This window comes from Lathyrus oleraceus, chromosome 4 (assembly GCF_024323335.1).
Source record: "Lathyrus oleraceus cultivar Zhongwan6 chromosome 4, CAAS_Psat_ZW6_1.0, whole genome shotgun sequence".
Classification (NCBI taxonomy): Eukaryota; Viridiplantae; Streptophyta; class Magnoliopsida; order Fabales; family Fabaceae; genus Lathyrus; species Lathyrus oleraceus.
This window is the reverse complement of record NC_066582.1, coordinates 451,452,679-451,524,767: the sequence shown is the minus strand read 5'-3', so window position 1 is coordinate 451,524,767 and position 72,089 is coordinate 451,452,679. Positions and strand designations below refer to the sequence as shown.

At 34.5% G+C, this 72,089-nt stretch overlaps 3 protein-coding genes across 3 annotated transcripts; all 3 read right to left on the bottom strand.

Annotated features, from left to right (window-relative positions):
- Nucleotides 1–39,326: 39,326 nt before the first annotated feature.
- On the bottom strand, nucleotides 39,327–39,710 carry LOC127137933 (uncharacterized). The gene has a single exon (XM_051064340.1). The coding sequence runs from the start codon at nucleotides 39,708–39,710 to the stop codon at nucleotides 39,327–39,329; it is 384 nt and encodes a 127-aa protein (XP_050920297.1).
- Nucleotides 39,711–49,649: 9,939 nt separating this feature from the next.
- Nucleotides 49,650–52,120, bottom strand: LOC127076057 (jasmonoyl--L-amino acid synthetase JAR6). Its single transcript, XM_051017606.1, has 5 exons — nucleotides 51,988–52,120; nucleotides 51,565–51,873; nucleotides 51,377–51,478; nucleotides 50,484–51,274; nucleotides 49,650–50,378 (listed from the first exon to the last, which is right to left on the bottom strand). Exons 2-5 carry the CDS (start codon nucleotides 51,855–51,857, stop codon nucleotides 49,837–49,839), a joined length of 1,728 nt encoding a protein of 575 aa, XP_050873563.1. The 5' UTR covers nucleotides 51,858–51,873; nucleotides 51,988–52,120; the 3' UTR covers nucleotides 49,650–49,836.
- Nucleotides 52,121–57,167: 5,047 nt separating this feature from the next.
- On the bottom strand, nucleotides 57,168–59,590 carry LOC127076055 (jasmonoyl--L-amino acid synthetase JAR6). Its single transcript, XM_051017605.1, has 4 exons — nucleotides 59,473–59,590; nucleotides 59,014–59,322; nucleotides 58,819–58,920; nucleotides 57,168–58,733 (listed from the first exon to the last, which is right to left on the bottom strand). The coding sequence occupies exons 2-4, from the start codon at nucleotides 59,304–59,306 to the stop codon at nucleotides 57,401–57,403; spliced, it is 1,728 nt and encodes a 575-aa protein (XP_050873562.1). The 5' UTR covers nucleotides 59,307–59,322; nucleotides 59,473–59,590; the 3' UTR covers nucleotides 57,168–57,400.
- Between the last annotated feature and the right edge of the window lie 12,499 nt (nucleotides 59,591–72,089).

Below are 72,089 nucleotides of genomic sequence, written 5' to 3'. Positions count from 1 at the left end.
ATTTAGGTTATGCATGGTTTGAATTTTCTTTTATGTATGATATATGAATGATCATGATATGAAAATGACGACACTTGAGTGGACTGGGAGTTTGTAAAGACTTTTTATGGAGATCATGATTCCCCAACACCAAGAAATCAACCAAATATTTTATGATAGATGTTATGAAAGGAGAATTCTATCAAGCTTGACAACCACAACTTAGCCAATGGGATCCTTATGGAGGGTTAATGAATCATGCTAGCATAATTTTCGGGCACTCGTCTCAAAATCAATACTTATTGACGTATGGCAGAATTTCTTTAAGCAGTTTGAAAGCATGAAAGGGGTATGCCCCTCTGTGGCTCATCTTGCCCCAGTCTGTTGGGTCTTTGAAAGTTTTCACCTTGAAAGTGAGTTTGAAATAGCTTGAGATGAGACGATATCGAGCTAGCTTACCCCAAGTGTTTAAAACTTGCAGTGGTCTGCCCCTGATTAACCAAATCTTGGAACGATAGACTATTGATTGGATGTCCTTGGCTTGTTGGACTCAATGAACTTCTGAGGTGGCTTGCCCCTGTCTGAGTCTTTAAGCAAATTACTCTTGGCTAGATGGCCTTTAGGGTGATTGGCTCGGATTGACCGATACTCAAAGTGATTTGCCCCTGACTAGACTTCTTTGACTTTATCAAGTTCTTCAACTGTATATTATTGGAATTTTTTCGATGTTAAATGATGACTTGCAAATAAGATTGTTCACTTAAAAAATGGTAATTTTAATGCAGTTCTTATGCAAAAATTTGAAATCAAAATTTATTGTTATGAATAGGTGAAATACTGTGAACGAGTCACTGATAAGAACACAATGATGATCTAGTCATTCATAGTGTGCAAGGCGGTGCGATCAAATGACATCGTTTGGAGTCAGGTTAACACAACCTTGTTGTAGTATGCTTTCAGAATAAACTCTGCCTTAATTAGGTCTTTTAAGGGTTGTAATGTGGCCTGGTTCACAGTTTTTTAAACAAAAAGGATATAAGGCTCAAAAGTTAATTTTTACCCACCCCTTCTTCTTGATGATCTCCGGTTCCTACGTTCAGTTAATTCAATACACGCATTCGACTTCGAGGGTGCGAAAGTGAAAATGAGGATTCAAGATGAGATTTTCTTGAAATGGTAGTCACCTTATTTTGTTTTTGTTGAGGATTTTGGTGACCTTTTTTTATTGATTTTCTTTATTCCTAATTTTGCCTGGACCGCTTCTTTGAAGCTTTCGGTCCATTGGGATGCCCTGATTTTTGCCTAAGCCATTTTTTGAGGTGTTTGACTTAGCGGGCTTTTCTTTTTGAAAGGTGGAGACTACCACATTATTGGTGGATGAGGAATAACCACTATAATTTTTTTCACTTTTCAGTTTCTTCGACACTTCAAGATGTGTTCTAAGAGTAATGTGTGGTTGAACTTCTTTGGAGGATGTGTAGAGATGGACGAATCCTCTTGAAAATTGAATGCATATTCAAACTATTTGAACATAACTACCCTACCCCTGGTTAAGATTAAGGGTTTTTAAATATGAAAGAAACACCAACTTTTAGGCTCCAAGTGGTTGACTAGGGATTAACTCCTTATCTCTTTGGTGTTTGGGGATTTGAAACAATGCCTTACATCATCGACAAGGTTTTCTTCAAAAGCATACCACAACAATTTCAGGTGTTTCATTTTCATCCTCCTCCTTCCAATCTTTGTTAACATGATGGTTTGATAAACAAAAGTGAATGAGAGAAGTATTTTTTGTTTTTAACATAAATGAAAAATGAGTGAATACGAATGGATTAATTCAAAAGATGCATAAACATTTCATTAATCTTACCAATTCAAAGAAAACAACAATGCTTAAAAGCAACTAGCAATCAACATGCAAGGAAATTACAAAAGAAATGCTGAAACAGCCAAATGATTGTCAGCTTTAGGGAATGACTTCTTCAAACTTGATCCATTAACTTCGGGAGACACCCCTTGAGATATTCGCACTTATCTGGGAGATAGGTTAATGTTCACTACCAAGCTTCCTTCTTGAAAGGCTATATACCTGTTATCAATCAACTGTTATACTTTGGCTTTGAAAGCATTGCAGTCTTCAGTTGAATGCGTTTCTGATCCGGCATGATATCCACATTTCACATTTGGGTCATACCCGGGATGGGTAAGGTTGTGAAACCGGCTTGAGAGACTTGGGATCAATCAACGAGTTTTGAATTAGAGGTTGTAGAAGTTGGATATATGTCATGAGGATTGGATGACGAGGAACATTTCTTCTTTCTAAGTTATTTTAAGGCCTAGGCTGATTTTGACGCTGATTCTGATATCTCGGGCCTTGGGCTCGTTGGTTTGGATGAGGAGCAAACCAGGATTGTTGGTAATGAAGACCAAAAGGTAGTGGTTGCTGGTGTGAAACTTTTTACATTTCTAACTTCTCATTTTCAGCCACTTGAAGGTTGGGATCAACAAGCTTTTTGACATTGGCATGACGATCTTCAAATTCTTTTCCTTCAATCTCATCGTTGAACGCAACCCTCTTGGATCCACTACTCACTTCTCCTTTGCTTATGTTGGCATGGGTCGTGACATTGGAAATCCAAGGCAATATCTCAATTCTCTTACCATGAAACGATGATATCTCGTTAGTCACATCCCTGACCTCTTCCTTATGGTAAAAGAACCTTGAGGGGCTTCAGGGCTCCTTTGCCTTTATCACTACTTGGCCCATAAATCAAGATATATGTACCTGAAATTTCCTCCTCGAGTGTTGGTGACCTAATGTCAATCAATCTTTGCAGCTTGAACTTAAAACTCTTGCATTCCTCGATGAAGTGCCCCATTGTTCCAGTATGGTATCCGCACTTGACCTTCGGGTGATCTTCTTCAAAGACTAAGCTTTTTTTGTTAAATCAGCTCTCGTACCAAGGCTTTCAGCGCTAAGCAAGAATCTAGGTCATGTCCCACTTCCCCTTTATGGAATTCACATGTTGCATTTGGATTGTACCATGGCAGGCATGGTGACGTAGGTGTGTGAGCTCGAGGGGCCACCAAAGCATTCTAGATCAGCTGCGGGTAGAGCTTGCTATATCGCACTGGAATCAGGTCGTTGTGATTTTTTTCCCCTTGTTCTGATTTTGATTTTTGTTCCGAACCTGACTTCAGTGATTTTGAGGAGGAATATCCAGAGGATGTTGATGATGACATCCTGAGGGAGGACCATATGCCGGTAGATGAGGAGTTTCCACATAGAATTGCCCCTGACTTGGGGTAACACCAGATGGATGTGGAGTAGTAACTCCCTCCGTTACCGCAATGGGTGTGGGATGACCCTCTTTTCTCAATAAGGCTTGCAGGGTTTCCACGGTCCATCCCATTGGGATCTTCAAAAGATTGAGTTCCTCCTTCAATGCTTCTTGACTTTTCCTTAGCTCGTCCATCATCTCTTGAGACATGGTTCTTTGTTCTAAACGCGTGTCAGGAATCACTTTGTTGATCATGGATAAAGGATGGATGAGTTTTTTTGTATTTTGTCTGGAAAATGACATGCATTATCATGAGATGCAGATGCAATGGAATGTGAATGAATGCAATGCAAGTCGTGCATATTTTTTTTCCTCAATACACGAGTTCAAAAGTCTGAGGTACTGATGAATTTGATTACTTTCCAAAAATAGGTTCTCACCGGGTACGATCCAGGGTTACAAAGGTTCCTAGAGTCATGGATCCATTAGACTGTTTACTGCCTGCAGCAACTTACTTACCGGGCATCAACTCCATCTAAAGAATCTACTTCAAGTGAGGTTCTGACATCGATCCAACGAGAAATTCATCTCGCGGACCCACACTACGCAACCATCTTTCCTAATTGGCCAAAGTATTAAGGTTATACAAATGGTCCTTAGAGTCATGGATCCTAATAAAAATATTGAAGCTTACAACAACTTACTTGTCGGGCAATAACATCCTCCTAAGGATCTACTCTAAGTAAGGTTCTCGCACAGACCCGACGAGAAATTCATCTCGCGGACCCACACTACTCAACCTCATCCTATCTTATGTTTTTACTCGAGACTCGGGTAAAAAGTCCTTCCCACCAGGTTTACAATAAGAGTATCCAAGTACCAAAGCATAATGGAACCAATTCAATAAATTATATCAATATGATAATAAAGATAGCAAAAGCAATAAAGAAAATCCAAATAAGTAAACAAACAAAGGCACACAAACGACCTAACTAGGCTTGACTCACTTAGGGATCTCTTTCCCCAGTAGAGTCGCCATCTGTTGCACCTCGAAAAACAAGAACACGACTTAAGCGAAGCACAATCGCACACTCGCAGTGATGGACTGAACAGAGTCGCCACCGAACTTTATTTATTCCTAAAAAGGAAAGGGTAAATATCGATAAAAACCAAGAAAGAATGACAATGATTATGGTCGTCACAACCAAATCAGGGTTCGGGAGTCGATTACGCAAGGGGAAGGTATTGGCACCCCTCACGTCTGTTGTACTCAACAGGAACCATTAGGTTTATTGTGCGCGTTAGTGTTAGCTTGAAATGTTAGGCTTCTCAAGTTATTATGAGGGAAAGAATAATAGGATCAAAAGAAAGGAGAAGATCTTTTTGGATTTTTGCAACAAAGGGGACTAAACCTAAATTTTTTATTAATGAACCTGACAAGATTTACAAATCCTACTCCTACGTATCTTCGGGTGCAATAGAGAACTCAAGGCTTATGTAGTTCTGGGTAGAAAATGTTTATTTGTTGGTCAATTTTAGCGAAAGCTATATTGTATTAATCGACAAAAACATTGTTTTACCCAAAATAGATGAGGAGCGGACGTATACCACACATCAAATGGATTTACAAATCAACATTCGGAAAAATGTCACTTATCTCAACTTAACAATTATGGAAAAAGCATTACTTTGCATCATCTTAAGACAAAATATCTTTCATTTATGAAAAGGTTTTCCTGATCAATCAGACGACGGCGAAAAAGAGTTTGATTGGTTGAATGTATTTTTGGGTTTGAAAGACGAGTATTTATGACTTGCAAGATCTTAAACTTGGGTCTAATACTTGGGACTACGTCTGGATATTTCATCCAGGTAATTTTTTTCTTTCAATTTTAATGAGAAAAGACGTTTGAATATTTATAAGTATTTTGAAGAGAAGACGAATACTCATGGCTTGCAAGCTCTTACAACTTGGGCCTAATATTCAGGATTACGACTGGATATTTCATCCAGAAAATCTCTTTCTTCCAACTTACTTATGAAAATGATTTGAATATTGGAGTGTTTTTGAGGGAAAGACGAATACATATGGCTTACAAGCTCTTACAACTTGGGCCTAATATTCGGAATTACGACTGGATATTCCATCCAGGATAATCTTTTTCTTCAGATTTTATTGAGAAAAAATATTTGAATATTGGAGCGTTTTAAAGAGAAGACGAATCCCTAGGGCTTACAAGCTCTTACAACTTGGGCCTAATATTCAGGATTACGACTGGATATTCCATCCAGGGTAATTTTTTTCTTCAAATTTTATTTAAGAAAACGGTTTGAAATTAAATTGAAATGATTAATGTACAAAGGTTTGAAATTATTTAAAATTAAGTTTATATTGCTTAAGAGCTCATTGTAAGAAAGCCCAAGAGTAAGCCACGAGACTGAAAATCGAACCAAATCGAAAGCCAACCGAATTTAGCTCTAAGCTCACTTAGAGTGGATTCATGCATGAATCACTCGATCAGAAGCTGAGCAACACTTTATGCATCTAAGCAGTTTCGAAAGCAAAAATCAATTTTATGCTTCGAAATCACAATGCAATAAAAATAAACCAAACAACAATCTAATATTATTTACATGAACTATAATCAACTAATAAAATATCCAAAAACCAATAAATTAATTAATAATTAATAATTAATAACTTAAAATAACAAATTAAATAAAATAAATATGCAAAACAAGAGGAGTGCATATTAATATGGGGTGTTGTTAAATAAAAAAAGGGCTAAAATATATAACAAAGAGCCCAACACTTGATCTAAATTCCTTTTATAATGATAACATAAGATAAATCATACAATATATTAAAAATAAATGGAAAAAAAAGTTACTAACCGTGATACTTTGCAAATCTAGGAATAATTAGAAAAAATAATCTGGTTCATTAAATAAGCTAATAAATATTTTGTAGTATTTTTTTAATAATCTTTATCTAAAGATTTAATATTTTATGAAAACATGAAATCATTTTAATTTCTTAATGACATATAATAAGACTGCACTAACTCCATGAAAAGAGTGCTTCTATTATTAAAATAATGAGAGTCCAATTTGAACCCACTTTCCTAGATCTATTTCTTTTTAAAAAATAAACAACTATAAAACAAAATAAAAATACTATATTACTACTTAATAATATCACTGCTACTTTCAATATCAGTGTCATATTACTACTTAATAATATCACTGCTACTTTCAATATCAGTGTCATGTTGCCTTCAATCATAAAAAAAAATATTCATAACATTAAATGGGGAAGAATGATAAGAAAGGAAGAGAGTAACTATAAAGAGAGGGTTCACCATGGTCGGTTGTGTCGATTGTTGTTGATCGTGAGAAACAGAGAGGTAACCATGAATTTTCGTCGGAGAGAGAGAGAGAGAGACAATGACAATAAAAAGTGGAGGTGCTTAGTGAGAGGTTGAATCAACTATTGAATTGAAGTGTTGGTGGTTCGCTGATGGTTGGTTTGTTGTGGTGATGATGATGAAGGTCACCGACAATGAATGGTGTTTGATGGTAGCTCGTCGGAAATGACTTCCACGAAGATGAAAATGGACTTTCATGCTTTTAATTTTTTCCTTTTTCTTTTTGTGTTGTGATATTGAGATATGAAAGAGAGAGATATGTGAGAAGGGGAAAATGAAACTAAGAAGAATGAGGGAGATTGTTTTGGTGGTGAATAGTAGAGGAAAAATAATCTCTCCTGAAGAAGATACAAACCAACTTCCATTTTATTTATTTTTTTGCTGAATTTTTTTTAAGAGCAAGTGAATTTGTCTCCACATGTCATGAGCCGTCCCTCATTGGTGGTTGCAAAGTTACAATTTATACAAGTAGCACTAGGGTTTTAATATTTTTAAAATTCCAAAAATACCCTTAATGCTACTTTAAAGACAAAAATGTATTAAAATAAATTAAACAAAAAATAGGTAATTAAAAGAATAAAATAAAAATAAAAAATAAAATAAATAAATAAATAATTAAAAAAAACTATAAATAAACCTATTTAATTATTCTAAACCTTTTGATAAAAAAAAGAAAAATAAATGAACTCAAAATAAATAAAAATCGGATGCAAAAGTGCTCGAAAAAATAAAGTGAATGTACCAAAATGATCAGCACGAAATAAACCTCTCGGGAATATACATCATTTGAGGCAATTTTGAAATGAAAAGTAATAGGTTAAATGCTCAGAAGGACCAAAATATGACCGAAAAATTAATCGAAAAATTAATCGAGCACGCCAAGTTAAACTACGTGAAACGTAGATTAATAAAACTGATGTCTTCAAGTTTGATTTTGAAACTTTTTCGCCCGCAGTTTTGACACACATTTGATAATTGATCCAACCGGTTTGTCTGTAAATATGAAATTTTATTTCGAATGACATTCTAGGAATTATGCGGTATGAAATGCATGTTATGATATGCAAAGATGCAACGACTATGACGAATGTGTTAATTGGTGATTCAGGGTCAAAATCGGGGTGTGACAGTAAGCAACAAACTTTAAGATGCTCTTGGTCAAAATAAGATTGAAAGAAGCTTTAGAACCTTGGAGATCATGCCTTGAGAGGTATCCTCTTGAGAATCAGTGGTTGAGAATACTTTTTTGAGGAATCAAAACAAAACCTAACTGAGGAAACATGCTTGATGTTCTTGATGGGAAACCCTACCTTGCACAATAAACTTAAAAGAAACAAGACATAATTTTGCTATTTTGATTAGTGGTTAGATAAGTAATGAAAATATACAAAAGTAAAACACCAAGAAGGAGGTGCTTGATGATCCCTACAAAAGGCAAACCCAAAGATGAAAGGGAGGTGACCAATATGTGATCTTGTTTGTATGCAAGGATACAAATGATTATGTGGGATCTCAGGGTTAAAAATTAGGGTATGACACTACTTCCTAACCTTTATAGGTGAATTCACTAGATATATGTGGATTTATTTTATTGAAAGGAAGAGTGAGGTATTCACACAATTGAAGAAGTTAAAGTTGCATGTCGTAAAGCAAAATGGATGCAAGTTGGAGAAATTGAGAACTGATGGTGGTGGTGAATACACTTCTCGAGAATTTGATAGATTTTTCAATGAGGAAGGTATATAGAATGAGATCATTGCACCCTATACACCTCAACATAATGGCATAGCTAAGAGGAAGAATCAAAGTATACTGAACATGACTAAGCGCATGTTGAAAGCTAAAGATAAGCCAAAAAGATTTTGGGATGAAGCAACTTTGACAATAATACACATTCTAAATAGATGTCCAACCAAGAAGATGGTCAAGAAGACTTCTTATGAGGCTTGGACGGGTGGGAAGCCGAATGTTAGTCATCTTATAGTTTTTGGATCAATATGCTTCAAGCATGTGCCTGAATAATTGAGGAAGAAACGAGATGATCAAAGTTAGACTATGGTGCTCATAGGTTATCATTCGACTGGTGCATGCAAGTTGTATTCACCAAACAATGCTAAACTTGTGATCAGTCGAGATGTACTAATGGATGAAAGAAAAGGATGGGATTGAAGTCAAAGGTCAGTTCGATAGGAGTCAAATATAATGATAACTGTATTTGAAGAAGATCAACAAACTGAAGTCCCAACTAATCAAAATGAAGAACCACCTGAGTGAAATGTTAGAAGATCGACTAGAACAAGAACTGAGTCGACAAGGCTAGTTGGTATGAAAGATTTCCAGATCAGACAATCGATGAAAATGATGACTTAATAGAAGAAGTGATGATGATGGTTGAAGCAGAACCAATCAATTTGGATCAAGTAATGAACGATTCAAATTGGTTAGCATCCATGAAAGAAAAACTTATGTCAATCGAGAAGAAAAAGACCTGGGAGCTTGTCGAAAAGTCAGTCGAGAAGCCAATTGATGTGAAATGGGTTTACAAGCTAAAATAGAGGCCGAATGGAGAAATTTCCATGTATAAGGCAAGACTAGTGGGGAGAGGTTTTATGCAAAAATATGGTATTGATTTCGATGAAGTCTACGCACATGTTGCAAGGTTGGAGATAATCAGAGTTGTTGTGTTGGCATCAACATACAAAGGGTGGAAGATACATCAGTTGGATGTAAAATCAACATTTATGAATGGACCTTTGAAAGAATAAGTTTATGTTAGTCAACCACTAGGATTTGAAATCAAAGGGTAGGAGTCGAAGGTGTACAGAATGAGGAAAGCTTTATATGGTTTGAAGCAAGCTCCAAGAGCTTGGAATAAGTGAATATATGGCTTCTTGATCGAAGCAGGTTTCATGAAGTGTGTCTCTGAACATGAAGTGTATATCAATGATGTAGACAGGGTTAGTCGAATCATCATATGCATGTATGTAGATAATTTGTTAATTACCGATGCAGATGAAATCGAGATAAGAAAAGTCAAGACGAATCTGATGCAAGAGTTTGAAATGTTCGACCTAGGGAATTTGTCATATTTTTTAGGGATGGAGTTCAAAGACATGGGCGAAGGAGTGTTCCCGAATCAAAATAAGTATGCCCACGATATCTTGAAGAGATTCAAGTTGAGCAATTGTAATGCAGCTTCTACGCCATTAGAAACTGGAGCAAAGTTGAGGAAGGAGATAAATGATGAGTTTGTAAGTGCGACACTACACAAACAAATCATTTGATCCTTGAGGTATCTCTGTAATACCATTCCAGATATTTGTCAAAGTGTCGGATTGTTAAGTAGATTCATGGAGAACCCCCAAGAATGTCATCTAATTGTAGTTAAGAAGGTGTTGAGATACATAAAGGGTACGATTGATCATGGTGTGTTGATGCCAAGGTAGATGAAGACCGACACATATGCAGAAGTATATGTCTACACTAATTTAGATTTCAGTGGAGATAAAGATGAAAAGAAGAGTATTGTATGATGCATATTCATGATTGAAGGCACTCCAATCTCATGGAATTAAGGAAGCATAGCATTATGGCTTTGCCATCGTGTGAGGCTGAGTACATGGTTGCTTCTTATGCAGCATGCCAAGCAGGATGGATAGAGATGTTGCTTGAAGAGCTTAAGTTAATGAAACCTAGGAAAATGAATTTATTTGTCAACAATAAGTCATCTATCGACCTAGAAAATCATCCATTGTGTCATGGTCAAAATAAGCATATAGAGAGGATGTATCATTTTCTAAGGGTTCAAGTCAACAAAGGAAAGCTTGAACTTGAACATTGCAAGACATAACTACAACTAACTGACATACCCACCAAACCCCCGAAGAAAGTCATGTTCGATGAGTTGAAGAAAAACATCAGGATGAGAAGTCTTGAGAACATGAATTAAGGGGTGCGTTAGAAGTTGTAATTCAATATTCTAATTGAGAGTTAGCATTTGACTAGGTCGAAACAACTAGTCGAAGTTGTAGTAGTCAGTTGTATTCGACATAGTCAAATACAACATATAACAGTGTCGAAATGTAACTTATAATTTTGTATTTTACATTTTGTATGTTTTGGGCATATGTCAGTTTGTATAGTTCAAGTCTCGACTTTAGTTGCCTATATAAAGGACTTCGTATGATGTAAATAAAGAACTCCACTCAATCCTAATTTTTATAATTCAGTTTATAATTTACTCTTTTTTCTCTTTTCTCTCTTCTGTTTTTCATCTTTCTTAAAAAAAATTATTCCAACAAATATGTAGGTGAAAAATAGAGATATGTATTTGAAACTATTAATTCTTATCATTGCATATATAGAACCTAATGAAAAAAAGTTGATATATAAAAACTATTATAACTAAGTGAAAAATAAATGATGAAGAAATTGAGGTGAAAAGGATTATAAAACATATTTGATAAGGTGTAATAATTTATTTGAAATAAAATATTGTAAAATAATATTAATAAAAAATTAATAATGGTAGAAGTTAAGAATATCAAATTTAGAATGAACTATAATAAAATAACATTAATTTATTTTAAAGGGGGAAATTAATAAAGACATTTTAATATTTAGAATTTAGTATGATATGATAATATAAAAAAAACTATCAAGACAATTTTTTAATCTCACAAATATTACTTTATCACAACATAATTAATAAATATTTTGAATCTTAACTAAAATAATATTCATTCTTGAGTTTTTACAAATATAATTTTACAAAATAATAGATAAAAATGTGAAGACAAATTTGTGGGGCCTTCTATCCATGTAGAACTTTTGCTTATTCAGTCTGCTCTCTCTTGTTACAAGTCAAGTCATCACCATTGGCAAATGGCATTTCCCAACTTACAAATCTTACTCTTTCACTTTCTCTCTGACCGACATGTAATTTGAATTTGTTTCTAGAATTGGATGCTCACACCTCATTCAAATTGGATTATACTAATAGTATATTGTTAACTTGTTTTCCATATATTGACAAACAACAATGTTAAATAAACACAAAAATCAACATCAACTTAAAGTACGATAAGATCAACTTCATTACATTGCTCACATGATTTATAAGGTGTCATGACACATAGTTGTGGTGAAAATTTTATCTAAATAATCCATTTTAAAAAATAAATATCCAAAAGAATCTATTTTTCATCTATTTTTTAAACTAATCTATTTTCAAACAAAAAAAATCTCAAAATAAAAGAGGCGTCAATCTAATTGGCGTCTGTGTACAACACATAAGATGGGACATCAATCCAATTGACGACAGTGTACAACACATAAGATGAGACATCAATCCAATTGACGATAGTGTACAAATATGTAGGAGAGAAAATATACTCTCTCTCCTATATATTTGTACACTGTCGCCAATTGGATTGACACCTACTTTTATGTGTTGTACACAGGTGCCAATGCGCCAATTGAATTGGCGCCTCCTTTGTTTTGAGAATTTTTTTTATTTGAAAGTGGGTTAGGAATTTTTTACAAAAATAATCCACTTTTTTATGGAAATTCCCAAAATACTCTCGGTTTCAAAAAAATTCCCAAACTACCCCACTTTTAGGAGGAGTCGCCAATTCAATTGGCGACTCCTCTTAAAAATTGAATGGAGGCGCCAATTGGATTGGCTAGGGCACATGCCCTAGCCAATCCAATTGGCGCCCATGTGTATTACTTGAGAGGAGGCGCCAATTGGATTGACACCTCAGTGTAAAATGCATTTTTTTTTGGGTAAATGGTCTACGTGATACATAAATTTGAAATATGACCAAATGATATTAATAAAGTTTTCCGTTTACACAAAAAAGCCTAATGGTGATGACCGGGATCACCTAACCGACCTCCAGTCCCACATCCCCTAGCTACCCTAACCCACATTGATGATTCACCACTGGTGTTTGAGCATCTGAGGGGCCAGGAGTGTCACTACCAACTACAGGAGATGACCTGTTGAGGTAGTCAGACAAGTCGGCATAGTCTTCAGTATGCATCGAGGGTGTACCGTCGTAGCTGAGTTCATGACCCATGTCAGAGTAGTTGGGTTGTGGTTGACTCATTGGTGGGCGACCGAGACGGTTGAAGGGAGACATGAGTGTGAATGATGCGTCGATGGAAGGTTGGAAAGGTTGTTGGGGTGTTTGGTAGAGACATGGTTGTTGGATGTTTTGGTTTTGTGAGGTTTGGGCTTCTTGGCTATGGTAGGAGGAGGGACGGTTGGTGTTGAATGATCGTTGGGTGTTCTGGTTAAGGCGGCTTTGGTAGGGTGATATGGTGGGTGCGAAGTGATGTTGGGTCTCAGGTTGATGGTCAATTTGTTGGTGGTGGTATGGGGTATGCTCTTGGTATTGGGGTTGGGTGTATGGCATGTTTTGGTTGTATGTTTATGTGTTGGTGGAACGGAATGTTTGACGGACAAGGGGTTGTGTGTATTTGGTCTAACACTGTTGTTGGGGGTTTGATGTTGAGGTGTCAGATATGTAAGTTTATTGGCGTGGGTCGTACATGTACATATCCTCGGCGATGAACTGAAAACCAACCGATCTGTACCAAGCCATATAAGTACGACTTGGTTTTTCTTCATTTGGCATGACTGCGTCAGTTAAGACATGGTCATGGCGGTGCTTCCATTTACGACACTCCGATCTTGCGAAGCTTTGCCATGGATTGAAGTTCCATTGGTCGTTAACTTTGCGCAAATGCCATTCTCCTAGGCTTGCTGGGGGATCTGGGATGTTTTGAGGCATACCGAACTGCAACTTCACACGATCACTGTTGTGCATCTCCACAGTTGTGAACCGTACTATCAGTATGCATGCAGTCCATACGGCCGCATCTTCAGCGTTGACCTCATGGTCATGATCCAAATTAAGGTATGGACACCAAATGAACTGAAATGTGAAAGAAGATAGGATTATAGTCTAGGTAGAAGAAGTTAACAAATTATAACAAAATAATAAAGTTATTATCCTTACGTCTGTCGGCCGAAGGTGATCCAACAAATTGCGATACTGAGTAATATAGTGTCTAGGACATCTGTTATAACTCATACCACGTGCAGACCATCTACACCAAAAAGGTAAGAATATTAGTTAGAGATAATAATATTTAAAGAAGTAAGTAAAGATATAGCAATTTAAACAACTTACTTTTGTGCATACGGGAATGTGAAAGGGTTGTTGTTGACAGGTGCTAGGGACGGTAGTCTTGACCAACCTCATGCTTATAGCAAAATAGCACATCCAGAGAATATAGATGTGTCTTTGTGTGAGTTTTTTCACAAGGAGCTATAAAGATAGGCTAGACAAGCAGATCCCCTACTATAACTTCCTATTTTGTCTACATGTCTAAGTAAAGGTAAATACATAATATGCATGCTAGAACCACTACCTTCGGGAAATAAAAACGAACCAATTAACAACATAATGTAACACCTAGTTTTTATTATTCGAGCATCTTCGGTAGAATGCTCATCTAAGTATAAACTATTATAGTATGACTTAAGGCGTGAAAGGAATATACCTTGACCTCTTGAGTTATCATTTCACAAATCAGTCTCCAAGAGGTCCATGCAAATTGAATTTGCATAGTTGATTTTACCATTAACAACCTTACCTTCAATGGGCAGTTCCAAAAGCATGTAGATATCTTCTAAAGTCATTGTACACTCACCGGTTGGGAACCAAAATGTGTGTGTCTCTAGACGCCATCTTTCGCATAAAGCAAGAATGGATTTGTTATCTATGGACCAAGACAAAATATTACTTATATGACCAAAACTGACGAGTTCAACATAAGGTTGAATCATCGGGTCCATATGGACATATTCGTGGGCCCGAGTCTGGAACCTTGAAACATCCTATAAAAGAAAGAAAAAAAAAGTTGACTAAGTTGGTATGTTAAAATAAAAGGGACTCTATTAAAACAAATAACAAAAGAAAAAAACTTACATAAGTTGTTATGTTTGCAACCGTTCCTCTTTGCGATTCGCCCATTGTAAGGATAGACATTTTGTCGAGGAAGAAAGCGGTTGGTGCAGATGAAACTACAAGAAGTTGTTCTAGATGAAGTTGTAGAAGAAGTATTATAGAAGAAGTAGTGAGAGTGATGGTGTGGAAGAAGTGTTGATGGTGTGGATGTATTTATAGGAAAATGAACGGGAGCATGAAAAGTTGTGCTTGCATGTTGTCTCCAATTGAATTGACACCCATGTGCAATTTGTACATGGTGTCGCCATTCAAATTGGTGCCTCCATATGAACATGCATGCAAGACCTAGGTCTTATTGCTTGATTTCGAGGTCTGCATGCATGCAATACAAGGTGTCGCCAAATGGATTGACGCCCATGTGCAAGGAATGAATGAGGGCGCCAATTCAATTGGAGTGTGTGTCTGCATGTGTGACACGTGGTTGTCCTATCTCTTGCATGCTGAACATGTCACTTCTTAGTAGATTGCATGGTTGACACATCATTTCAGACTAACTTGCATGTGCGACACATCACTTCGAACTAGCTAGCATGTGAGACATATCATTTCCCTATTTAAATGTCTTACTATCAACATCCAAGACACATAACTCACATTGATCTGCAGCAAGAAAATAGTTTTCATCTGCACAATGTCATCTTCACCAAAATACAGTGTCAACGTTCACTGCAACGGTGAAACATACGAGTCTAAGTTATATGGTTTTTGTTTTTGAAACACTGATACCATTAGACTTACGATCAATAGAAATGCAACCTTCTTGCATTTGAAAAAAAGAATACAATCCTATATAGGATCGGGTATTGTGTCAAAGATCACGTATCAAAATCCAATATTTTTCTAGAATAGTCAATGCAAGTTTTTCCCGCTTAAGGTACAAGACGATGAAGATGTTGAATACAATTTGTTAGTCATGAACATTCAGGCTGCAACTGTATTGAGTTGTACATTACTCTTCAACCATGTATACCGTCTCAGCAGTCTCAAATAACCAGTCAGGATGAATCTGGTGAATTTGATCCATAATGGTTAGATGACGTCAACCCAGAAGCAGAAGTAGAAGTGGATGTCGTTGATGAAGAAGAATAGGAGACCGAGATACAGGTTGATCACATGCTGAACAACGACATTGAAGATGATGATCAACCACCACCAATACCTCCTAGTCATGTCTACAATCCGCCTCAACATATGACAAATATAGATATGCACGACGATGAAACATCTAACAATGTTTTTTATAACTCGTATCCACGATCAGAAGGCGAATTAAAGGTGGGAGACCTGTTTCGTACTAAAGAAGAATGTCTGCGAGCTATCAAAAAATTCCACATGAAAAATCTGCTGATTTTACAGTGAAACACACTGATCTAAGAAGGTATGTTATCGAATGTCGTAACATCCTTTGTAAGTTTCGGTTGGTTGCGTCTTACAAAAAGAAAAATGACATTTGGGAGATCGCTTCAATAAACCCACCTCACAGTTGCATTGCAACTAACATTGAACAAGATCACCATAAACTAAGCACTGCATTGATATGTCAAGACATTCTATTGTTGGTTAATAAAGATCCATCAGTGAAGGTGAGTATAATTATATCCCATATCAAAACAACATATAATTATACTTCATCTTACAAGAAAGCCTGGATTGCGAGGACAAAGGTTGTTGAACAGGTATTCAGCAACTGGGAGGATTCATACAAAGAATTGCCACAGTTTTTATGGGCACTAAAAACAATGTCCCAGGAACTGTGGCGATTATGGAGACATTGCCAGCAATGATGCCAGACGGAACCTGTGTTACAGGTAATAAAATCTTTCACTGTCTCTTTTGGGCGTTTGACCCATGCATCAAAGGTTTCGCATTCTGCAAACCTATTATTCAAATTGATGGCACTTGGTTATACGACAAATACAAGGGTACTTTGCTTATGGAGGTTGCACAAGACGGCAACAACAATGTCTTTCCCATTGCCTTTGCTCTAGCTGAAGGTGAAACGGCTGGTGAATGAGGTTTCTTTCTTCGACATCTCAAAACACATGTGCCTCCACAAGCCAATCTCTGTTTGATTTCTGATAGCCATGCTGTCATTGAGAGTGCCTACAACAACCATGACAACAGATGGCATGATCCTCCTTCTACCCATGTCTATTGCATTAGACATATTGCACAAAAATTCATGCGTGCAATAAATGATAAGAATCTTTGCAAGAAGGTGGTGAATGCTGGGTATGCTCTAATTCATCCGTCATTTCAATATTATCATGATGAAATTAGACTGTCTAATAAAGACGCATGTAGATGGATAAATAACATACCAGTAGAGTAGTGGACAAGGGCATTTGACAAAGGTTGTCGATGGGGCCACATGACAAAAAACCTTGTGGAATGCATGAATGAGGTATTCAAAGGAATTATAAATATGCCAATGACCGCCTTGGTAAGATCGACCTATTATAGGTTGGATTCTACGTTCGTAATCAGAGGTGAAAGATGGAGTGCGGTGTTAATGTCTGGGCAAGTATTAAGTGAGTGTTGCATGAAAGTCATGAAAGAGGAGAGCACCAAAGCTAGCACACATGCTGTAACAATCTTTGACCGTCATAGGCAAAATTTTAGCGTTCAGGAAACAATGGACCACAACGAGAGGAGACCAAATTTAGCATATGCTGTTAGACTAAACAGAAGTTGGTGCGACTGTGGAAAATTCCAGGCCTTCCGCATTCCTTGTTCCCATGTCATTGCAGCATGCGCTTATACTCGTCAAGACGCTTACATCCATTTATCTGATGTGTACAAGGTTGTCACCGTCATGAATGTATATAATCAAAGCTTCTCGGTACTACCAATGGAGGAATACTGGCCTCCATATGAAGGTGATATAGTTTGGCACAACGACGAGATGCATAGAAAGAAAAAAGGAAGGCCAAATAGCACACGTATCAGGACAAAAATGGATTCCACAAATAAAATGATAAGATTATATAGTATATGTCGTCAACCAGGACATAACAAGAACAACTGTCCCAATCGAGGAGCATCATCTAGGTCTTAAGCTTTTTGTAACATTGTATTTCTGTAACCTTCAATCATTATATATCATTAAGTTTTTGTTAAAACGAGGTTCACAACAAACATCAGTACAAAATAAACTATCTGAAAACAGAAATATTTCTAACTGATTACAACAATCAAATTGATGTCATCTCGACCGAACATCATTTCCCTAGCATCCTTATCAGTCTTCATTCGCACCCAATCAAAGATATTGTCGAGTCTCTCAATACTTCTAATTTTTTCCCTTATGGTATTTTCCCATCTAACCAACGAACTAGCTCCCTCTTCAGTTGATCAAACATAGTGATGTTCCAGAACAACATCAACATCTGAGGTTTGTCTCTCGCATAAATCACCTTTATGTATCGGCGACGAACACCAAACATGATTGCAAATGATTAATTGAGATGTGGAACAATGACTCACACAACACATCTATTTATAACAAAAAAATTGCATTTTACACTGAGAGGCCAATCCAATTGGCGCCTCCATTCAATTTTTAAGAGGAGACGCCAATTGAATTGGCACCTCCTCCTAAAAATGAGATAGTTTGAGATTTTTTTTGAAACTAGGGGTATTTTGGGAATTTCCTTAAAAAAAGGGCTATTTTTGTAAAAAATTCAGTGGGTTAGTTTGGAAAATAGATGAAAAAGTAGGTTGTGTTGGATATTTATTTTAAAAAATGGATTATTTAGATAAATTTTGGTTAAAAAATAATATTCTTCTGCTACATCCTACATCTATATTACATTTCACTATTCACCAATATAATGAATAGTAAAATATTATAATATTAATTTTTTTCTTTTTTAAATATAATTTTTTTCTTTTTTAAATAATATTTATAAAAATTATATAATTAACCAACTTTATAACTTTATTAACGAATATTTTATATTTTATTAATCAATTTTATTTACTTTTAAAAAATATTTTTAATATTTTTATTTTTATTAACCAACTTCATAACTTTATTAATCAATTTTTTATTTTTTATTAACCAACTTTCTTTTACTACTATAAATCATTTTTAACATATGAGCGTTTATTAACCAACTTCATCACTTCATTAACCAATTTTTTATATTTTATTAACCAACTTTATTTCACAACTTAAAGGAGGTATTCATGGACACTGTTCACACACAATGTTCATGACACTGTTCACGTACTGTTTATAAATATATTTTTTATTTAAAAAAATATTCTTCGTATAAATACGACGAACAATGCATAGCGTATAAGAATTGGTGTATGATTATGGTATATGAATAACATTGTTGAGGACAAAAATGGTATTCTTACATTACATCCTACACCTACACCGTATTTTACTGTTCACCAATACGATGAACAGTGAAATATTATAAAATTAACTTTTTTTTTAAATATAAAAAAATTATTATTATTTTATTTTATTTTTAGATTAAATGATATTTATATAAAATTGTGTGATTAACCAACTTCATAACTTCATTAATCAACATTTTATATTTTATTAACCAACTTTGTTTACTCTTAAAAAATATTTTTAATATATGAACATTTATTAATCAACTTCATAACTTCATTAACCAATTTTTTACTTTTCATTAACCAACTTTGTTTTACTACTAAAAATCATTTTTAATATCTAAGCGTTAATTAACCAACTTTATCACTTCATTACCAACTTTTTAGATTTTATTAACCAACTTTATTTCACTATTCACGGGGAACTGCTCACATACTATTCATGATACTATTCATAATTTTTTTTATTATTTAAAAAAATACTACTCACCTTATAAATACGGTTAACAGTGTATACGGTGCAAGTTTTAGTGTATGATTATGGTGTATAAATAACATTGTTGTTTTGGTGAATATTACGTATCATAAATTTAGTTGAATACATATACTTTTAAGCAATTAAACAATTCAATATTATGTTTATTTTATTTTAAAATAAATTAAAATTTTAAAATATTTTGTATTATAGATATCAATACCTAACTGAAACACATGAATATTAAAGAATTCTTTTTTAATAGAATGATTCATTAACAAAATAAAATGAGTAAACTTTTTCAAATGCATATTAAACAAATAAAAAATAGTAAAAAAATTAATTCAGTTAATAAAATATTGATTCAAATTCTTTTAAAAAAAATTATCTGTTGAAAAACTAAAAAAAAAGTTAGTTTAACTATTGAAAAGTTGGAGCCATAACATATCATAACACGCAATTTAAATATCTTAGATTTGTGGTACCCATGTGTTTTTCTAGAGAGAAAGCATACATTCTCTCTCTCTCTCTAGAAACTTATCGTGCCTTATCTCACCCATGTCTTAGGGCTTGTGGCAATCCTTCTCTCCCCAGTTTTTCTGGTCCCCCCCACCTCCCTTTTGCTGGTCCAACTTTATCCTCACCACTTAATTCACTCTCTAATTTATAGAAATCATGGAGAAATAATGTAATATTCCGTTGTCGAAGGAAGAAGAAGAAGGTGTCATGGCGGCGGCAAAATAAATCAGCGAAAAGGAAGTCTTTTGACGAACGTTGGTCGACCTTCTATGGACGAAAAATAACTTCAACTTTAGAGCTGTCACTAACACAGTAGTCGGAGCTTGGCTGCTAAAGAATCCGGTGGAAACACAAGAACTAAGTAAGAACCTATTTCTCTTCCGGTTTGCTTCCAAACGAGATCTATAGACGATTCTTCATAATGGCCATTGGAGTACCGCAACTTGCTTGTCTTGGAGAGAGTGGAGGGGCAAGAACAACCATCAAATCTCAACATGCACTTCAGATTTTTTAGGGTAAGAATCTATGACTTGCGTCTGATGCTAAGATTAACATCCATGGCAGAGAAAATAGGAAATATACTGGGGGAATTTAAGGAAATGGATATAAAGGATGTGCATAGGATTAGGAGATTCTTGAGGATACGAGCCAAGATGCATCTGAATGAAGCCCTAAAAATAGGTATGGTGGTTTGTTTCAAAGATAAAAGTTACAGGGTCTAATTCAAATATGAAAGGTTACCCGCATTATCCTTTGCATGTGGAAAAATTGTACACCAATTGAAGGACTATGAAACACTTAAATATTTAGGAGAAGAAGGCTTTAAAGACATTGATGAACAATATCTTCTTTTGGGATGTGGCTCAGTGCATCCCCTATCCCAAAGATCTCAGAGGAACAAAAGTCAAGAGAAGGAAGCTCGAGTACATACAATAAGAGCCTATTCCAAGTTTCTTCCAGCCAAAGTAGATGTGAATCGGTTGGCAATAAAAAAGAAGGAGAGTTGGAAGTTGTTCAGAGGAAAGGAAAGCAGGGAGAAAAAAAAACAAGAAGGTGAAAGTGATAAGATTGTTGTTGTAAACGGTAGAAAAATCCCTAAGTGTTATCATCATTTCAGGGGGCGCAGAGGAAGGACCTAAACATCTTCCAAATGTTTTAACTGCAAGGAAGAAATGAAGCAGGAAAAAATCAGGTGGGAAGGTCACTAAAAATCCAACTCAAACAAGAGGGATAGGGCAAGGTAAACGCCATTTGGTGGAAGTTCCGATTACAGATTTCCCAATGGAAGATATGGAGAACCAGATTAAGAAGAGGAAGTAGGGAGTTACTAAAGAAAAAGGAAAGTTCATTATACCAAAGGTGGTGTTGGAGAACTAACATCGCCTATTCGAATGAAAATCGTCAGCTGGAACTGCTGGGGTTTGGGGTGCCCCCGTGCAGTTCGGGCCTTGTAGAGGCTCGTCGTCCATTTCGAAAATCTCTCACTGTTTTTTCTGATGGGAACCAGATTGAAAGCTCACGAGTTCGAAAATATTAAGATGATGCGCTATGGAGTATGGAATTATGGTTGATTGCAGGGGAGTAGGTTGAAGTAAGGGAGAAGGATTGACCCTTTTGTGGAATGAAGAGTTGGATGTTACTGTCAACTCTTATTTTTTGAACCATGTGGTTGGTTCAGTGCAAGCTAAAGAGGATAAACCTTCATGGAATTTTAAAGGTATATATGGTTTTCCAGAAAAAGTAAACAAGCAAGAGACATGGAATTTGGTCAAGCTCCTTTCTATAGAAGTTGGAGATGATTGGATTTGTTTCGGGGATTTTAATGGCATTCTCACTGAAAAAGAAAAACAAGGAGGCAATGGCATTACTTCTAACCAGCAGGTGTTAGGGAGGATAGTAATATGGGACTATGGGCTTCAAGGTCTAGGCTTTGTGGGATACCCTTTCACGTGGACTAATGGTAGGTATGAGGAGACAAATATTCAATGCATACTTGACAGAGCTTTTGCAACCTCTAACTTCATCCAAAGTTTCAACCCTATCAAAGTCCAATACTTGGCTATATTTGGATCTAACCATGTGGCAATCAAGATTGATCTTGGTTTTAATGAGGAGACCAAAGACTTAAGACACTACCGTATGTTCAGGTTTAAGAAGGCATGGACCGATGACAAAAGATGTGAGGATCTAATTAAACACATGTGGAATAGGCCTAACAAAAGGGGAGAGAAAAAGTTGAAAGATTTGGGAATTATTGGGGAGTTCTTTAAGGAATACAGGGCCAATGAGATTAGGAAGGAGATTATCAGAATAGAAGAAAAGCTTCTGGAGGAAGGAAATTGGGCCACCAGTAAGGAAGATATCAGGAAGCACAAGGCTCTTGAAAACCAGAAGAACAAGCTTCTCCAATCTGAGGAGGTTGTTTGGAGGCAGAGTAGTCGTACAATTTGGCTTAACGCAAGAGACATAAATACCAAGTTCTTTCACGATAATGTTGCTCAAAGGAAAAAACCAATAATATCCTTAGTGTTTGGAAGAGAGGGACATACAACTGTGAGATGATTCTCAACTCTTATTTCTCTGATCTATTTTCCACATCCCATCCAACCAACATTAGGAGATTTGTGAGACCGTTAAAAGGAGGATGTCTGATAAACATAGGAATTGGTGCGCCAACATCTACACTAAACAGGAAGTAAAAGAAACCCTAGACCAAATGCATCCTCTTAAGTCTCCAGGCCCATATGGTATCTCGACTCTATTCTACAAGAATCATTGGAACTTAATAGGCTCTGATGTTAAGAAAATGGTCCTCAAGGTGATGAATAACAATTATGATCCCAGTGAGATGAACAAAACCTTCACAGCCCTCATCCCCAAGTTTAAAAATCCAAGAACCCCTAAAGAGTTTCTTCCTATTAGCCCATGTAATGTCATTTTGAAGTTGGTGACCAAGGTGATAACTAACCGATTAAAGGTTATTCTGCCAGAGGTTATTGACCATGAACTGAGTGACTTTGTGAAAGGTAGAATGATCACTAATAATTCCTTAATTTTCCTTGAGTGTTTCCAATGGATGAATAAGAAGACAAAAGGTAGGAAATGAATTATGGTCCTTAAATTAGACATGTCTAAAGCTTATGACAAAATTGAGTGGGGCTTTGTGACTATGATACTTGAGGCTATGGGTTTCCCGGAGGAGATAGTGAAGTTGATCAAGAGATGCATTGAGACTGTTCCTTATAAGATCTTGATTAATGGGAAGGAGTTTTTTCCGGAGAGGGGATTCGTCAAGGAGATCCCCTCTCCCCTTACTTGTTTGTTATTTGTGTAGATGTCCTGTCAGGTATGCCCAGGAAGGTTGCAAGAGATTCAAGTATCCATGAGATCAAGATAGCTAGGAAGGCCCCTGTCATTACACACATATTCTTTGTGGATGACAACTTGTTGTTTTCTATGGTAACTGCAAAGGAAGCAGATTGTATCATGTCAGTTATGAAGAAATACCAAGAAGCCTCGGCCCAAGTTGTGAACCTTGAGAAATTTGAGGCGTCTCTCAGTTGTAATATGAATGAAGATGACATAAATTTGATCCAACAAATAATGGGATTAAATACAATGATGACTCGTGCTAAGTACCTTGGATTACCCACAATCTTTGGGAAATCTAAGAAGGTTATTTTCTCGCAGGTGGTTGGCAAGGTCTAGAAGAAGGCTAAAGGGTGGAAAGAAAAGTTCTTGTCTAGAGCGGGAAAAGAAGTGCGAATTAAGTCTATGGCTTAAGCAATACCAATTACGTGATGAGTTATTTCAAGTTCCTTGACAATGTGTGAAAGAGATTGAGATAATCATGGCAAGGTTTTGGTTGGGATCATCGAAGGATGAGAGGAAGATTCATTAGGCCAACTGGGAGAAGTTTTCTTAAGCTAAAGGGATATGTGGGGTGGGATTCAGAGGCATTCGAAACTTCAATCTTAGTCTTCTTGGTAAACAAGTTTGGAGACTCTTCACGGGAGGTTCCTCACTCCTTGAACAGGTTTTCAAGAGCCGCTACTATCCAAGGAGCAATATTTAGGAAGCCAAGTTGGGGCATAATCCCAGTTATGTTTGGGGGATAATTTTGGGAGCAAGGAAGTTGGTGGAGGAAGGATCCAGATAGAGATTTGGCAATGACAGAAATGTTAGACTGCTGAAGGACAGATGAATTCCTCGCAATGGGGCCTAGTTAGTCCAAGATAATATAAGTTTTGTTGATTATGATTTGTTGCTTAGTAATTGATTAGTGCATTTTGATGCACATTCTTATATATTTATACTTATGCATTTCCATGTTTTAGTTTGGTTATTTTTCCCTTTTAATATGTTTTTATAATTTATCTTATTTTTACACTTATTTGTTTTTCGCAGTTTATTTCCAGCATTAGCAGTCTCCACGAATAAATTTATAACTGGAGCAAGGAGTATCGGATCGAGGCATGCTACCAGCTGTTGTCAAAATCTGATTTGGAGTGAAAACGTCTCAAATAATTCGTTGAAGTTTCGTACTTTAGGAATTATTTTCTTTTGGGTCATTTGTTGGGCCAAATTTAGGTTTTCCGGCCCAATTTGAATTATAAGTGAAACCCTTATTTTGTTTAAAAGGACAGCCGCGGTACTGTAGCAATTACACATTATTCACGATAACTTTTTTCTTTTGTGCGATCATGAAGAGGAACTAATCTCCTAGAGTCAATCTGCTGTAATCGAATTTCCAAGGCTTTGAGGTTTTTATTCTATCAATTTAATTTCATTCTCTTTCAATTCTATTCTATGAAATTTCATTTGCTTAATCAGTATTTTGTGGAATGACTTTGATTAAATTCGTATGATTGCATTCCTAACTATTAATCGTCGTTTTCGCCTCTTTGTCGTTAAATTGCGTTTGTAAATCGTGTTTGCTTAATTCACGATTGTATTTATCCGTTTGCTTAATTCAGAATATAGGAATATAAATCTGTCATATACCTATTGCGCTTGTCAATCGAATTTGAATCGAATAGAGATCGAAGCCGCTTAGGGAATTGGTAGGTAAAAACCAATGATTAGCCGGAAACCGAAAACAGTAGATTGACTTATTTTATAATCGCTTATTTTAATCACTTTTTTTGCTTTGTTTTCTAAATCGACCACTAAAACATAAACTCCACTTAAATCGATTTCATTAGGTTAAGAATAATACAAGAATCCTTGTGATACGATACTCGAGGTGTCGCTTCCCGTTTACTATATTTTATTACTCGTTTTTGACCCGTGTGCGACAGCGGATCAAATTGGCGCCGTTGCCGAAGATTCTTGTAGATTTTAACCATTATTATAGTCTAACTATTATTATAGTCATAGGTGTTTTAACATTTTTTTTGCCATAACTTTCTTGTGTTCTGGTGTTTTTACGTTTTAGGATAAAAGAAATCTGTTTTTTTTAAGAAAATCGTCTCAAATTATTTCGATTCTTTGTCGATTAAATAGGAAAAAATCAAGGATCAAAAGCCTCTATTTAGAGACTAAATAGTGAAAGTCATCCTAAAAACCCGAAATTCCTTATTTTTCTATTTTTTATGATTTTTTTTTCTGTTTTGATAGTTTCAGAAAATTCCGAAAAAATTCTCTCAAAAATTTTAATTGACGTTATTAGATTAATTTTTGTGTTTTTTGTATTTTTTTCCCTTTTATTTTAATAGTTTTTTTACGTATTTCAATTGTTTGTTCTTAATAGGGACATTGTCGGTATTTTCCTATTTGTTGCTGCATTGCTGAATTAGTTATGTGTTTTCTCATTGTTTGTTATTTTTTTTTCTTTTCTATTGAGTTTAATATGGCTGACCAAAGAACTCCGAGAGAACTTGCTGCTCCTGATATGAATTACAATGGTTTATGTATTGAATATGCTGATGTTACTATTCCTTTTGAGTTGAAATCTGGTTTAATACACTTGTTGCCAAGGTTTAGTGGTCTTGCAGGTGAGGATCCGCATAAGCATATTAAGGAATTTCCGGTTGTATGCTCTACACCATTGAGACCTGAAGGAATCACCGAAGATCACATCAAGCTGAGAGCCTTCCCGTTTTCACTACAGGGTGTTGCCAAGGATTGATTATATTATCTTGAGTCGAATTCTATCACGACTTGGAATGATTTGAAGAGAGTCTTCCTAGAGAGATACTTTCCTGCCTCCAAGGCTGCATCAATCCGAAAAGATATATGTGGTATTAGACAGGGAAATGATTCATTGGCTGAGTATTGGGAGAGATTCAAACAATTAGTATCCAGGTGCCCTCAACATCAAATTACCGAACAACTGCTTATTCAGTATTTCTATGAGGGATTGTTACCAATGGATAAAAAAATTCTTGATGCTGCTAGTGGTGGAGCACTTGTCGATAAAACTCCAGTTGCTGCTAAAGCCTAATTGAGAACATGTCACTCAACTCCCAACAATTCACAACCAGAAATAATTATATGGTCCAAACAAAAGGTGTGAATGACATTCAGGTTTCCTCTTCCAACAAGGCTTTAGAAACCAGAATTGAAGAGCTTACTTCTTTAGTGAAACAAATGACAATGAGTAAACCTCAAACAACAAAGTTTTGTGGTATTTGTACTTCTACTAAACATCCAACTGACATATGTCCTATTCTTCAAGATGATTCGGTCACTCAGTTGCCTCAAGCATATGCAACTAACTTTTTCAACCAAAGCAACAATCAGAGAGGGTACAACATTCCTGACTTGTCCACCAACAAATACCATCCCAATTGGAGGAATCATCCCAACCTTCGATGTGGAAACCCATAACAGAACCCACCTCAAGTGGCTGCCCCTGCACCTTTTGGACCATCCTTAGAAGATCTTGTCAAACAAATGGCCGCCAACAATCTCCAATTCCAATAAAGGACCGATTCTAGCATTCAGACCTTGAACACGCAAATGGGACAACTTGCTACTCAAATAAATAACATGCAAGCCCAAGGGTCGAACCAACTTCCAGCCCAAACAGTTGTCAATCCAAAGGATTCTAATACTAATGTGAGTGCGATTTTGTTGAGATCTGGAAAGGTTACAGAAACAGGCGCTGAAAAAAATTAAAAAATTATTGAGGTAACATCTGAACCTGAACCTACTCCATCTGAACCTGTTTCATCTGAAAAAATTAAAGAAAAGGAGTATGTGCCACCAGTCCCCTTCTCACATAGAGTTCTGAAAAATAAAAGAATTGAGGAGGGAGACAAGGAAAGAGAGATATTGGATGTTTTTAAAAAAGTTGCGGTAAACATTCCGCTTCTTGATGTTATTAAGCAGGTTCCAAAGTATGCAAAATTTCTAAAAGACTTGCGCACAAGTAAGAAAAGGTTGAAGGGCAATGAGAGAGTAAATTTGGGACGAAACATTTAAGCCCTTATCCAGCCTAAACATTCACCTGAAAAAGCTATTGTTTCATCCCTCAATCAGGCCATACCCCAAAAGTGCAAGGATCCAGGAACTTTTTATATTCCATGTACCATTGGGGATAGTAAATTCGACAATTGCATGCTTGAAACATCCCTTGGAGGAGCATTCTGTTTTTCATATTGAATTGATCTTTGAGTTGGTCGATGGCACCTTTTCTGAATTGTTTTCACTTGATTTTCCATCTCTATCTGAGTTTGATGATGTTTATTCATGTGATGATTATACTGACACTAACCTTTGTGTTGTTTGTGCTGAGATTGATGCTGCCTTGCAGGGTGATAATATAAACGAAGTTGTTTATGTGGCTGAAGCTCTTGACATTCCGGCTGCCCCAAACATACCATGCATTGAACAACCACATTCTTTAGAGCCTAAACCACTTCCCGAGGATTCATATTATTCATCAAAGCTTCAACTTAAGCAGAAATATAAGAAGGGAATTGGATGGACCTTGGCTGACACTCGTGATATTTTGCCCATTCATATGTATGAACAAGATCTCACTTAAAGATGAAACAAAAGTAGTGAGGCATCCCCATAATCCTTTCATTCTTAATGTTGTGAAAAAGGAGATCACTTTCACGTGCCCATTCAACACTTTTACTTATCAAAGATTCTTCTTTGATCATGGAATACAAGGCAAATGCACTAATCAAAATTTCAAGGTCAATGGACACTACCCAAAGCTACTACATGAGAACCCAACTTTGGAAGAAGAGACTGTAGAAGACCTCTCTTTAGGAAAGACTGCTTATGCAATCACTTATCCGCCTTGACTCCTCGGGTGTGTTCTTTCCTTTCTCTCACTCTTATTTTATATTTATGCTCTTTCATTAAGGACAATGCATGTTTTAAGTGTAGAGGAGGGAACCATTTATTTGTTTTGTTTCTTTGTTTTTGTTAGTGTTTTGTTTGTTTTCAGTCATAAAAAAATAAAAAAATGCATCTTCTTGAAAGTTTTAGGCTATAGACTGACTAGTTTGAGATTAGTTTGCGGAGACTTGGGAAAAATTCACAAGATCAGTATCGTCTTAACACCATAAGTCTCCTGCATATGGAAATTGATTCGAATTCTTATTATGTTTTAGCCTTAAATTCTCATTCTCTGACAGCTCTTGAGTAGTTTATTTCAGCAGTCAGCACCATCTCACACACACTCTACACAGGGAAGCCGATGAATATAAGTGAGTGTTCCGAAAAAGAAAAAAAAAGAGAAAGAAAAGGGAATGCACCTTCTAAGTTTGGTGACCCTCACCCGGTCACTTAACCCAACGGATGTAGAACCTTCAATTTTTTTTTTGAAAATAAGACTCGTTGTCTGTTGGTTCAGCGGTTTCTGGTGCTGAACTTGGTAGGGCGGATTACGGTCCAATCCCCCGCAACTACAACTGAGTAAGCAAAGGGTTATGCCACGTAAGTACTAGAATCCCATGCAAAAAGGATCAGATTCACTAACCGGTCGCCTTGCTATGGGTGTGTGGAGATAACAGGCTTAATGTGATTGCGCCTGAATGAAAAAGAGTAAAAAGAAGGATGAGTAAGTTAGACTTTAACATAATAACATGATTCGAGTTGATTTGTGTATTCAGGAGGTTGATGACTGCACAATTATGGATTAGTGTTCCTACGATATCCTTAGTGTGCAAGATTAGTACCTATCGATGCAAAATTAACCGAAGAAGACTTGTAGCCTAGGATGAGTAACTAATGATGTGTTTGTGTTTTCTTTGTTTTATTTTAAATTTTGCTCGGAGTGCAAAAATTCAAGTGTGGGGGAATTTGATCAGTGCATTTTGATTCACATTCTTCTATATTTATACTTATGCATTTCCATGTTTTAGTTTGGTTATTTTTCCCTTTTAATATGTTTTTATAATTTATCTTATTTTTACACTTATTTGTTTTTCGCAGTTTATTTTCAACATTAGCAGTCTGCACGAATAAATTCATAACTGGAGCTAGGAGTATCGGATTGAGGCGTGCTACCAGTAGTTGGAAAGCTAAGAGAAAGAGCTACAACTTTTATGTTGAAGCCAAAAGCTGATTCGGAGTGAAAGCATCTCAAATAATTCGTTGAAGTTTCGTACTTTAGGAATTATTTTCTTTTGGGTCATTTGTTGGGCCGAACTTAGGTTCTCCGGCCCAATTTGAATTATAAGTGAAACCCTTATTCTGTTTAAAAGGGAAGCTGCGGTACTGTAGCAATTACACATTATTCACGATAACTTTTTGCTTTTGTGCGACATGAAGAGGAACTAATCTCCTAGAGTCAATCTGCTGTAACCGAATTTCCAAGGCTTTGAGGTTTTTATTCTATCAATTTAATTTCGTTCTCCTTCAATTCTATTCTATGAAATTTCATTTGCTTAATCTATATTTTATGGAATGATTTTGATTAAATTCGTATGATTGCATTCTTAACTCGCCGTTTTCGTCGCCTTGTCGTTAAATTGCGTTTGTAAATCATGTTTGCTTAATTCACGATTGTATTTATCCGTTTTCTTAATTAAGAATATAGGAATATAAATCTGTCATATATCTATTGCGCTTGTCAATCGAATTTGAATCGAATAGAGATCGAAGCCGCTTAGGGAATTGGTAGGTAAAAACCAATGATTAGCCGGAAACCGAAAACAGTAGATTGACTTATTTTATAATCGCTTATTTTAATCACTTTTTTTGCTTTGTTTTCTAAATCGACCACTAAAACATAAACCCCCCTTAAATCGACTTCATTAGGTTAAGAATAATACAAGAATCCTTGCGATATGATACTCGAGGTGTCGCTTCCCGTTTACTATATTTCATTACTCGTTTTTGACCCGTGTGTGACAGCGGATCAGTGACTTTATTGATGAAGAGCTTCGGTGTTGGGATCAGGTGAAGGTCAATAATTGTTTCAATCCAAGGGAGGCATAAAAAATTCTTAGCATCCCGCTCTCGCGGAACCATTTAGAAGACAAGTTCATTTCGGAAGCTAAGAAGAACGATATATACTCTGTTAAAACTGCCTATCACAATCTCAGGGCCAAGAGAATAGCAGAGGCGCCAGGACCTTCACACCAGTTGTTCAAGTGTCACTGAAAGCAGATATGGGGTGCTCTGGTGCATAGTAGGATCACAAACTTCATCTGGAGAGTTGCAAAAAACTACATCCATGTCAAAGCCAATATGTTCAAGAAAGGTATTAAAGATTCTCCTGAATGCCCTCCCTGTCACAACTGTGTTGAAACTTCTGAACACTTGATCTTTGAGTGCAATATCTCTAAGTTTGTTTGGTTCTCATCCCCTATTGGCCTATTATCCCACCCAATACTATTGTCCTTGGCTGGTTAGATCAATGGCTATCAATCTCTGATCCCTATGGGATCCAATTGATATGCCACACTATGTATAATATATGGTTTGGCAGAAATCAAGTGATTTTCAATGCATGTTATTTTAACCCCATCATGATAGCTGAGGAAGTTGTAGATAAAGCCACTGAGCTCCCTTAGGCAAATCCGACTCTCAAATTCAGGAAGAAATTGGTGGCTAAAGGTGATGTTCAGAATCTCCAAAGAGATCACACTCCAATCCGATAGGATGGGAAAACAATTATTTCAGCCACAAAGCGAGAGAGAATGGATACAACCCTGACTATGGCAGAAGCCCTGGCCCTTAGGTGGCCTCTCAAGTTGGCTTTGGATTTGGACTTGAAGAACATCTTGGTTTTCTCAGACGCCCTCACGGTGGTCGACTGCATTAACAGTCTTGATTTCTCGGCGGAGCTAGAGCCTATTATCTTGGATTGCCTCTCTTTTTGTAATAGTTTCAAGGATTGTATTTATTTTGTACCTTAATCACGTCTTTAACATGCATGCACATTCCCTCGTGGGCCTAGGCCACGACGTAGGTTCTAAAACTTGGCTTGTACATTTCCCCTTTGATAAGGAGTTTCCTCTGTTGGATCACCATGATCCTTTTCCCTCGTGAATGAGTGAGTCTTTCCTTAAAAAAAACTTAGATCCGTAATACAAAAATGGAGAAATAGAAGAAGATATAAATCATTAAATTCAAATATGTTATTGAATGGAAGAAGACATAAATGTATCGCATAAGCTGAATGATTTTTTTTATCAAACTGCAGTAAAATCTGCAATGATGTACGAGATAAAATGTTTGACATTTAAGAATCAACACGAGAATAAAATAAATGTAGCATAGATAAGGAAGTTGCGTTGGATGTGTGATAAGAATTGGCGTGATAAAATTAGAAATAACAATACTAGAAGAATATTGAGGTTATAGTATAAATGATGATGGAAAATAAACTTAGATGATTTAAACATATAGAAAGAATATTCGTAAATATTATAAAAAAAGTATATCAGATAGAAAAAAATTAAACAATTAGAGTTATACAAAAACCTAAAAAATATAAAAAAAAATTGACGAATTATACAAAAATATGATCTTTAATAAAATATTATGACGAAATTTAATTCATGTAACCTATCACTCTTAATGAAAAATATTTTGTTGATTATGAAAACTTAATCTATCAAAGTTATCTTGTCATAATAAATAATGTTTGGTGTTTTGTTCTCATGGCCAAAGTAGCATCTGAGAATCTTTACTCGAATTTATTTACTAGCCTATATTGCTAATGATTTTTAGGAATGATGTTGATTCATGTGCACTACAAGTTAGTGTTGATTGTGATATGATGTAGTTTCTTAAATTTCTCCAAGTGTCTATAGTTTATTGTTATGTATATAAGAGGCAAATAAAGCCAGCATCAGAAGTAGCTTAATCATTCTTAGTTGACTTTATACACAAGTTTTTTTGTTTATAATAGAAGGTATAGTTGAATTTACATGTTATGTTTATTGCAAATCATCCTATGTTTATTGGTTTCCACGATTACTTCTTTAACAATTTTAAAGGATTGAACTGTTAGTATTAACAAAATTATATTTTGGAAAGCAAAGTTTAAAATCTTCATCATCAAGCATGTTTGGTCCTGTCATCTTAGACATATCTATCATTTATCAATAGTTATTCTCAACTGATTGAATCTTCATTAGGCTATTATTAAAGGTAAAGTCTTCATTAAATATGAAAATATATAAGATTAAAAGGGCATTTTCATCAAGTTGATCATGCCGTTCGTTGCTTTCTTTTATTATATTTTTCATTTTAGCATAAACTCAAATTTTATAAGATTCACTTGTTTTTGTTTGGTACAAGAATGTACGAATGATTTTCTGTCAAAAGAAAAACTTCTGTCTTTTATGATTGAATTTATTTACATGAATATATTTAATCAAGTTCATAGATACAACTACTTTGTCTATTTTTATATATTAGACATACTCCATTGCCTTTTCTTCTCTATCTGTTTCATCTGCGTATCATCATGAAAAATTCACATGCATAATATTCGGATTTGTATTCGTATTTATAAGACTTTTAATGTTGTTCAATAAGATTATCAGCAACATTAATAATCCATATTTCTTTTCTTATGATTTTTTAATTGGTATGTCTGGATTGAGATAATTTTATTGGATGTAAAAATGGATGATCCATGAAAAAAACAATCTAAATTAAGTGCGTAAATGTTGGGCGAGTACCCTAAGTAAAGCAGACTGCCTAAAGTGCATAGCAGAGTGCCCATCTTAATTGGGCTTGGATCGGCCCAACTAAAATCCATGATTTGGTCATTTATCCCACGTGACCTACATGGTGTACAGGGAAAACACTCTCATCCACGATTTGAGGGAGAATGAGTCTTCCACTACTACTATGTTTCAGATCAAGAAACTAGAAAAATCGTTGTCTAGATTATTAGTCCAGGGCCCAAGGAGTGTTCTCTAAATACCTCAATCCCATAATTGGGAACGATATCCACTAATTCTAGAAAGAAAATACACAAACTCTCTCACAATCCTTATGTGAACAAACTCTTTCAACTATTGTACTTTTAGCAAGTACAATTGACGCACATCATTGAGTTCTAGGAAAGCTAATCTTGACCACACATATATTCCCATCACCTATTGCCTCAATCTTCGTCCTCAAGATGGTACAAACATGAGGCGTAGTAGAAATGCAAGTTGTGTGGAAGAACAACGCCACCACAATCAAGCTTTGGAAGACAACGTCGTCAACCTTCAACATCAACAACAGGAGGTCAACCTCCTTGAGGAAATCGATGTCCTAGACCCCAACCTCTTTTTGACGAAATTTAGGAAGCCCCAATGTCGGAAAATTTCAACCCCCTCACTAACGAAATTTGATGGAAGGAGCGGCCCCTAGGAGAACGTCGTCTCCATCAACACCCAGATGGTTATCATTATTGCCTGTGATTCCTTGAAGTGCAATATACTCTTCAGCACCTTCAAGGACGCTACATTGAGGTGGTGCATGAACTTATTGTACTTGTCAATGACTAGTTACCATGATCTTGTAAAGGAACTAATTTACAGGTTCTCGAGAGCAAGCACAAAAAAGGTATCAACGACAAGCATGTATAACCTCCGCCATGGGTCCTTCGAGTCTTTAAGGGAATATTTTGTCTATTTTAACGAAGCCACCATCAAAGTCATACACCCAAATTAAGAGATGTTTGTAGGGTCATTCCAAAACAATTTGCGAGCCTGACACCTTCAATGAGTTCCTTAAGCAGGAGCCATCAGTTTCCAATGAGGAGAACTCATGGCGCGAGTCGAATGTTATATCAAGGGAGGGGAGAGTTATATAAAGAAAAATGCTAGGGGAATGAACAACCGACCATCTTGACACATCCCAATACAAAGACAAAATTTATTACACCTTACATGTGCGAGATCGAGAGACTTTCAAACACAATTGAAGACCCATTGAAAATGTCACGCCACTGAACACTCGTCGAGAACAAATATCGTGTGAAGTCTTCCACACTCATGATATTCCTTTGCCACTTGCCCCCAAGTATGAGTTACAGGGTCTAGGCCCAGTAGATGGTGCAAGTATCATAAGGTGAATGGTTATCACACCAAGGATTCCAACCGGCTACAGAAAGAGATCGAGCGGCTCATTAAAGAGGGTAATCATACCGAGGATTCCTACCAACTACAGAAATCCACATATTATAAAAATTAGGTTCACGTCCTTTAGAGAAACTCCATGTGATAATGATGCCTCTTGAGAAACGGATGATGTTAATGACCCTAGTCCTAATCATCAATGTTAATCTCCCTCCGTACCAATTTATAAGAAAAAAACATTCATTTTTCTTGTTATAAATTATAAGAATAAAACATCATCTTTTTTTTAATCATTTTATTCTAAAAATTCATCTTTTCTAAAGTAAAATTAAATGCGAAATGCATTTAACGTGGTTTCTCTCATTTTTTCCATAGAAAACAATCAATCAAAGCTGTTTTTACATCTTCACATAAAACATTCTAAAAAAATTTATAAAAATTTAAATTTTCTTAATAAATATGAAATATTAATTTTCCTCTCACTTTATAACCATCTACATTTTCCTGTTTCCCGTCCCTAAACCCGATTCACTAAAGTAAACCCTCCTTTTCGGTGGCTACTTAGAACTTCTCAAATGGTTTCATCAAAATCAGCCATAAACGAACCACCATCAACGTGCTAAAATATTTATTATTCTAATGAAATCCATTATTGACTTCAAAATCATGGCCATCAATAACTTAGACGTTCATCCTTTGTTTGGAAGAGTCAAATGGCTGAACTACTTTGATTACAAAATAGATCTGTTAATACCAAACTGGCCAAATAATTATGAATGCTTGCATTTGTTGTTGAAGAACTTATAACGTTAAATTCACGAGATTGGTTTTAAAACAAGTTCAAAAGATCTTGTTGAGTTTACCATGGTGGAATATCGAGGTAAAATAAAGACACATAAACTTTTAGATTTGAAACATTATTTGTGGGAGTATATGTGATTTAAAAAAAATATTTTTTTAATTTGTTTGAGTAAAATTATTTTGGTGGTTTAAGTTATTTGGGGAGGTATAAGTATAATTGAGGGAGTTAGAAGTAAAATTTTCTGAGATTCTTCCATTACTTTGGCTAGGCCCTTATGCTAATGGATCTGTTTTTCTTTTACAAAACAATCCATTTAATAGAAATTACAAATTTCAAGATAAGAAGCATTCTCACACTAAAATTTAGATTATTACACTAAAATTTAATGACTAATAGCAAAGTTCTTATATTATTGCAAGTCATGTATTACAATGAAAGCAAGAATGAAGAGAAATGTTAAACAAATATATCTCATTCTATTCATGTAATCTTCTCATTTCCTTGTTCTTCTTTCTCCTTTCTTTACCATCCTTCCTCTTTATTATCTTCAACAAAAATTTCTTAAAGCTTGTGACCCAAATAAACTCTTTAGTTTTCTCTAGTGATCCCTTCACATGGATCATATCCTCATAATTGTGCACAAGACTTGTATTTGTGAACTTTGATCCATGGTGAGATGGAAATGACATTAGATTCTTGTTGATATGATGATCAAGAGAGACCAATTCATATGAATCATATAAAGGACTTCCACAATCCCACATTGCCATTACTTTTTCTTCTTCTTTCTCATCAAGTTTTATCTTCAATGCTTCTTGTTCATCTTTTTCAAATTCTCTCTCACTCATGTTTGATTTTTTCATCTCAATTTTCTTATATTGGTCTTTTTATTGGCTTGGACGGAGATTCCTATATATAAAACATTAAACCTCTTTGCAATTTATTTTGGCTTTGACTTCTAAAAGTTTTTGCGAAACATGTTATGTTATATTTAATGGGAAACCTAAATTCTTCTTGATGTGTCTAAAAAATGGTTGGATTAATGTCATAGAAAAAAAACATGTAAATGGTTATGATCTTGACTCATACTAAGTTTGTTGTGGAAAGTGACAAATAGTATTAACTTTAAAATTTGAGTTAAGTACAACTGTTGGTGATGCCTCATCTCATGACTCAGCAACCAAAGTGTAATTAATGCATTTTGGAAGTTTCAATCTTTCCCTTTAGTTTTTTTTAGGGTGTTTGTTAACTCTGATTTTTTGTATCCTTTAGGGAAATAGATGCAATACATAAATAGTCACGCTTGCATGTGGTTTTGATTTTGATTTGGTACTTTTCTCCTTTTTCTCCATTTCTAACTTAGCATAAAATTTTAATTAAAGACTTAAATACAGTTTTGGTCCTCCCATATATCTTGATAATTTTTTAATTATTATTTAAAAAAATCCGACTTTATCATCCCCATTATCATATTCCATGATTTTTTGGTGGTCCATTTGACAAATCAGTCTCTTTTGCCCAGTTGACATGAGAATCAATTATATGATATTTTTTAACTTCCGACACGTTATTAAAAGCCTTGAAATTATTTGAATTAATATTTAAATCATTTTAATTATTTATATTAAGTAACACTGGTGTTATTAAACATTTCAGAAAAGAAAAAGTCCTTTGTTGAAGCTTTATGTCCTAGAAACTCTCTCAAACGAAGGCATGTAATCATCTTCCATCTTCTTTCGCTCTCAACCTATTTGAGATTTTCCATTGCATATATTGTGGTAGAGGCTGAAACAAAGGATTCTTGGGAGTGGTTCAAAAACCTCCTAGTTGACGACTTGCAAGACATCAATTAAAACCCTATATTTTCTTATCTGATCAGCAAAAGGTAGTCTATTAAGTTTTGTTTAGTTATAAAGAATTCATAATTATTCTATGATATTATGTCTAACTATGATTTCATGTGTAACTATGAAACAGGGAATGGTCCCAACTGTTCAAAGTATGAGTGCTCATGTTGAGCAAAGGCTATGTGTGAAACACCTATATGACAATTGGAAAAAAACAATATCATGGAATGGAATTGAAAAAAAATATATGGAGTGCTGCAAGGGCTACTACAACTCATGCCATTGAGAGGGTAACATTGAAGATAAAACCACTTAATGAGGTGTCATGGAAGGAAATGAAAGATGTGTCATCTTAGTTTTGGAGCAGGTTGTAACGCACCAGTTTGCTTTCATGATTACCGACTGACTTCACAAACCAGCACGAGTCTTTTCAGCATGCTTTGTCCTCACTCACACATTTTCTAGGGAAAATTTCAAAAGGTCACCGATCCAAATACTACTTCAAGTCAATCACGCTTAACTATGAAGTTCTTATTTGTTGGGCTACCGAAAAGAAGATGCATCTTATTGGTATATGCAGTAACAATCAATCCTTATAAGTCTTCCTTCAACCATGCAGCCTCATCCCTGCATAACCTCAAGATCCCTCTCACTCCGATGTGAATCTGGCGACCACTTTCTGCCCTCTTCGGCCTCGGGTGTTACATGTCCACCAACTTTTGCTTGGTTTATCCTCGAACCACATTGTGTTGGGAGGGGTATGCTCTGATACCATTTGTAACGCCCCACATTGCTTTCAAGATTACTAACTAACCCCACAAAGCAACACATATCTTTTCAACATGTTTTGTCCTCACTTACACATTTTTCCAAGAAACTTCCTAGAAGGTCACCCATCCAAATACTACTCCAAGTCAAACATGGTTAGCTGTGGAGTTCTTATTTGGTAGGCTACCGAAAAGAATATGCATCCTGTTAGTATATGTATTGTCAATCAATCCTTATAAGTCTTCCTTCAACCATACATTTCAATCTCCGCATATCCTCTGGATCCCTTCCATTCCAATGTGAATTCGGCGACCACTCTCCGCCCTCTCCAACCTCGAGTTTTACATCCATTCTACGCCCTCTTTGACCTCATGTGTTACATCCTATTTTATGACAAATGAAGAGCTGAAATTTTGATTTGTTATATTCTTTACAATTGACTTATACCAAGATTTCTTCCACTTTTGATTTCTCTTACTTTCATTCTTCTTTAATAAACGCCTCACCTTTCAATGCTTCTCCACACTTTTTTTGAATAAATATTGCTTTCATATTTACTTTCCATAACCCCAAAAAATTGTCAACAATGATATACGAACTAAGGCAATGCAAATCCACACACTAACAAGAACAAGATAAAGGATGAAAATCACCACACATAAAACTGTTTACCTTGTTCGGTCCAAAATGATCTACTTTGGAAGATATAATAGCTCTTCAATCCACTATCAATCATGAGTCTTAATCAAGAGATTGCAAATAAGATATAAGAAATGAGCTCAATATGTTCATAAGAACATCGCCTAATTTATACAAATTTGAGACCCCAATCTCTCCTCCTCTCAATACATGAATCACTCAATCCTAAAGTGTATAGAAGTGTTTCCGAAGTTTTAGATAACCTCATAATAATACCAAAATCTTATAAAATTTAACCCTAAAAAGATATTTTTCTAAGTTTCTCTCTCTTGAAAACTTCATTCTCTTAAAAAATGACGGAATCACGCTTAAAGATAGTTCATATATAGAGGTCGTACCTAGCTAGAAACAATGTGCATTGTAGTGTTCCTTATCGAATCATATATACTTTATAACTTAAAATTTTAAGTGAACATATATTATTTTTCTCTCTTTTTTCTGTTGTAGTTTTAAAACATTGACTCATTTATTACTCCCAAAATTCTACCATCTCCCTTACAATAATTTCAGAAGAGAAAAGATACGAACAAAATTAGACTTATTTGTCAAACAATACCAAAGAATCAAAGTTCAATGATGCAATACAATGACAATGAAGAATAAAAATAAACATTCACACCACCTTATTTTGTTCACGTGAGTACTTTATTTCTTCCACAAACAAATCGGCTATAAAATCCAAAAAACTCAAATTCTATTGTCTTTGTGCTTCTTTGATTTCCATTTCTCTTCCTCTTCCACAAGATTTTCTCAAAAAATTCACTCAAATTGACCCACTTAAAAGATCCTTTGGCTTTTCCAGTTGAAATCTTTACTTCATCAAGATCAAAGACCTTTGCCGTGATTTGTTTTGATCCTCCAAGATATGGCCACTCCATCATTTGTCTCTCAACTATATGAGAAAGTGTGATCAATTCACATGAGTCATATAATGGACTGCCACAATCCCATATGGGAAATATTGCTCTTGCATCTTTCACTTCTCCAAAATCTTTAGAACCTATACTACTACTCATCTTGCCTCAAAAAGAGTAATCTAAATTATTTTGCTCTCTTCAAAATGCTTATAACTCCACCAAGAATACCAAGTCTTCCACTTCTATATTATGGTGCAAATGCTCTTCTTTGTAACAAAATAAAATAAAATATTCATTTAGGAGATTTAAATCTATAGATTCTTGACATACCATGTGCATGATAAGGATTATAATCATACAATTAAGAGACATCTAAATGATTTTTCTGTACTAATAATTTGTTTAAGTTTGTCCAAGAAAATAACAGATCCGGTGAATTAAATATTAGCTTAGGACAATAATAAAATAAAAACAATTTTCAACAATGTTGTCTCCAACATGGATTTTGTATTTGTAACCACACTAAAGTGCAGTTACACATAAGGTATGATACATGATTAAAAAGTATTAATACGTTTTATGCTAGTTTACTTTTGTTTTTCATTGCCCTGCACTAGTGTACTTATGTTTTCTATTGTCTTACACTGTTGAGTCTCAGTAATATATATATATATATATATATATATATATATATATATATATATATATATATATATATATATATATATATATATATATATTATATATATATATATATATATATATATATATATATATATATATATATGATTGTTAGAGGTTTTTAGATGTTTTTAGAGTTAGTGTGTAGGTGTGTTTTTCATAATGAATTGAATCTCCTTTAGAATTGATGTATTTATAAAAGCCTCGTGGGTTTGGGTCTCAGATCCTAAGAAGATAAGTTCCACACTTCCATTCTTAGGAGCTTGGAAAGATGTTAACTATTTTTCTTATTTCTTTGGGAAACATGATTACCTCCATTTGACTCCCTCTCACATGCCGTTATGAACTGGGACATGTCATTTCCACATTTTCACAGGATGCCAAGTGATCTTTGAATTGGACGGTGTAACCAAATGACGGACACTCGATCCAACAAACAAGAGACTATGAAGTTGGTGTGGGCGACATGTTACATCGTCTCCCCTTAGTGAACCTTCTAGGCATTCCAACGTGGATCCTTTATAAATATACTATTTTAGAGCCCCTTAGTTTATTTTTCTTTCCTTATTTGGACCAACCTCTAAGGTATGCTTAGGGCGAGTCCATCAAACATAGAGAAAGTCTCTCAAACATGTACGAGTCCTTCACTATAATATTTATCGTCTCTCACAACACTTGAAAATTGTTTTCAAAACTTTTAAACATGTTGCCTATTAGAATAGGCAACCGTTTTCAAGCCTCTCATATGCGAGTGTTGCCTTTAATTTAATGCAATGTTTTTTTCCACTCTATATGTCACCTATATTATGGAAAGTCAGAGACATTTTTCCATGGCATCATAGGCGATGCATTTTAAGGATAATATCTTATAATTGTTGCCTTAAAGTGAAACATTTAAAAAATATATATACACAACAGCCACAACTGAAACGTGGCTATCTGATATGTTTTTTTTATTACAATTTATAATTAAAAGTTTGAACGATTTCATGAAAAATATTTTAAATAGATTATTAATAAGAACTGAGTTTGAACACAAATGAACTCCAAATTCAAGGACAAGACGTGCCCAAATAGGAACAAAACAATTATAATACATGGAGAAAGCGACAAAATGTACATGAAAATAGAAAATTTCACCTCCCTTCACAACAACATATTTCCGACTTCACGAAAACTAGTGGAAATGCTAAAAAAGGCTAAAGACTAGAAAACAACAACAATAAAAGTAGAAAAGCGCCTATTCTAAATAGACCACCATACCAAAAACAAAGAGTGAACCACTATCCTTGATTCATGTAGGTTTTACTCACTCTAGAAACCTTACTAGAGAATGATGCATGTATGAAGTATTTATATGCATGGGTGGTTTATGGCAAAAGGAAATGCAAATAACTTGGAGAAAATATGAATTTTTCAAAAATGTTATCGTATAGGTCGACCTGTAAGATCTATGCGCTGACCTGCAAACATCATGCATCAACCTGTAACAGTTATGTGCTTCTTATGTGTCGACCTGAGGAGTCAGCACATGAAACAGAAGCTACATGCTTTAATATTGCAGCATACGCGTCGATCTATAGAATGCATGTGTCGACCTATAGTAGTGAAAATATTTATATAGGTTGACCTGTAGACATCACACGTCGATCTGTAGACAACATGTGTCAACCTATAATGCAATTTTTTTCACAAAAACTTATTTTTCATGCATTTTTTATGAAAGCTTATTTTTCGTGCTTTTTTGATGCATGAGACCTTTTTCAAGTTGTTTCCAAGTTCTTTTATGCTTCCTAATTTTAAGATGCACGTAGAGATCAGAGGATACCGTCCAATATACATTAACGCTAAAGTATCCTAGTTTTAACATCATACAAAGTACATCTAAACGAAGTTGCAGTCACAGTGTGTTTGTCTAAGGGAAGTTTGCTTTTGCTATTTATTCTTGTTTAATTATTTATTTACGAGGAATTATTTTATTATTAAGAGAAAATGTTGAAAAAATGGACAAAGAAAATGTTTGTGGTTATTGTACTCGCTAGAGTGCTAAAACTCTATGCCTACGTACCTTCAAGTTTGTCGAAAGACCAGAGCACCGTAGTTCGTCTAGAAAATGGTTGTTTATTTTGTGTTTTTTAGATTGTAAAAATTTTCAACGCATCGGGGACGGAGAAATAATTGATTTTGAAAATGCCTCAATGCACAAGGTCAGAGGATTTAAACTTTGAATGTGTGGCAGTGATTTTAGGTTAATTGATTAGTTTGCAAAAATGTTATAATTAATTTAATTTAGAAATTAAATTGAATGATATAACTATATACATAATTGATTTTTATTTTGAGATTTTAAAGATAATTAGATAAATAACAGAAAAATCATTACGATCTCGATTAAACCTAATTATCCTCAGTAATATCTCAAAAGTTAGCCCTAAAATTAATAGTAAAATTATATTAATAAACTCTAATTATTAAAACATGTTTTTTTTTATTTTTGTAGTTTAAAATTAAATTAAGTTAACCATTGACTATTAAAATTAATTGTCTTAATTAAATTAATTAATTAGTAATTAAATAGTAATGATAAATTATTAATTATAAAATTACTTAATACAAAAAAAGATTTAAATTAATTAATTAAATAAAACAGAAGGGGGTTGCATTATGTGTCGGGTAGATATTTTTATAAAATAATTTTTTTTTTGTGTATTTTTTTTTGATTTTGCTAATTAAATGAATTGAAAGAAGTTTTCGATTCTCTTTTTTTATTCCTTATTTTTTATTTTCTTTTTTTAATAAAATCATGATAATAATAAAAACTTATTATTTATTTATTTATAATTACAAAAGATTTTTTAAATTAAAAAAGAAAAAAATGCATGGTTTGAATTAAAAAATATAAAAAATATGAATTAAAGTATTGATTTTATAAAGAGTCACATGCAAACTATATATATAATAGTAAAAAAAACCAACCTACGGGGAGGAGGTTGTCCCCGGTAAGCAAATGGGTAAAAGTTTTAGCTTTTAGGTCTAGGGTTTAGTTATTGCTGTTCTTCAGTGTGAAGAGCAACAACTTTTAGGGAGTGAATTTGAATTGTAGATGAAAATATGTGTAGAAAACTGATGCTATTTATAAATAAGAATTATGTCAAAAATTGAATGAGATTTGAATATTTTTGGAATGATTTCATTTGATATAATTTTATCTATTTCTTAAAGGCTAAGCCAATAAATATGGATGGATCCATGAATTTATGAATAAATTGAATAAGAATAAATTTTGATAATAAAAAATAATGTGTTAAATGTAATAATAAAAAGATTTTGATTTTTTTTTATTTTTATAATAATTTTTTTAGATTAAAAATATAAAAAATGAATATTATAATAATTATTAAAAATAAAATAATAAAAAATTTGAAAATATATAAATGAAAATAAAAAAAGTGCAATTTTAATTATAAAATAAAACATAAAAAGGAGAAAAACTCTAAAAATGAGGGAAGTGAGAATCAAACTCAAGACCTCTCCTTTATAGCTCCTTTCACATGATCTTCTATCAATTGTGTCATTTTATTTATTCAAAATATAGTGAGACTAAAAAGCATATGAATGGTGAGAAACATTTGGGGTAAGATAGTAGATATGGTGAGTAGATTCATACATAAGCCAAAGGTATCACACCTAGCAGCGGCGAAGAGGATAATAAGGTATCTCAAAGGAACTCTCGACTATGGAATTTTGTTTCTTGTAGCTGGTGAAGGAAAAGTATGCAAGCTAGTGGGTTACACCGACTCAAGTTGGTGTAGTGATGTTGAGGATAGAAAATCCACAGATGGCTATGTGTTTATGCTAGGTGGTGCACCAGTTTCTTGGAGTTTAAGAAAGGAACTAGTAATGGCATTATCGTCATGTGAAGCAGAATACATAATTGCTTCCCTCTGCGTATGTCAATCAACGTGGATGTTAAATTTGATCGAAGAGATTACAACGAAGGATCATGGAAAGATTATCATGAAGATCGACAACATGTCTTCTATCAATCTAGCGAAGAATTTGATAGCACATGGAAGAAGAAAACACATAGAAATGAGGTTCCATTATCTTCGAGAGCAAGTAGAAAAAATGAAGCTGAACTTGGTACACCGCAGAATTGAGAATCAAATTCCAGACATTATGGCGAAAGGCGTACTAGTCGAAGTGTTCAAGAAATTAAGGTCTATGATGAATGTAGATAAATTAGACACAATGAATCAGGTGGTGTGTTGAGAATGTAATTCATTGTGCCAATGCATAAATTTCAACATAGTTAGTTGTTGTCAAAATTCATAATGTGTCGATTTATAATGGTCAGCGAAATTTCGAAAGAAATGTGTCTTCGACATATTCGTTAGACTTAACTTTATTTTTTTATTTTAAAATTGAGTTAGTTAGTTTGTTAGAGATTGCTTGGAATGAAAGTAATCTCAATCTATAAATAGGGAGGTACCCTGTTATTGATTGTAACACATTATATGCAGTTGCATAGAAATAAAGAGCCGAGATAAATTCTTCAGATTTACAAGTTGTTCTTCTTCCTTCTCTCGTTAAAACCCTAACTCTCTTTCTTCCCCAAATTCAATTTTCTTTTTTTCTTTCAATATTCATTGTACAACGCTATAATCTTGCAATTAAAGTTGGTTGATCAAAGATTGATTTTTATTCATTAAATTTTGGTTCGAAATTCTCCATAATTTTTGTGAAATTTTTAACAGAAATTTGGCGAAATTCCAAAAAAAAAAGATAAGAGCCTAAAAGGAAAAGGTTAATGTCGAGCCGATTGCAACTAGCCATTATATGGAAGATGCTGGAAGATAAAATATAATACGTGGAATTGTACTTAGATAAATGTCTTTGTCACTTTCTTTATTTGGAATAATTCTTATTGTTATTTTCTTTGTTGATAATGTTTATATTAAAATGTATAAAGTTTGGTTAGAGAGTAAGAATCATTATTATGGATAATCTTAAATTGTTAAACTAAGTAATTCTATTTTATCGATATTTGATTGTAACATTGTTGGATCTTATTGTCATTGTGCACTTCTTGTGCCAATGCTTTTTTTATAAGTAAATACCAATGAAGCTGATAATTATTAGTACACACATATTTAAATGTTAATTTCGAGTATCTGCCAATGCTTTTTTTAATAAGTAAATAACAATGAAACCGATAATTATTAGTACACACATATTTAAATGTTAATGTCAGAGTATATAAAACTTTGAGTCTCCAAAATCAATTTTAGTAAATAGATATGTTCTCAATTTTTTTTATACCAAACTAAAATTCATGTGAACCTACTTTATCAATTTATTTTCTATATTTTTTTTAAATAATTCGTCAGATTTTACTTGAATTGAATTACTTTATATAACCTCTACATAATGTTGTGTGAAATAGACATTTATGCTCCATTTCATGGACAAAAAGACTAGTTCATGTAATTATCATAAAAGGCATGAGAATTTCTTAATGCACTATATATGTTACTTAAACATCACGTGAAAATACTTAAATGTTTTTAGATTTCGGAGATATATCTTGTACGCACCTTGAAATGTTAAATGAATCGAAGATGCATCTCCGTAACAATTTAATATAAATACAATGTATCACACTCAGAAATCGTATTACAAGATTATTATATCGGGATGTATCTCCGTTTATTTTTTGAAGATGTATCTCCGTTACCTATTAGAACAGAATAATACATGTTATGTTTTATTTTGTTTACTTGTATTCATATGAAGATTTAAATCATACAATCGATATAAACCATACAATTCATATGCAAAATATGACGTATATAAAACTAGATGGTCCAAATGTCATATATAAATAAAGTCTAATACAACGATAAAGTAGCATGAGTTAAAAATAAAAATACAATCCATAGTACAACTACTATATACTACTACACTAATGTGTCGACATTAACCATCAATCCCCCCGACTCGTCCGACTCCTCGACCATCAATCCCCCTTGTCCGACTCCTCGACCATCAATCCCCCCGCCCTATGGGCTATCTCTGGTATATTAATCTCCTCGTGCCTCCGTCATGATGACATCTAGGACCTGCCTCACACCAGACCCATCAAGGAAGATACATCTATCAATGCTTGCCTGTGCAATCTCCATTATGTGACTGCATATAGGCAAGACATGCTTAGCATGATGTAATGGTGTCTACTCCTCCTATAGTATATCCTAATGAGCTGGCCTCAGTGGATCTCCTGGAGCAACCTGTACCATATACGAATGTGACACCCTGAAAAACCACCTGATGTACCCGTCGGCGTAACTCCGATCGCTCACCGTTATGGTACTCTGTGTCTCCTCTGGTATCAAATGTCTCTCATAATCATCAAACATGGCATCCATTTGTTTATGTGTAAAAGGAGGAGGAGCAGATACAATAGGGTGTTTGGGAATGGTCTAAGTGTAGCCAAACTTCCGCATCATGAGCTCGGGCAGATGAGGAGCAGTGAGACATGATCCGCAAGCCAATCATCCCGAGTATAACACTATCTCATCAAATGGCCGCGTGTTACGGTGATCGACATAACTGTTGAAGTGCTTGTCCTCGGCAACCAAGCGGTCAAGATACACATTGAACGACTCAATCACCTGGTTCCCTGAACGGGACAATCATCCAGCCGGAGGTGCACAAGAAGTGCTGGAGAATCCAAGCCTGAAATGTTTGGAACACACAAATCATAAGTAATGACATTGTAAAGATGAAATGAAAATGACACAAAAAGATTAAAAGACCAATAAATATTACTGTCAGTAGCGTGATGCTGCTTGTGACCTGCTTCGTCTTTCACTTATAACCCTCTGATAACTTCGAGTACAAGTAGACCAAACAAGCGACCCCCAATTGTACTCATGGATCCGCTCAAAATCCTGGAAGTATTATAGGTAGATGACATCAGTATAAGTGGAATTTTTGTCTATAAAATCACAGTGTCAACCAAATATAGCAGGTATGCTCTCATTGTATACGCTCCGTGGAGCCCCACATGCTCTTCATCACCTGTGGCCTGATGTGCTATCTGGAGCTCATATGTATATACCTTTTTCATGTATTCAAACCTATCATGAGCCCCACTAGTTCTATCCAACTCCTCATTCGCCTCCGTTGGGTCATCCTCAAATAGTCTACCATCATTTCGAGTGCCTCGTATTTGGTAATCCTCCCATGATCTAGAAGTCTCCCCTTGATAGGAAGATGTAGCAAACATGACACATCGTCGAGTGTGATAGACATCTCACCAAGTGAGGGGTGAAATGACGAGGTCTCTGAGTGTCGTCTCTCCACGAATGCATTAAGCATCCCGTGGTTGACCGTAATATAATCGGTCATGCACAAGTCCTTCATCCCAGATAGGGACAAAGCTTCTTGAAACCAATCCTCATTCGGCTAAGACAAGTTAGTAATCTTCCGCCTGTAGTTAATAAACTTCAGCGGATCACGGTCTGTAGAAAATAAAAATCAATGTCAAAAACTTGTCAATTAAAATAAATGTAGATTAAAATGAATGAATCCAACTAATTATACCTCTCCGTCCCAGATATGTTTGGTAGTATGGTCTGGGTATATAGGAAATAATGATAACTCTACAGGGCCTCCTCCAAATTCCTTTGACTCAGCATCCTCACCATCCGAAGATGGCACTAGCTTAGCAACATCAGCAGTAGGAGGTGACACTGATTCATAAGTATCAACAGTAGGAGGTCCCTCAGGTACCACCGTATTCTAAAGTGAACAACCTAAAGTCTTCTAGAAGTCCACATTTTTTTACAAACTACACTAATTTTAGCCACATTTTTAAACCGTCGTCTAAAGTAAAAAATTCTGGAAAAAAAAAACCATCAGGACTCTTTAACTAAGTTATCCAGTGAATAATTTGAAAATTACAGGAAAAATTTATAACCAAGTTATCCAATGATCATATAACCTTACCAGTATACTTGATTTCAAATTATCCGTTGAAGATAAATTATATATCGGATTCTTTACGTAAAGTTTTTCGATAAACTAGTGTAGGGGTGCAAAAAATTTCAATTTTGAAAAATTGAATGATAAACAAAAGGATATAATTTGAATATTTTGATAAATGTTGGGGTGTATGGATAAAGGTAAGGGGTAAATGGTAAAAGTTTATGGATGGTAGAGTGATCTCAAGTTTTTTAGATGGTGGATTTTTTTTTTTTTTTGTGAAAAACAATAGGCAATAATGGAAAACTGTGACCTAAAATTAAAAAGCGGCTGTCCGTTCTCCAAAAGTGTGTACAAAATTATATGGTCCTTATTATATTTAAAAAAAGTTACATTCCGTATAATTTATAATTTATAAGTAAGTTATCGAGAAATTACAACAAAAATGAGTTAGACAACAGCAAAATACTGTGGCGTAAAAAAACTATTTTCGTTGTCTTATTTGACATTTGAGAACGTTTGGATGATCGGACAATAGATTTGAAGTGTTGTTTCTTTATGCTTTTAAAATCGCTGTCTAATATGTACCAAATGAAAGAAAAAAAACTATCAAAAAAATATCCGATGAACGAATTTTTTTGTTAAAAATTACAATATCGAAAAACTTATAACAAGTTATTCGGTGAATAAGCTTTTGATAAAAAATTACAATATCGAAAAATTTATAACAAATTATCTGATAAATAAAATTTTAGTAAAAAATTGTAATATCGAAAAACATATTACAAATTATTCGAAAAAAAGAAATTATGTATCAGAATTCTTTAAACATTCTCTGGTACACTAGTAAAAGGATAAAAAAATATTTCAATAAATTAATAAAATAAAAAAATAAAATGTTACCGTTAGAATATTTTGAAAAATATAAGGTTAGGAGGATAATAGTAGGGATATAGAGGAAAGTTTCTTGATTCCTCTAATATTTTGTAGGCCCTTTTTTATTTTTTTTATTTACTTTTATAGTGTTATATTGCTGTTCTAAAAAATTTACAATTTAAAATAAAATTTAAATAAAAAATTTTAAAAATAAATTTTTAGGTATTTTTCTTTATTTTACTAAAATTCAAAAAAATCATTTTTTGAATATTAAAATTTTAAAAATTACTTAAAATTTAAATCTATTTTAAATAAATTTTTATTAAAATTATTTCTAAAATACATCTTTTTTAAAATATTATGATTATGATTATGTTTTTAAAAATGTAGATTTTATGTTACTTTATATTAAAATTAATCTTTTAAACTTATAAAAGATAAGCTAGATTTTTTTTGATAATTTATAAAAATCATTTTTAAAGCAGATGATACAAATAAATAGATAATTAATGGATGAAAAAGTAGAAAATAGCTTTAAAACATTACACACTATTAAAAAAGTAAAAATATTTAAAGACTACACATTAGTATTGTAAGATTATATTACAAAGTTACTCAATCAGATTTTACCATGACATCACTTTGCTATACTTTTTTTCTTACAACACCTCACCAAACATCTATATGATGAAACCACTTATTAGAATGCTAATTTTATCCATCTTTAATTGAAAACAACTCAATTGTAAGCAGTACTAACATAGCTCTTGACAACATTTTCCGACAAAATTTGCAACACTTTGGTGTTTGTTGGACCAACATACCTAGGTGTCTTGAACTGACTCACAGAGGCACCTCTTTGAATATGATTCTCTAGAAGCTTCTGGAATGTTCCTTTCCCAACAATTCGGAGTTCAAGATCATCAATAGCTTTGGTGTTTCTAGAAATAACATAGCCACGATCAATAAATGTCTTGTCCAAACAGTTACAACACTCAGCAAGCACTCCATCACTTGCTTCACCTCTAATTTCCCAGAATATGACATAGTGTCCTGGCTCTTTGGATAAATCAATGTAGCTAGTGTAATCAATCAGCTCTATTTTCTCCTCATCTAAAAACTTGGATGCAGTTTCTACTGATAATTGTAAATCAGTCTCAGTAACCTTGTCAATGTTGATTGTAAGCAAAAGACCACCCCGGCGGATAAACTTGATTTCCGGAGTTGAGTTATGGAATCCCATAACCTTCACCACATCTCCTAGCCTATACCTGTATAAACCTGTATTCAGAGTTTTAGGGTTTAAGGTTTAGGGTTTAATATAATTATACTTAAACAGATGATTTATTTTATTTTGTAATAAAATTGTTGCTAAAGAATTCGTACCTGCAGCATTCGTGATAACGATCTCATACTCCTCACCGATTTTCACATCGGTTAAACCGACCGGATCAAGTTCTACCTGTGTTCCATCAAGTTGCGCGATTGGAATGAATTCAAAGTATGCAATTTGAGGAAGAACGGCATAAGTAGCAAACTCAGGAGCGACTTTAGGGTTCACATTTGAACCAATCCATCCTTCAGAAGCGCCGTACTCGGAGGTCAACACGGGAACTTCTCCAGCATAGTGTCTCAATTTGTTCAAATAAGTCTCCATTGAACCTGTCATGATCCCTTGAATATACTTAACATTCGGAAAAAGCTCGGGTAACAATCCGTACCAATTGCTTAATCCTGTGCATTTCTTGTGGATCAAGTCAGCTAGTTCAGGATTTGGTTTCAGCAATTTGGACATAGCATCTCTAATGGACGGAACAGTGATTCTGCTGCTAAGAACACCTTCTTTGATATCATTCACAAGTTCTTCCCAGTCTTGTTCGAATGATCTGAAAGCAAAGACGATGCTGTGTCCAAATGTCGATGCAATCGAGTGAATTTCTTCTCTGAAAAGTAGTCCGCATAAGAGGTGACAGTAGAGTGATTGGTGAAAATCAGGACTGAAAATTACACCATCTGGACTACAGCTTGGAGATTTTAGAGCTTGCAATAAAGGCTTGAATCCAGGACTTTTGAATAAATGTCCTGTGGCTGATCCATATATCACACCCCCTTTTCTTTGTGTAAAATTGCTGCTGTAGATAAAGTTTAAAGCCTTTCCATCTTGGATAGGAAACTCCCTATAAAATGGAATTTTGAAAGTTTTTGTAAATTCTAAATAAATAATACTACATGATATGATATGAATATGAAGTTGAATAATTAATAATTAATAATAATACCTATTTCTATAGGCAAAAGAGGTTTGATATATATCCACTGAGGTTTCGAACACTTCATCATTCCATGGAATATATTTTTGTTTTCCTTGACTAGTACCTGAACTGCATAAACATAACAGTTTTTCAATATTAAAATACTTTCAACTTTTTAAAATTCAAATGAGAAAATAAATAAATAAATAAAACACCTTGCAGACATGATTGTGATTGGTTTTCCAGTGAGAATAGGAGAAAAATCACCATCAATCATTCTTTCGATATAAGGCTCCAAATCATTGTAAAGGACCAGTGGAACACAAGCCTTGAAACTTTCAGGATCAGTTCTTCCATTCAGACCTAATTTCTGCAAATATTCAGTTGATGCATTTTCTTCCAGAATCTTTCTCAGTATCTCCTTTTGAACATTCTCAGCATTTTTTGTTATTCTCTCAAATTCTTCGATCACTTTTTCGAAGTCGGTTGTTTTAACTTCTTCTCCCATTTTCACACTCCTTCACCTATTAAGAACCAAAAAAATAAAATTAAAAAGTGTTATTCAATTTTGTGTGTCAATGAATAGCTACATAGAATAATATTTGTGTGTTATGTGTGTGAGAGAGAAAGGAACGTACACGAGATTTGTTTGAGAGAAGAAAAAGAGAAGCTTAAGATGAAATAAGACAGTTGCTGAGATAAAAATTCATCTTAATGTCCAATAGTACTTATAAGCAGCATCAAAATCAGTCTCAATTTGAACATTTTAAGAAAAAACATATCAATTCTTAAAAGTTAATGTTTAGCCATTGAATCTGGACAAAATTACTAGGGAGTGTATATGTTGGTCAATGTCTGATTTATAAAAATATTGTTTTAATTTTAATTTTATTTTTTTTACCTAATTCTTATCCATTTATTTCTTTAATGATATTATATTAGTTTAAGTAAAACTTTATTCTAATTTCTAGAAGCTATATTATGGATGAGTATTGTAAATTTAAAAATATTCTTGAGAGAAGAGATTCATTTCCTAATGACATGATAGAATATATATATATATATATATATATATATATATATATAATATATATATATATATATATATATATATAATATATATATATATATATATATATATATATAAGTATTGTAAATTTAAAAATATTCTTGAGAGAAGAGATTCATTTCCTAATGACATGCTAGAATATATATATTATATATATAATATATATATATATATATATATATTATATATATATATATATATATATATAAAAGGATCAAATGACACACACGTCAAATTTAATAACATGACACATTTGATAATTTTTTATTGTATATTTGTATTATAAAATCTATCGTTGGATTGAAAATTATTTTTATATAATCATGTCTATAAAATTTAATATCAATCGAAAATCATTTAACATGTCAAAGAAATATATAAAAATCAACTTCTTACAAAACTTCATGAAAATCGTTAATTTTTATAATTCTCATTAATATATTAAATTATTTTTGATTGATTTAAAAATTTATAGCGGTGATCTATATGATAATAGCTATCAATCCAACAGTAAATTTTGTTATGCAGGCATATGGTGAAGAATTATCGGAGGTGTCATGTTTCTAAGTTTAACACTTTGATGTCATTTAATCCAGAATAAGAAATATAATATAAAAGTGATATGACATACTTATTTTATATTACGTATTTGGTGTACAATTGATGAAAAATACAATATTATTATTTTACTAGTTTAATATTAAAATTTATTTTTATTATATTGAATTCCAATTTTTTATTTTTAAAATTATATTATTTTAAAGATAAATAGTTGATTTAATTTCTTATTTTAATTTATAACTCAACTCAAATTCAAGATAAAAATTTGAATTAGATCTTTTTTTAAATAACCAATTTTTTCAAAAATAATTCCAAAATAATAAAATTTTCAAAATAAATTCCAAAATAACCACATTTAAAAGAGGATGCGCCAGATGAACTGGCGCATTCCTTAAACATCAAGAGGAGACGCCCAAGGCATTAGCGCCTGCATTGGTAACCTCATGAGGAGGCGCCAATGCCCTTGGCGCATGCATTGACCCTCATGTGGAGAAGCCAATGCCTCTGGCGCCTGCATGGTGCTTGTGGTGTATGCGCCAATTCATCTGGCGCATACACCCTTGTATTTTTTTTTAAATTTTTAATGGTTTTTATTTTTTATTTTTTTATTTATCAAATAAAAAAAATTATTCATGATATAATAAATGTTACATGGGATTGACAAAAATTTAATGACCGGCCCGATCGAAACGTCCCCCTGTTCCACATCCATGTGCGTTAGTTTGTCTCCGAGATCTTCCACGATTTTCTTGAGGTGTTTGGGATCTTTGTGTGCTGACCTGATCGAATGATGGCTGGTGTGAAGGTCCGACGGATGTTCCAGCGGTATTTGACAGATGTGTTATCATTTATTCCCAATATCCGGAGGGGCTCTGGCCAAAAGCGCTTTCGTAATGGAGTTCGGTGCCCATGTCATCGTAGTTAGGTTGATGGGGTTGGGTGGATTGTGGACGGTATAGTTGCCCAAATTGGGACATTGAATCGTTTTGGAAACGAAGCAATGGTTCCTGGAGCGTACTATAGTTAAACAATGGTTGTGTGTTTTGGTGATGAGATGTTTGAGTGATCATTGGCAGGGGGCTACGATGAAGTGACCCATATGAATCATCTGGGCTATAGACGATTGTGGTTGCATCGTATGGTTGTTGGTGAGCAGAGTTTGATTCTTGGTTTTGTGGTTCGGTGGGTGGCATGAATGGATTGCGACGGTGGGTGGTTGGTTGTTGGGTGGATGGCATGAACGGGTTGTGAGGTTGGGTGTTTGGTTGTTATGTGTATGGGGTAGGTTGATGTTGTGAGGCTAGTTGTTGGGTTTGTGTGGTTTGACATTGGTGTTGTGCGGGAAATTGTTGTGGGGCGTACGATGACGAAGCTAGTTGGCATGAATCCATCAAATACTGCGGCTTAGACACAAATTATTAAGTTGTTACCGACCTAAACCATGCCATATATTGTTGAGATGGTCTTGCACCATGGATGACTGGTTCGTTTAAGATGTGTTGTCGTCGATTCCTCAATTGACGACACATCTCTTTTGCAAAGTCTCTCCAGTCTGAATAATCCCATTGTGCATAAACTCTTTTTTGATGCCAATTTCCCAAACACGTGGGAGGTTATGGAATCTATTGTTGCATGCCGAACTGCAGTTTGACCCGATCACTTTGGTGCATTTCTACAGTAGTGAATCGGATAATCGGTGTCTTTGTTGTCCAAACTGCAGCATCGTCATGGTTCACATCATGATCAAGACCCAGATATGGCATCCAGATAAACTGTAAAATAATACAAAACAATTAGATGATAAATAATTTGATAAGTATTTTAAATTAAAATATAGTTGTGTAGGAGTATTACATAGTCAGGTCCAATATGGTCCAAAATATTGCGATAGACTACAATAGCGTGTTTCAGACACCTATTGTAGTTCATCCCCCTTACTGACCGACCACCTTAGATAAAAAAAATTGAAAAATATTATTTATAGTTAATTATAATATAAAATATAAATAATTAAATGGTAAAGTGTTAGACTTACTTTGTTGCAAACGGGAACATGAACGGGTTCTCGTTTATCGGGGCGAGTGACGACATTCTTGACCAACCCAATGCTTGTAGCAAATACGCACATGAAAAAAAAACGTAGAAGTATTCTTTTTTGCAGTTTTACACATTGCACTATATAGATGAGCCAACACAGCTGAACCCCAACTATATGTGTTTACCTTATTAATGTTGCGTAACAACGGCAAATACATTATATTTACTGAATTACATGTACTTTCTGGAAATAAAAAATTACCAAATAAAATCATAATATAACATCGAGCTTTAATTATTTTCTCGTACTCGGTTGATTCTTCGGAAAATATTATACTCGCATAATATTGTTTAAGGTATTTTAAATTTATACCTTGCCCCCTTGCTTAACCGGATGACCCTCCCTCAGTTTGGTCGTCACACAAAGGGGAACCCAATGCAGGATCATCGGAAATTAAGCTCTCAGCTAATATGCGATGAAATATTGTCTGTCATTGGCGATAATCCGTCGTTAAAGGTGAGTACAATAATCTCGCATATTAGGGCAGAGTACGAGTACACTCCACCATATAGGAAGGCATGGATATCTAGGACAAAGGTTGTTGAAAAAGTGTTTGACAATTGGGAGGAGTCTTACAAATAACTTCCAAAATACCCGTTGGCTCTAAAACAATATGCTCCATGGACTATTGTCAAGTTGAAAATGTTGTCCGCGTATACACCAGACGGGACGTGTGCTGTTGGAAATGGAATATTCCACCGTCTCTTCTGGGCGTATCAACCATGCATCATAAGTTTTTCTTTCTGTAAATCAATTATACAAATTGATGGTACATGGTCGTACGGGAAATACAAAGGAACGTTACTGATGGCAGTGGCACAAGATGGTAACATCAACATTTTTCCAATCGCCTTTGCCCTTGTTGAAGGGGAGATTGCTTAGGGATGAAGTTTTTTCCTAAGAAATCTCCGATTGCACGTTGCACCTCGGCCTAACTTATGTTTGATCTCCGACAGACACCCTTCAATCATCAGTGCATATGATAACATTGATAATGGCTGACAAAATCCTCCTTCGACGCATGTCTTCTGTATTAGACATATTGCTCAGAATTTCATGCGGGAAATCAAAGATAAGACGTTGTGGAAGAAGGTTGTCAATGCAAATTACGCATTATCAGAACCTTCTTTCAAACACTACCGCGAAGAAATAAGATTGTCAATTTTAATCTATTCAATTTTAATCATATATATTACAATTAAAAAAAAATTCAATTTTTTTTTAATCTATTCAATTTTATTTGAGTAATGATATTCTTACATTAATATCTTACATCAATACTAACATCAAACATTGTTCACCATATTTATATGGTAAATTGTATTTTTTAAATAAAATAATAGTAAAATTTTATTTTAAATAAAAAAAATATTTTTTTTAAAATTAATTTTGTAACAAAAATATAATATTTTTTATTAACTAATTGTATTAGAGATTAATTGTTATGCATTGTCAGTGTAAAAAATTTTACACGGACAATACATCACAACCATCCGTTTGTGTTAATTTATATATGATTATAATAAAAGTTAAACTTCTCTAACAAATCAATGGTTATAATTAATTGACAATGTAAAATATTTTTCCACTGTCAGTACATTATTTCAATTAAATTCATTGTATTATTGCATTTAACGAAAAAATACATGTTATTAACCACATATTTTTCTGATAGTTTATTAACTAACTTCACTACTTTATTAATCAATAAAATATATAATATTGACCAAATTCTGACATTAATTTGTAATATTGACCTATTTTATTTTATTATTTATCTTTAATTTTCAAAATTCATTAGTCAAATTATAAATTAATTTCAGAATTTGATTAATATTATGTATTTTATTGGTTAATTAAGTTGTGAAATTGATTAATAAACTATCAGGAAAATAAGTGGTTAATATATGGTTAATGCAATAATAAAATTAATTAATAAAAAATATTATATTTTTTTACAAAATTAATTTTAAAAAATTGTTTTTTTATAAATATATTTTTATTTAAAATAAAATTTTAATATTATTTTATTTAAAAAAACACTATTTATTACCATATAAATAGTGTAAGAATTGATGCAAAAATTTTGTGTAAGAATAGCAATAGTCATTTTATTTATACTTGAATTTCATGGATATAAAGGGTACATATTTGTGTGATCTTTCCCTTTTTATTTTCGACAACCATGACCTTTATTGACTCCAATTCAATAAAACATTCTTAAATCTCTAACTAACCAATCATGTTGACTTCTACCCACCATTATTGTCAGCCAGATATTTTATTAAACTAATAATTTCATTCTTCTCTAATTCAAACTAAATCAATCGTAAGCAGTACTAACATAGCTCTTAACAACATTTTCAAACAATATTTGCAACATTGTCGTGTTCGTAGGACCAACACACCTAGGTGTCTTGAACTGACTCACAGGCACACCTCTTGCAACTTGGCTCTCAAGAATCTTCTCGAATGTTCCTTTTCCAACAACTCGCAGTTCAAGAGCACCAATACCTTTGCATTTTCTATAAAACATATAAGCTGGATCAATAAAAGACTTGTCCAAACACCTGCAACACTCACTTAGAACTTCATCATTTGTTTCACCACTAATTTCCCAGAAGATAACATAGTGTGCTGGTTCTGTTGATAAATCAATGTAGCTAGTGTAGTCAATCACCTCTTTTTTCACCTCAGCTAAAAACTTGGACGCATTTTCTACTGATAATTGTAAATCATTCTCGCTATGCTTGTCAGTGGTTATCGTAAGCAAAAGACCACTCCTGCGCATGTACTTGATTTCCGGAGTCGAGTTATGGAATCCCATAACCTTAACTATATCTCCTAGCCTATACCTGTATAAACCTGCGGGATTGGTTAAAACAATCTCATACTCCTCGCCGATCTTGACATCAGTTAAACCAACTGCTTCGAGCTTTACTTGAGTTCCATCAAGTTGTGTGATTGGAATGAATTCAAAGTATGCAATTTGAGGAAGAACTGCATAAGTAGCAAATTCAGGAGCTACTTTAGGATTCACGTTGGAAGCAATCCAGCCTTCCGAAGAACCGTACTCGGAAGTCACCAAAGGAACTTCTCCGGCATAGTGTCTCAATTTGTTCAAATAAGGCTCCATTGCACCTGTCATGATTCCTTGGATATACTTAACATTAGGAAAAAGCTCTGGTATCAATCCATACCAGTTGCTTAATCCTGCACATTTCTTGTGGATCAAGTTAGCTAGTTCAGGATTTGGTTTCAGCAGTTTCGACATAGCATCTCTAATGGACGGGACAGTGATTCTGCTGCTAAGAACACCTTCTTTGATATCGTTAACGAGTTCTTCCCAATCTTGCTCGAATGTTCTGAAAGCGTAGATAATGCTGTGTGCAAACGTTGATGAAATCGATTGAACTTCTTCTCTGAAAAGTAGTCCGCATAAGAAGTGGCAGTAGAGTGATTGCTGAAAATCAGGACTGAAGATTACATCATCTGGACTGCAGCTTTGAGATTTAAGTGCTTGCATTGCATTCTTGTATCCGGGATTTCCAAACACATTCGATGTCGCTGTTCCTAGTATCACATCCCCTTTTTTTGGTGGTGCATTGCTTCCGTAGATAAAGCTTAAAGCCTTTCCATCTTGGATAGGAAAGTCTCTACAAAATCAAAAATCAAACTTTGTTAGGTTTTGATATTGGTTTGAATGCTACATGAAATTGAATTATTAATAATGAACAATACCTGTTTCTAAAGGCAAAAGAGGTTTGATATATTTGCACTGTTGTTTTAAACAGTTCATCATTCCATGGAATAAATTTTCGATTCCCTTGACTAGTACCAGAACTGCAAAAACATAACACTTTTTTCATATTAAAAAACTTCTAACATTTTCAAATTCAAATGAGAAGATTAAAAAATAAGAAACTGTGTTCATACCTTAAGGACACAGCTGTGATTGGTTTTTCAGTGAGAATAGGAGAAACATCACCATCAACCATTCTTTGAATATAAGGCTCGAAATCTTTGTAAGTGACCAATGGAACACAAGCCTTGAAACTTTCAGGATCAGTTCTTCCATTCAATCCTAAATTCTGTAAATATTCAGTTGATGCATTTTCTTCCAGAATCTTTCTCAGTGTTTCCTTTTGAACATTCTCAGCATCTTTTGTTATTCTCTCGAATTCTTCTATCACTTTTTCGAAGTCAAGTTTTCCTGTTTCTTCCCTCATCTTCTCACTCCTTCACCTAGTATGAACAAAAACAAAACAAAAAATGTCAAAGACTATGGAAGTTATAGACAGCATTGCCTACATACACTCTGAACAACTTGCTAGAGATGAAGCAAACAAGACAGAAGAAAATTCCAAAAGATAAAAACAGTAATCACAGCCAAACCTTGTGAGTAAAGCGGGACAGATTATGAGCGTGTGTGTTTGTTATGAGAAAGAGAGACAAAGAGGAACTCACGGATGATTAATCTCAATGTCCAATAGTATTTATAGGCAACTTTAAAATCACTTCATAGATACATGTTTGTTAAAATGTATACTTTTGAGTTTATATTATCATTTCTGACTTGATGGTTGTCTTTTCTTTTTTTAACTGATATTATGTTAGTTTACTAATATTGTCACACTATTTCAACTTGAAGTTTAATAAGTTTTTAATTAGCATATTATCATTTTTTTATAAATTAAAAAAAGATTAACTTAATAAAAACATTTGACTAATGTATAATTTCTAGAATAAATTCAAGTTATTAAATTATAGTTATGCCTTTTACTTTTATCTAGAAGGTAGATATAATATTCTTACTTTTACTTAGAATATATATATTTCGAAATTCCATGACCGAGATTTTGAGAATGTACGAGAAAGCAAGTGAACGGGTAGTCATAGCCTTACACAAGTCGAAATCCGGTTAGAGTTCACTTAGATACAATGTAAGCACGTCGGAGCCGATATCGTGATATCACTGAAGAACAAGTCAGATCTGACGTCAGTGTTAGGAAACCATATGGATAGTCACAAGGGACGGTTACGAAATGCTTCCATATAACTCCCATGATAGAAATTGATGAAGGAGGTGTTATCCGATAATTATAGAGGGTGGATGACGTTATCTAGAGTCGCCTTAATGAGGGATTTGAAGAAGCTTACCTTTAAGGATTATTGATGAGTAAAGGAGTATAAAAGGAAACTTTTCCTGTGAGGAAGAGGACAACAACTAATACCTCATAACTAATAGGACAATTGCAGTCTCTCCTGTCTAAGTTTCAGGAAGATTTCTCCAAATAGTATTGAGCAAGAACATTTGACGTCCACTGTAGGGCCCAACAAAAATTTCTTAGGCCTCATACAAAAAACATACATTGTATCATAATCAACGTTATGTCTATATCATCTCCCAACGAGGATCACCATCCCCCAAACATGGCTTATCTTCTAGCAATTATGGAGAACTTGCGCCAACATAACGAGTCTCTGTAAGAAAGTGTCCATACTTTGCAACAATCAAAAAGTACGAGGGAGAGGGAGGATGAGGAAGAGCTCATTGATCCTCAACCTCTGTCAAAAATGATTTGGGGTGATCAAGTCCCAGAAAATTTCAAGCCACCACTTTTGCCATCTTTTTATGGCAAAAGTGATCCTCAGGAGCACATAATATCACTTAGTAATTATATGTCAATAGTCGGGGCTTCCAACTCCTTGAAATGAAAACTCATTGCGGGAACCTTCAAAGATGTGGCACTACGCTGGTATATGAGTCTGCCGAGACTATCGGTTACCTGTTATCAAGACCTGACTAAAAGGATGGTACAACACTTCTTCGCCAACAAACATATAAAGGTGATTACCACCAGTCTGTTCAATGTCCGACAAGAGCCCTCCGAGTCCCTACAAGAATATGATGAATTCTCGGTAAGTTTACCGATAATGTCGAATTAATAAAAAGATCGAATTCACAGGGACTTCTTCTAACAAGACAAAATGTGTGCAATGTATAAAAAACTAAAAGGGGGGGGGGGTGAGTTTTAGTCGAAAAGTAAATAAGAGATTAAACATAATTACAAAAGTGGTCAAGTTGTGTTTTAGAATCTCATATTTCTCTATTGTTGATGTTTGAAGCCTTGTATGAATGATCTTATCATGATAATCCCATGGCGAATTAACAAAATCGTTATAACCGACTGATCCGCTGTCGCACGCGAATCAAAACAAGTATTTTTTCAAAAATGTAGTTTAACGACAAACTGACTCGGATTATCGTTCTCACAAGGATTCTTGAATGAATTAACCAATGATAGTAACGATTAATGGGGTTTTGGTTGGTTTAGGATTCAATTAAAAAAATAGATTAAAATAAGTGATTATTGAAATAAGTTGTAGCAACAATTTACTGATTCGGTCTTTGCCTATCATCGACTATCGTAATTCCAACCGCAGATTAACTATTCCTATTCGATTATAATATCAACTGACAAGCGCAATTGATAGTATAAGTTGTATGTTCCTATCATCCGAATTAAGCAAACGGGATTAAGTTTCATGAATTAAGCAAACATGAATTAAACGGACTCGATAACGAATTAAGCAAACGAAATCGTGACTATAGTTAGGATCACACAATCAATCGGATTAAATCAATATAGCATATGTAAATCGGATTAAGCAAACAAAATACATATATTAATATTGAAAGGAATAAAAAACCTGAATAAGAATTACTAAAATCTCAAGGTATCGGAACCCGAATACAGCAAATTGTTTGGATCGATTAGTTCTTCATGAGAATTCTTGCCAAAGCTTTCAAGTATTTCGTCAATAGTGCTAATCCTCATGTTATGCGGCTGCTAGGTATATGGAAAACAAGGAATTCGGTTTACAACCCAACTGGATCGAAAACATAACCCAAACCCAAAACTAATGACCCAAAACTTAAATAAAACTAATGCTGCAACTTCAACGAATTTTCTGGCCCTGCTACATTCTGATTCAACTCTCGACTTCTGCGCGAAAGTTGTAGATCTTTTTCTTAGCTTTCCATCAAATGGTAGCACGTCTCAATCCGATACTCCTAGCTCAAGATATGATTTTTCTCGTGAAAGATGCTAATGCTGAAAATTAAATACGAAAATTAAATAAGTGCAAAAACAACATAAATTATGAAAACACATTAAAACATAAAAATAATCAAAGCAAACCGAAGAAATGTTTAAGTACAAACATGGAAGAACGTGCATCCAAAATGCACTGATCAAATTCCCCCACACTTGAACTTTTGCACTCCGAGCAAATGAAAAACAAAACAAAACACAGACACATCAACGGTTACTCATTCCAGGCTACAAGTCATCTTCGGTTAAGTTTGCATCGATAGGTACTAATCTTGCACACTAAGGATATCGTAGGAACACTAATCCACAATTGTGCAGTCATAAACCTCCTGAATACACAAATCAACTCGAATCATGTATTATGTTAAAGCTTAACTTACTCATCCTTCTTTTTGCTCTTTTTCATTCAGGCGCAATCACATTAAGCCCGTTATCTCCACACACCCATAGCAAGGCGACCGGTTAGTGGCTCTGATCCTTTTTACACGGGATTCTAGTACCTACGTGGCATAACCCTTTGCTTATTCAGTTGTAGTTGCGGGGGATCGGACTGTAATCCGCCCTACCAAGTTCAGTACCAGAAACCGCTGAACCAACTGACAACTAGTCTTATTTTCAAAAAAAAAATTTGAAGGTTCTACATCCGTTGGGTTAAGTGATCGGGTGAGGGTCACCAAACTTAGAAGGTGCATTTCTTGTTTTTTTTTTCGGAGCACTCACTTATATTCATCGGCTTCCCTGCGTAGAGTGCGTGTGAGATGGTGCTGACTGCTGAAATAAACTACTCAAGAGCTATAAGAAAAATGAGAACTCAAGGCTATGTCATAGCAAGTATTCAAAATGATTTTCATATTCAGGAGATTTAAGGTGTTAAAACGATACCGATCTTGTGAACTTTTCCCAAGTCTCTACAAACCAACCTCAAATTATTCTATAGCCTAAAACTTTCAACAAAAATGCAATTTTTTTTAGAAAGAAAACAAAAACAAAACAAAACAAAGAACAAAAACAAAGAAAATGAAGTATTCCCTCCCTCACACTTAAAATATGCATTGTCCTCAATGAAAGAAACAAACATAAAATAAGAGAGAGAAGAGAGAGGAAAGAACACACCCGAGTAGTCAAGGAGGATATGTGATCACATAAGCAGCCTTTCCCAAAGAGATACATTCTACATTTTCTTCTTCCAAAGTGGGGCTGTCATGGAATAACTTTGGGTAATGTCCATTGAACTTGAAATTTTTATTAGTATCTTCGCCTTTTATTCCAGGATCAAAGAATCTTCTAAACGTAAAAGTGTCAAATGGACACGTGAAGGTGATCTGATCTGGAATGTCAGCCAATGTCCAACCAAATGCCTTTTTATGCTTCCTTAAAACCTGCAAAAGCTTATTTTCTTGATCGAAATCAAGGTTAGAAGAAATTATAGCCGGTAGTTTTTCATTCATCTCTAAATAAGCATATTTCATATTTTCAGGAAGTTGCTTCAGCTCGAGGGAAGGTGGCTGCTCAATAGAAGGAGTGTTTGGGGCAGCCGGGATGTCAAGAGCTTTATCTACATGAACAACTTTATTTGCAACCTCATCTGTAGTAAGAATATCAACTTGCAAGGCAGCCTCAATTTCAGCACAAACAGAGCAAATTTTAGTTTCAGTACAAATATCACAAGAATAAACATCATAAAAACCAGACAATGATGGAAAATCAGATGCAAACAAATTACTACAAGTATCATCAACAATTTCAGAAATCAAATCTATTTGAAAAACATAATGTTCTTCCAAGGGTTATTGGTTTGATCCTTGAGCTTGCTGCATGGCATTCACCAAAGTGGCAAGCTGCCCAATCTGTGTTTGCAAAGTCTTTAAAGTAGAATCTACTTGTTGTTGAAACTGGAGATTATTTGCAGCCATTTGTTTGACAATATCTTCTAGTGAAGGTTCAGAAGGTGCAAAGCACACAACCTCAAATTCCTTCAGATGCTCATGCGGATCCTCACTTGCAAGACCACTAAACCTTGGAAACAAGTGTATTAAACCAGATTTCAATTCAAAAGGAACCGAAATATCAGAATATTCAATACAAAAGTCATTATAATTAACATCAGGAGCAGCAAACTGCCTTAATGTTCTTTGATCATCCATGTAATAAAAAAAACACAGAAATGCCAACTATGTCTGAAATAGACAAAAACAAATAGAAAGAAGAAAAACGATTAAAATAAATTCAAAAAAGTACAAAAGCAACAAACTTAATCTAATGACGTGAAATAAAAATTTTGAGATTTTTTTTGGATTTTTTCGACACTATGAAAGCAGTAAAAAATTAATTAAAAATAAAAACTGTAGAAAAATTCGGAAAAATAACAGGAAATTGCAGAACAACAAAACACACAATACTTAAAACTAAACTATTGGCTAATTCGACAAGAATCCCCGGCAATGGGGCCAATTTGATTCGCTGTCGCACGCGGATCAAAACAAGTATTTTTTCAAAAATGTAGTTTAACGACAAACTGACTCGGATTATCGTTCTCACAAGGATTCTTGAATGAATTAACCAATGATAGTAACGATTAATGGGGTTTTGGTTGGTTTAGGATTCAATTAAAAAAAATAGATTAAAATAAGTGATTATTGAAATAAGCTGTAGCAACAATTTACTGATTTAGTCTTTGTCTATCATCGACTATCGTTATTCCAACCGCAGATTAACTATTCCTATTCGATTATAATATCAACTGACAAGCGCAATTGATAGTATAATTTGTATGTTCCTATCATCTGAATTAAGCAAACGAGATTAAGTTTCATGAATTAAGCAAACATGAATTAAACGGACTCGATAACGAATTAAGTAAACGAAATCGTGACTATAGTTAAGATCACACAATCAATTGGATTAAATCAATATAGCATATGTAAATCGGATTAAGCAAACAAAATACATATATTAATATTGAAAGGAATAAAAAACCTGAATAAGAATTACTAAAATCTCAAGGTATCGGAACCCGAATACAACAAATTGTTTGGATCGATTAGTTCTTCATGAGAATTCTTGCCAAAGCTTTCAAGTATTTCGTCAATAGTCTTAATCCTCATGTTATACGGCTGCTAGGTATATGGAAAACAAGGAATTTGGTTTACAACCCAACTGGATCGAAAACATAACCCAAACCCAAAACTAATGACCCAAAACTTAAATAAAACTAATGCTGCAACTTCAATGAATTTGCTGGCCCTGCTACAGTCTGATTCAGCTCTCAACTTCTGAACAAAAGTTGTAGATCTTTTTCTTAGCTTTCCATCAAATGGTAGCACGTCTCAATCTGATACTCCTAGCTCAAGATATGATTTTTCTCGCGAAAGCTGCTAATGCTGAAAATTAAATACGAAAATTAAATAAGTGCAAAAACAACATAAATTATGAAAACACATTAAAACATAAAAATAATCAAAGCAAACCGGAGAAATGCTTAAGTACAAACATGGAAGAACGTGCATCCAAAATGCACTGATCACCGACCCCTCACGAAATAACTCACTAACCACCACTCTACGCTTTCTATCCCTAGTCCTCTAACGTAAGCAGAGTTATGCGATGTATAGAACGTTAATCCCTTATTCCACTACTCGGGATCTACTATTACTATTCAACCAACATAAGTACAACAATTGTCCTAGGTCCAACACATAGACTAATGGTCAGTATTCCCTATGTGCTCAAAATCAATTTAAAAGAGTATCTCACATAAAAAGCATTAGTAAAAATAAGCAATTGAGTGGTATTATAGATCAAAAGGTTCGTACAATGTCAAATCAACACAGAATCCAACAATATTGAAATAGGTTCATCATAACGCAACCTAACCTAGAGGATCTTGGCTACTCATAATTCAGATAACAATACCATAATTGACAGATGAAAATAACATAAGAATTCCCTTGAGGAAATGGCCTTCAATGGCTTTAAATGCTCTAAAAATCATCTTTGATGCTATCTAAATCGTGTTATCCTCTCTAATTTTCGCAACCCTTATCAAAGTGAAAAAATTCCCCTTAAAATGAGCTCATAATGGACTAGAGGCGTTAGAAAAAAGCCCAGAAAAAGGAACCATAGCGCGCGTGATGACTTGCATTGAGATGCAGCTTTTATGGTCCTATCGCGCACGCGATGTTGCATGTGATTATTTCTGAAGCTGCACTCTTTTTTGCTCATTTTTGTCTCAAATTTTCACTAAGTCCATAATCTTCACCTTAGCAATTTTTTGCTCATTCTTTGGTCTTTCTTCTTCATTTTGGCTCATCTTTCACTTGTTTTGATCTAATTCTTCGACAAAATTCATGCAATGACGGACTGTCATCACAATCCCAAACTTTAATCGTTGCTTGTGCTCAAGTAACTCTCCTGCAACTGAATATTTTAACAGACAACAAGCCGCACAATAATAATTTGTCATCACCAAATTAAATATTTATTTTGTCTGACCATTGTTCTAGCTTCCAACTTCTAACAGACGAATTCAAAAAATGTCCTCAACCGTTACGAGTAGTCAACTTGTCTTTCAGCTCACTTTGACTCACTCAATAGATATGGTTATCTCTCAATCAATATGCAAAATCAATTATGCTTATCTTGATCATGTTCTAATATAGTTCATCACAGAAATCACAACGCACACATTAGAGGTCTTTTCAGGTTATAACTTGGCTTATGTTTGGATAAGATATTTTTAGAAAAATAGGTTTAAACCTTTGAAGTTAGGTGCATAGTTCTCCTTCTATCATCATAACTCTTTGTTCCATTTTTACAGTACTAGAGATTTTTTGTCCTTCTTATACTTTCATTCTTTTTCTTTTCTCTTTTTTTTAAGTGTCTTTTTCTACTTCTTTTTTTTCTCAATTTTTTGAATTTTTGGTTAATATTCTCTAGTATTCCAACCCCAAACTTAAAACTTTTCTCACTTTCAAGAGAAAACCCAAACTTAATATTTTTCATATACTTTAGGAATTATACTTCTACGTAACTCCAAAGAGAGGGTGGAAAGAAAAGATCTTTCAAGTCATATGGCTTAGAATTTTAGGCTACGTCACTGAAAGAAAGGTTAAAGCTCAAAGTGGTTAGCAATGGGTATACATATTACTACACGATGGTTTAAAAAAGCTCAAATTTATAAATAAAAAACTACCTCAATGTGTGTCGGTCAAACCAGATAAAGTTAATCAGAAATAGATCAAACCAAATAAAATAATAATGCATTGATACACTCATAAACAAATAAATATGAACAATGGAAATTATTTGGCTCAAACCTTACTAGATGAGGTATATGTAGGTTGAGTACAAGTCTGTTGATTCTTTTCTCATCCTTCGCCTTCAAGTTGCTAGTTTCTATTTTGATGGTCATGTTTCTTTTGGATCATCTGTTCAATGCTAAAGTGTTAATCTTGTAAATCTGAAGAAAAAAGCATAGCTACAAACTGTAAGAACAAAATTAGTTCTACAATATAATTCCAGGATTTTGATGATAACAAAGGATGAAACCAAAAATGGAACCCTAACGAAAATTCTCTAAGTGTGCAGGACTCTGAACAACAACAAAGGAATCTGATCGTTTTATCAGATACAAACGTTGATCAGATACAAAGTACTAGAAGATCAGAAGCATCTGAAGAAGAAGTGCACTCTAGAAGTTCTGATTCTGAGCAAAATAAGACAGTAGAAAGAACCAGAAGCTCTAAACATCCATTGGACTTAGTTCTGATGATCTAGAAGACCAATACTATTAGAAGCTCTGATGTAACCTCAACGCAATCTCCTTCTGACACAGAAACTCCGAGATAACAAAGACTCTGATGAAGATTCTCCAAATCCAGAAAGAGTAACGGAAAGAATTTATTCAAATGGAAAGAAAGTATTTTTAGAAAGAAGTTATTCAGGGAGACAAATTGGTTATGGCAAGAAACACAAAAGTAATGACATTGAATGCTCATCAAAGGCCAATATTCTGTCATCACTCCAACGGTCCTTTCACCATTATATAAAGGACAACCTAATTCAGTGAGAGATACAACAACGCACAGAAAATTCTTTACATTCTCTCTTAGTTTTTCACGAGCTGCTGCTCATATGTGAAAACACTTGCTCGATTATTCTGCTGTAATATTTGCTTACTCTTAGAAGCACTCTCCATTACAAATTTATTTTTTCTAAATTGCTTTTGTTCCTCAAGTGACTATGCGTAGTCTGTATACTTGGGAGGACTAAGAGATCACTCTCTTAGACGTTTGGTTGTATTAATCTTTCAAGATTAGTGAATTAAGTCCTTTTTGAAGGCGAAATCACCTTGGCAGGGTGGACTGGAGTAGCTTTGTGTTATAAGCGAACCAATATAAAATTCTGTGTGTTCTTACTTTTGAAAAAACTTTTATTTTATAAAACAATTCAAACCCCCCTTTCTTGTTTTTCTCACCTTCAGTTGGTATCAGAGCTTCGGCTCTGTTATTGATTTTCTAATCAAACACTTAACAATGTAGAGAGATCCAGAACGAGAAAAACTATGGCCAACACCAATGAAAGAGACAGCTACAACACTAAGCCTCCAGTATTTGATGGAGAGAAATTCGATTACTGGAAAGATAGAATTGAAAGTTTCTTTCTGGGCTATGATGCTGATCTCTGGGACATTGTCAGAGTTGGATACAAACCTCCTGTAACAGATGCTGGAGTTGCCGTCCCCAGAAGTAAAATGATAGATGATCAAAAGTGCGAATTTAAAAATCATCACAAAGCCAGAACGATACTTCTCAATGCCATATCCTACAATGAGTATGAAAAAATCACCAACAGGGAAACAACTAAAGATATACTCGACTCCCTAAGGATGACTCATGAAGGAAACTCTCAAGTCAAAGAAACCAAGGCTCTGGCTCTAATCCAGAAATATGAAGCCTTCAAAATGGAGGATAATGAAGTTGTAGAGGTAATGTTTTCTAGATTCCAAACTCTTATTGCATGTCTCAAAGTACTAGACAAAGGATACACAACTGCAGACCATGTTAAAAAGATAGTCAGAAGCTTGCCAAAGAAGTGGAGACCCATGGTCACAGTCTTAAAGCTATCAAAGGATCTGAACAACATCAGCCTTGAAGAGCTTGTCAGTTCACTCAGAAGTCATGAGATAGAACTGGAGGAAGATGAGCCTTAGAAGAAGATCAAGTCTATATTATTAAAGTCCAGATCCGAAAGGCGCAAGTCTGACAGAAACAAAGCCTTCCATGTCGAAACAGAAGACGCTGACGACTCTGAACAAGAAGATTCTGACGATGAGGAAGAATTATCCCTTTTGACCAGAAGAGTAAAACAACTCTGGAGAAAGAGGAATAATAACTTCAGGAGACCAAGACCCAGAGGTGACCGATCAGAATCAACCTCAAAAGGTAAATCTAACAAAGATGTTACGTGTTATGAATGTAAAGAAACAGGTCACTGCAGAAACGAATGACCCAAGTTAAAGAAAGACAGTTCCAGAAAAGAGAACTTCAAGAAAAATTCCCTCAGAACCAAAAAGGGACTGATGGCTACCTGGGATGACAGCGAATCAGACTCATCAGAATCAGACTCTGATGAATAGGCTAATGTGGCACTCATGGCTACCACATCCAAGAATATTTCAGATGAAGAATCTGAATCAGAAGAGGTATTTTCTGAACTCTCTCGATCTGACCTAGAATCATGTCTGTCTGAAACTCTCAGCTCATATCAGAAACTCAAGCAAAAATTTAAAGCTATAAAAGGCGTTCTTGAAGAAACATTAGAAGAATGTGGCAAACTTGAGATAACAATTTTAGAACTAAAAGATGAAAACAGAACTTTGACATTAGAAAGAGATGCAACAAAGAAAAATTGCTCAAAACTTGAAGAAGCGTTATCTCAAGCTCCACAAACGTCAAACACAATAATTTATAAATATGAAAAATCTTTTCAAAAGTTTCTGAAAAATGGGATAGGGAGGAGCATAATGGCATCCATGATTTATGAAGCCAGTCAGAATAATAGAAGAGGAATTGGGTATGATCCTAGTGAAGATAAAACTTCTACTAATGACCAACCTAAATCTCCATTTTCATATCACTATACACATACACAAGAGCAACAATTTAATAATGCTAGAAAACCCAAAGTGTTAAGAAACTCTGGGAAACCTAATCACAAAGGACCCAAAAGACTCTGGGTACCAAAGAATAAGATTGTTTATATTGTAGATATCTTATGCAGCAGAGTTAAAACACCAGTCATGGTACCTGGACTCTGGATGCTCGCGACACATGACGGGAAGAAAGTCTATGTTCCAAAGCCTGGAACTTAAAAATGCTGGATTCGTAGGCTTCGGAGGAGATCAGAAAGGAAGGATCAGAGGCTCCAGAACTATTGGTAATGGTACTTTTCCCTCTATATCTAATGTGTTATATGTAGAAGGATTAATGCATAATCTGTTATCAATAAGTCAATTAAGTGATAACGGATATGATGTAATCTTTAATCAAAAAACATGTAAAGCCATAAATCAAAACAATGGTTCTGTTCTATTCACTGGCAAGAGGAAAAACAATATTTATAAAATAAACCTTTCTAATTTAAAAGAACAAAATGTGAAATGTCTGATGTCTGTTCACGAAGAGCAATGGGTATGGCATAGACGCTTGGGCCACATTAGCATGAGAAAATTATCTCAGCTAAATAAACTCGAGTTAGTCAGAGGTCTACCTAAGCTGAAGTTTTCTTCAGATGCTCTGTGTGAAGCATGTCAGAAAGGAAAATTTTCAAAAACATCTTTCAACAAGAAAAATATTGTTTCTACCTCTAAGCCTCTGGAACTTCTTCACATTGATTTATTTGGTCCTGTGAAAACAGCATCAGTCAATGGAAAGAAGTATGGACTAGTCATTATTGATGATTTCAGTCGCTGGACATGGGTAAAATTCTTAAAGCACAAGAGTGAGTCTCACTCTGTATTCACTAGCTTCTGTTCCAAAGTGGAAAACGAATTTGACTCTAAAATCATCAGAGTCAGAAGTGATTATGGTGGGGAATTTGAAAATAATTTTTTTGAGGAATTATTTGACTTTAATGGAATATCCCATGATTTCTCCTGCCCTAGAACTCCACAACAAAATGGAGTTGTAGAGAGGAAGAATAGGACACTCCAAGAGATGGCCAGAACCATGATCAATGAAACAAATGTGGCTAAGCACTTTTGGCCCGAAGCTGTAAATACAGCGTGTTACATTCAGAATAGAATCTCCATAAGACCTATTCTGGAGAAGACTCGCTATGAACTGTGTAAAGGAAGAAAACCAAACATTTCTTATTTTCATCCTTTTGGATGTTCCTGTTTTATTTTAAATACTAAAGAACATCTGAACAAGTTTGATTCCAAAGCACAAAAAGGCATTGTGTTAGGATACTCAGAACGCTCTAAAGGCTACAGAGTATACAATACAGAAACCAAAATTGTGGAAGAATCAATTCATGTCAGATTTGATGATAAGCTTGACCCTGAAAAGTCAAAGCTAGTTGAGAAACTTGCAGATCTGGAGATCACTCTTGCAGGTTCTGACGAGAAGATTAAAGCTCTAGAAGCAACTGCCATTCAAACGTCAGAAGGAACTAACTCCCCAGCAATCCCAAAGAAAGCTAAAAGTCGCCTCAACATATCTAAAGAGTTGATTCTGGGAAATAAGGACGAACCTATCCGAACTAGGTCTACCTTCAAGACTCCTGAAGAAACTCCTCTGGGACTAGTATCTCTGATCGAGCCTACTTCCTGTGATGAGGCACTTCAAGATAGCGACTGGGTTCTAGCCATGCAAGAAGAGCTAGATCAATTCA

Excerpts from the sequence above, each read along its gene's own strand:
- LOC127137933 (XM_051064340.1), bottom strand. The coding sequence starts at position 39,710 with ATGAGTAGTAGTATAGGTTCTAAAGATTTTGGAGAAGTGAAAGATGCA.
- LOC127076057 (XM_051017606.1), bottom strand. The coding sequence starts at position 51,857 with ATGGGAGAAGAAGTTAAAACAACCGACTTCGAAAAAGTGATCGAAGAA. Across the intron at positions 51,479-51,564 it reads ATCACAATCATGTCTGCAAG|TTCAGGTACTAGTCAAGGAA; the intron begins GTGTTTTATTTA and ends ATGTTTATGCAG. Across the intron at positions 50,379-50,483 it reads CGTTATCACGAATGCTGCAG|GTTTATACAGGTATAGGCTA; the intron begins GTACGAATTCTT and ends CTCTGAATACAG.
- LOC127076055 (XM_051017605.1), bottom strand. The coding sequence starts at position 59,306 with ATGAGGGAAGAAACAGGAAAACTTGACTTCGAAAAAGTGATAGAAGAA. Across the intron at positions 58,921-59,013 it reads ATCACAGCTGTGTCCTTAAG|TTCTGGTACTAGTCAAGGGA; the intron begins GTATGAACACAG and ends ATGTTTTTGCAG. Across the intron at positions 58,734-58,818 it reads TCTTTTGCCTTTAGAAACAG|AGACTTTCCTATCCAAGATG; the intron begins GTATTGTTCATT and ends TTGATTTTGTAG.